At 47.7% G+C, this 54076-nt stretch overlaps 1 protein-coding gene across 1 annotated transcript; it reads left to right on the top strand.

Annotated features, from left to right (window-relative positions):
• The first annotated feature begins 6137 nt into the window (after nucleotides 1-6137).
• Nucleotides 6138-44911, top strand: COMMD5 (COMM domain containing 5). Its single transcript, XM_077285201.1, has 7 exons — nucleotides 6138-6339; nucleotides 25899-26059; nucleotides 26739-26767; nucleotides 27254-27304; nucleotides 27571-27666; nucleotides 40913-40988; nucleotides 44248-44911. Exons 1-7 carry the CDS (start codon nucleotides 6192-6194, stop codon nucleotides 44347-44349), a joined length of 663 nt encoding a protein of 220 aa, XP_077141316.1. The 5' UTR covers nucleotides 6138-6191; the 3' UTR covers nucleotides 44350-44911.
• Nucleotides 44912-54076: the final 9165 nt, after the last annotated feature.

Genomic DNA, 54076 nt, shown 5'->3' with positions numbered 1-54076 from the left:
AAATATAGGGCCACGATGGAGACACATGGGGCCACGATGGGAAGACATATGGGGGGCAGGATGGAGACACATGGGGCCATGATGGGAGGACATTTGAGGGGCAGGACAGGAGGACATATATTGGGCCAGGATGGCAGGAAATATGAGGCCACGATGGAGACACATGGGGCCATGATGGAAAGACATGCAGCCAGAATGGGAGGACACATGGGGCCAGAATGGGAGAACATATGTGGGCAGTATGGAGACACATGAGGCCAGGATGAAAGGACATATATGGGACCAGAATGGGAGAACATACGGGGTCAGGATGGTGACCCATGAGGCCAGGATGGGGGCAGGATGGAGACATATGGGGCCGGGAATCCTTAATCCTGAACTTGTTCCTGTGTCCGTCCTAGTCTGTACTAAGTCCGTTTCCTATACCTGTTTGTATCCTTGTCTGTTGCTTTCCCTACTCTGCTGTGTGTATTCTTGCGTCTGCTCCCGTCCCGCATCCTGCGGCTCTGCTCTGCCCTCCACATCCTGCAGCTCTGTTCTGCTCCGCTCTGCGCAATTTGCAGCCCTGCTCTACTCCCCACATCTTGCGGCTCTGCTCTCGCTCCGCATTCTTTGTGTCTTTGTCCTTCCAGTCTGAACTGGTTCCTATCTGTTCCCTTTTCCTACTCGTACCTACCTGTGTTCCTGCCCTACCCGTTACAGTCCCGATTCCTCCAGTCTGTTCCGTGCCCGCCTGCCTGCCAGAGTGCCAGCTGTGCCCACCTGCCTGGCAGAGTGCCAGCTATGCCTGCCTGCCTACCAGAGTGCCCACCTGCCTGTCAGAGTGCCAGCCATCCCCGCCTGCCTACCAGAGTGCCAGCCATCCCTGCCTGCCAGAGTGCCAGCTATGACTGCCTGCCTGCTAGAGTGCCAGCCGTGCTCACCAGAGTATGAGTCGTGCCTTTCTGTACTTGCCCGTTCCTGTCCCTAGAGTTCCGTCCCCAGTGGGATCAGCAGCCACAGCCAGACACACTGCCCCGGAGTGGTACCTGGCAGCTACCTGCCAGACAAGCCTGACCTCACCACTAGAGGCTCCAGTGAACACCAGGGTAGCTGGTAACTTTATACAGAGCTCTTGTGTATAATGTCACTGGTGATCATTATTAGCTGTACACTGACACTATATACAGAGCTCTTGTGTGTAATGTTACCGGTGATCACTGTATTCCTGTATTACCTGTACACTACGCACTATATACAGAGCTCCTGTGTATAATGTCACCAGTGAAGTCAGTGTGTTACCTGTACACTCACACTATACATTCACATTGAAAAAATGGTAATCCAGCTCACCCATAAACTGAAGACCCGCAGGGACTTGAAGGCCTGTGTAGGCAGCAGGAAATGAGGACAGCTTGGTAGGGAAGATGTCCAACAGCAGATCCGTAGGGGTAAGTGTTATAAACAACTATTTATTTAAAAAAAGATTAATCTGGTCCAATCCCAGGGATATGCAATTTTTACTAATATGTGATCTGGTCATGGTGTGGTGGTATTTCTTCCTTGTATGTGGTGGTAATACATGGTCTGGTCATGGTGTGGAGGTATTTATCCCATGTATGTGGTATTATTCAGTCATCATGTGGTGGTAATATGAAGTCTGGTAACAGTGTGCTGGTATTTGTTCCTTGTATGTGGTATTATTCGGTTACTATGTGGTGGTAATGTGGTCTGGTCACGATGTGGCGTTATTTGTCCTTTGTATGTGGCATTATTCGGTCACTATGTGGTGGTAATATGTGGTCTGGTCATGGTGTGGTGGTATTTGTTCCTTGTATGTCATATTATTTGGTCATTATGTGGTAGTAATATATGGTCTGGACATGGTGTAACTGAATTTGTCCCCTGTATGTGGTATTATTCGGTCACTATGTGGTGGTAACATGTGGTCCGGCCATGTTGTGATGGTATTTGTTCCATGTATGTGGTATTATTTGGTAACGATTGTCATGCTCGCGCCCAGACTGGTTGGCGCGGGCGTGCGGGGGAGTGGCCCCACTGGACCACAGACCAAACCTCCCTGGAAGGGGCGTAACTAAGTAGCTTCCTAGGTGTTCGCTGGAGCCTCTGATGGTGAGGTCAGACTTGTGCAATAGGAAGCTACCAGGTACCACTCCAGGGTGGAGTCTGGTTGTGGCTGCTGATCCCACTGGGGAACGGAACATAGACAAGCAAGCGGGCACGGCTGGCACATAGGCAGGCAGACGGGTACAACAGGAACACTGTCAGGCAGGCGGGCACGGCTGGCTCTCTGGTAGGCAGGCGGGCACGGCTGGCTCTCTGGCAGGACTGGTGGACAAGACTGGTACACTGGAAGAACCGTTAGGGACCGGTCTGCAGGCAGGTATGTAGAACGGGTAAGAACCTGTTCAGACACGAGGACCTAGGAATAAGTAGATAAAGACCGCAAGAGCGGATGCAGAGCGAAAGCACAGGAGCTAGAGCCAAGAACAGAAATGCAGGAGGCGGAGCCAAGAGCTGGAGGCAGAGCCAAGTGCAGACAGGCAGGAGGCAGAGCCAAGTGCAGGAGAAGTAGAACCGCAAGGAGCGGAGCCAGGTAGAACCGCAAGGAGCGGAGCCAGGTAGAACCGCAAGGAGCGGAGCCAGGTAGAACCGCAAGGAGCGGAGCCAGGTAGAACCGCAAGGAGCGGAGCCAGGTAGAACCGCAAGGAGCGGAGCCAGGTAGAACCGCAAGGAGCGGAGCCAGGTAGAACCGCAAGGAGCGGAGCCAGGTAGAACCGCAAGGAGCGGAGCCAGGTAGAACCGCAAGGAGCGGAGCCAGGTAGAACCGCAAGGAGCGGAGCCAGGTAGAACCGCAAGGAGCGGAGCCAGGTAGAACCGCAAGGAGCGGAGCCAGGTAGAACCGCAAGGAGCGGAGCCAGGTAGAACCGCAAGGAGCGGAGCCAGGTAGAACCGCAAGGAGCGGAGCCAGGTAGAACCGCAAGGAGCGGAGCCAGGTAGAACCGCAAGGAGCGGAGCCAGGTAGAACCGCAAGGAGCGGAGCCAGGTAGAACCGCAAGGAGCGGAGCCAGGTAGAACCGCAAGGAGCGGAGCCAGGTAGAACCGCAAGGAGCGGAGCCAGGTAGAACCGCAAGGAGCGGAGCCAGGTAGAACCGCAAGGAGCGGAGCCAGGTAGAACCGCAAGGAGCGGAGCCAGGTAGAACCGCAAGGAGCGGAGCCAGGTAGAACCGCAAGGAGCGGAGCCAGGTAGAACCGCAAGGAGCGGAGAGGTGCTGCGGGAGGGGTCTCTGCAGCAAAGCTGAGCAGAGCCACAAAGAATGTGGAGAGAAGCTGCAGCAAGGGATAACTGCAACAGCAGAAGATAAGCTGAGTAGAAAGGAGCAGAAACGCAGAAGTGAGGAGCAGAGGTAAAGTAACAAAGGTTCAGAGCAGGCAGAGCTGCAAGAGTGCGGAGTGTAAGCAGACTGAGAATACAAGGAAAGACAACAGGGAAGGAAGCCAAAGACTAGGAGACAGAGATAAGACTAAGCACAGACAAGGCAATGGAACAAGACACAAGGACAAAGACACTGGGACCAGGATATACTGCCTCCTGGTGGGCGGACAACAAGACCAAGGAAATAACACAGAGAATCCTCCAGAGAGGCAGTAACTCAGAGAAAGGCCAGGCAAACTCAGAAGCAAGACACTAACTGAGCTAACACATTGCACAGGCCCAGAACACTGGGTGGAGCTGAACTAAATACTGGAGGTCTCCTGGCAATTGGTCAGGAACAGATTGGACAGATGCACCTGATTCCTATAAGAACCAGAGAGTTCAGGCGCCGCCCCTCTATACACAGAACTATGAAGCATGCAGAGAGCAGAGACACAGAACATGGAGCTGGCAAGAAACAGAAACCACATCATGACCTGGAGCAGTGGGTAAGATAGTGTGAGAAATGCGAGGCCATGCCGTGATGCCAGCAGAGTTGTTACAACGATGTTGTGGTAATATATGATTAGGCAATGGTGTAACAGAATTTGTTCTGTGTATGTGATATTATTTGGTCACTATCTGGTGGTAATGTGTGATCTGTGATCTGGTCATGGTGTGATGGTATTTGTCCCTTGTATTGGGTATTATTTGGTCACTATGTGGTGGTAATATGTGGTCTGGTCATGGTGTGTTGGCATTTGTCACTTGTATGTGGTATTATTGGTCATTTTAAAAAATGTTTGTGACACATTGAATTAAAGAGAAAGAAATAAAAATATACCTAAAAAGAGTATTGGATATTTTAAGAATTGTTTAATGGGTTAGAGTAGAGTAGGGACCGGCCAAGAGAGTCTATCTTGTCGTAGTGGCGACTTAAAAAAAATCTTTTGGCCAAAACAAAAGCTGATGGCTTTGTATGTGATCTCGTGATGGGAACTGATAATGTGTGATTGGTGAGGACGTGGTGGAGATGTGGAGTTTTTCCTTGAGTGGGCGGTGGAACTGTGGAAGGTTCGAGGGGTGGAGGTGGAGAAGGGGTGGAGTCTCAAGGAGGCCCTGAAAATGTTGCCAATATGGGGCCCCGAAGTTCCTGGTGCCAGCTCTGAGTGGGACACCAAACAATCAGAGTTTTTCCACCAATCTAGATAAGTGATACCAGGTGAATGTGGGTCATTCCCTTTAAATGACAGATGACTAACATCAGAGTGCCTGTCACAACGTTATGCTGCCCTTAGAGAGAGAACCCTTTAACCTCTAGGCTTAGGATAATGGATCGTTTACTGATTGCTGTAGGTCCGACTGCTAGGACCCCATGAAGTCATCTATAACTACATTTGCAGTGTATGAATACTACTGTGTATGAAGTGGAATATTTTTGAGACTAATCTTTGCTAAAAGTATTGTGACTTATAAAGCTAGGTTCACATTGCGTTAGGGCAATCCGTTAAGCGCATAGCGCTAGCGGATTGCGCTAACGCAATGTTTCTCTAGGGTCCGCGTTCGGCGTCCCTGCTAGCGAAGAACAGACCTCGGGCGCACCTCGGTCCCTGCAAGCAGCGTCCGAGGTCCGTCACAAAAGAACGGCACATCGCTAGCGCGTGCCGAAAATGGCATGAGCTAGCGATGCGCTACAGGGAAAAATCACATTGCTGTCAATGGGTGCGCTAACGGACCCATTGCACGGCGTTAATTGCAACATTTTCGCCGTGCAACGCAGTCCGTTAGCGTTAACCCATTAACGCAATGTGAACCTAGCCTAAGGCTACTTTCACACTGGTGTCGGCACGGGGCCGTCGCCATGCGTCAGCCCGACGTGCCGACGCACAGTATGTTAATGTAGCACAACGGGGGCAGCGGATGCAGTTTTACAACGAATCCGCTGCCCCACTGTAATGTCCGGGGAGGCGGGGGCGGAGTTCCAGCCGCGCATGCGCGGTCGAAAATGTCGGACTTGACGCACAAAAAAAGTTATGTAACTTTTTTTGTGCCGACAGTCCGCCATAACACAACGCATCCGTCGCACGACGGGTGCGACGTGTGGCCATACGTCGCAATGCGTCGCTAAGGCTACGTTCACATTAGCGGCGCCCGCCGCAGCGGCGGGCGCCGCAGCGGCGCCGCATGCATCATGCGCCCCTATATTTAACATGGGGGCGCATGGACATGCGGTGCACTTGCTTTTTGCGCCGCATGCGTCCCTGCGGCGCCCGCGTCGGGTCGCGGAGGACGCAGCAAGTTGCATTTTTGCTGCGTCCAAAATCAATGAAAAAAAGGACGCATGCGGCGCAAAAAGCTGCGTTGTGCATGTGTTCACATTTGCGATGTGCGTTGCGGCGGCGACGCTGCGGCGCACACCGCAAATGTGAACGTAGCCTAATGTAAATCTATGGAGAAAAAACGCATCCTGCGGGCACATTTGCAGGATGCGTTTTTTCTCCAAAACGACGCATTGCGACGTACAGCAAACAACGCCAGTGTGAAAGTAGCCAAACTGTGACTTTATCTGTCTGCATAGAAAAATAGTGTTCTTTGGTGAAATGACCCCAACAGACTGGTAGAGACTCCTGCCCGCAGCGGCTTCAGAGGAATCCCACGTGCAGTAATCTGATTGGCCGCCAGATGGCGATGGCGGTGATAATGCTGAGGAGCGCCACATGTAACCGTTTCGCTTGTCACGTGACATACGGCAAATCTGTCACGTGACGAGGAGGAGATGGCGTCGGCCAGGACCGCTCACCCGTACTCGGCGTCCAGTAATGACCGGACCAGCTATCTGGGGGTCCGGATCCCTCCGGAGGTGGAGGGCATGGCCAGACACGTGAAGGACCTGGACAAGGATGTGTTCCGGCAGATATTGAAGGGTGAGCGCCGCCGCCTCCTCGGTCACTGGGTCATATTGGGGCCTATGTGTGATGATGAGTGTTCTCAGACACTGATTCTAGGGCGCTCCGACAGGTGGTTCTCCGTGATACTAGACGGTCCATAGCGGGGGCTGATCTCTCCATGTCCTGCTCGGATGTCACCGTCCTGCAATGTGACCTTTGCGGCAGAGCCCCTGCACATAGGCCGGTGTGGTGCGGCTGTGCCCGGTCTCCTGTATTGCGGCAGAGCCCCTGCACATAGGCCGGTGTGGTGCGGCTGTGCCCGGTGTCCTCTATTGCGGCAGAGCGCCCTGCACATAGGCCGGTGTGGTGCGGCTGTGCCCGGTCTCCTGTATTGCGGCAGAGCCCCTGCACATAGGCCGGTGTGGTGCAGCTGTGCCCGGTCTCCTGTATTGCGGCAGGGCCCCTGCACATAGGCCGGTGTGGTGCGGCTGTGCCCGGTGTCCTGTATTGCGGCAGGGCCCCTGCACATAGGCCGGTGTGGTGCGGCTGTGCCCGGTCTCCTGTATTGCGGCAGGGCCCCTGCACATAGGCCGGTGTGGTGCGGCTGTGCCCGGTCTCCTGTATTGCGGCAGAGCCCCTGCACATAGGCCGGTGTGGTGCGGCTGTGCCCGGTCTCCTGTATTGCGGCAGAGCCCCTGCACATAGGCCGGTGTGGTGCGGCTGTGCCCGGTGTCCTCTATTGCGGCAGAGCCCCTGCACATAGGCCGGTGTGGTGCGGCTGTGCCCGGTCTCCTGTATTGCGGCAGAGCCCCTGCACATAGGTCGGTGTGGTGCGGCTGTGCCCGGTCTCCTGTATTGCGGCAGAGCCCCTGCACATAGGCCGGTGTGGTGCAGCTGTGCCCGGTCTCCTGTATTGCGGCAGGGCCCCTGCACATAGGCCGGTGTGGTGCGGCTGTGCCCGGTGTCCTGTATTGCGGCAGGGCCCCTGCACATAGGCCGGTGTGGTGCGGCTGTGCCCGGTCTCCTGTATTGCGGCAGAGCCCCTGCACATAGGCCGGTGTGGTGCGGCTGTGCCCGGTCTCCTGTATTGCGGCAGAGCCCCTGCACATAGGCCGGTGTGGTGCGGCTGTGCCCGGTGTCCTCTATTGCGGCAGAGCCCCTGCACATAGGCCGGTGTGGTGCGGCTGTGCCCGGTCTCCTGTATTGCGGCAGAGCCCCTGCACATAGGTCGGTGTGGTGCGGCTGTGCCCGGTCTCCTGTATTGCGGCAGGGCCCCTGCACATAGGCCGGTGTGGTGCGGCTGTGCCCGGTCTCCTGTATTGCGGCAGAGCCCCTGCACATAGGCCGGTGTGGTGCGGCTGTGCCCGGTCTCCTCTATTGCGGCAGAGCCCCTGCACATAGGCTACGTTCACATTTGCGTTGTGCGCCGCAGCGTCGGCGCCGCAACGCACAACGCAAACAAAAACGCGGCAAAACGCATGCACAACGCTGCGTTTTGCGCCGCATGCGTCCTTTTTTCTATTGATTTTGGACGCAGCAAAAATGCAACTTGCTGCGTCCTCTGCGCCCGGACGCGGGCGCCGCAGTGACGCATGCGGCGCAAAACGCAAGTGCACCGCATGTCCATGCGCCCCCATGTTAAATATAGGGGCGCATGACGCATGCGGCGACGCTGCGGCGCCCGACGCTGCGGCGCACACCGCAAATGTGAACGTAGCCATAGGCCGGTGTGGTGCGGCTGTGCCCGGTCTCCTGTATTGCGGCAGAGCCCCTGCACATAGGTCGGTGTGGTGCGGCTGTGCCCGGTCTCCTGTATTGCGGCAGGGCCCCTGCACATAGGTCGGTGTGGTGCGGCTGTGCCCGGTCTCTATTGCGGCAGGGCCCCTGCACATAGGTCGGTGTGGTGCGGCTGTGCCCGGTCTCCTCTATTGCGGCAGAGCCCCTGCACATAGGCCGGTGTGGTGCGGCTGTTCCCGGTGTCCTCTATTGCGGCAGAGCCCCCTGCACATAGGCCGGAGTGGTGCGGCTGTGCCCGGTCTCCTGTATTGCGGCAGAGCCCCCTGCACATAGGTCGGTGTGGTGCGGCTGTGCCCGGTCTCCTGTATTGCTGCAGAGCGCCCTGCACATAGGCCGGTGTGGTGCAGCTGTGCCCGATCTCCTGTATTGCGGCAGAGCTCCTGCACATAGGCCGGTGTGGTGCGGCTGTGCCCGGTCTCCTCTATTGCGGCAGGGCCCCTGCACATAGGCCGGTGTGGTGCGGCTGTGCCCGGTCTCCTCTATTGCGGCAGAGCTCCTGCACATAGGCCGGTGTGGTGCGGCTGTGCCCGGTTTCCTGTATTGCGGCAGAGCCCCTGCACATAGGCCGGTGTGGTGCGGCTGTGCCCGGTCTCCTCTATTGCGGCAGAGCCCCTGCACATAGGCCGGTGTGGTGCGGCTGTGCCCGGTGTCCTCTATTGCGGCAGGGCCCCTGCACATAGGCCGGTGTGGTGCGGCTGTGCCCGGTCTCCTCTATTGCGGCAGAGCCCCTGCACATAGGCCGGTGTGGTGCGGCTGTGCCCGGTCTCCTCTATTGCGGCAGAGCTCCTGCACATAGGCCGGTGTGGTGCGGCTGTGCCCGGTCTCCTGTATTGCGGCAGAGCCCCTGCACATAGGCCGGTGTGGTGCGGCTGTGCCCGGTCTCCTCTATTGCGGCAGGGCCCCTGCACATAGGTCGGTGTGGTGCGGCTGTGCCCGGTCTCCTCTATTGCGGCAGAGTCCCCTGCACATAGGTCGGTGTGGTGCGGCTGTGCCCGGTCTCCTCTATTGCGGCAGAGCCCCTGCACATAGGCCGGTGTGGTGCGGCTGTGCCCGGTCTCCTCTATTGCGGCAGAGCCCCTGCACATAGGCCGGTGTGGTGCGGCTGTGCCCGGTCTCCTCTATTGCGGCAGAGCCCCTGCACATAGGCCGGTGTGGTGCGGCTGTGCCCGGTGTCCTCTATTGCGGCAGAGCCCCTGCACATAGGCCGGTGTGGTGCGGCTGTGCCCGGTCTCCTCTATTGCGGCAGAGCCCCCTGCACATAGGCCGGTGTGGTGCGGCTGTGCCCGGTCTCCTCTATTGCGGCAGAGCCCCTGCACATAGGCCGGTGTGGTGCGGCTGTGCCCGGTCTCCTCTATTGCGGCAGAGCCCCCTGCACATAGGCCGGTGTGGTGCGGCTGTGCCCGGTGTCCTCTATTGCGGCAGAGCCCCCTGCACATAGGCCGGTGTGGTGCGGCTGTGCCCGGTCTCCTCTATTGCGGCAGAGCCCCTGCACATAGGCCGGTGTGGTGCGGCTGTGCCCGGTCTCCTCTATTGCGGCAGAGCCCCTGCACATAGGCCGGTGTGGTGCGGCTGTGCCCGGTGTCCTCTATTGCGGCAGAGCCCCTGCACATAGGCCGGTGTGGTGCGGCTGTGCCCGGTCTCCTCTATTGCGGCAGAGCCCCCTGCACATAGGCCGGTGTGGTGCGGCTGTGCCCGGTCTCCTCTATTGCGGCAGAGCCCCTGCACATAGGCCGGTGTGGTGCGGCTGTGCCCGGTCTCCTCTATTGCGGCAGAGCCCCTGCACATAGGCCGGTGTGGTGCGGCTGTGCCCGGTGTCCTCTATTGCGGCAGAGCCCCTGCACATAGGCCGGTGTGGTGCGGCTGTGCCCGGTCTCCTCTATTGCGGCAGAGCCCCCTGCACATAGGCCGGTGTGGTGCGGCTGTGCCCGGTCTCCTCTATTGCGGCAGAGCCCCCTGCACATAGGCCGGTGTGGTGCGGCTGTGCCCGGTGTACTCTATTGCGGCAGAGCCCCTGCACATAGGCCGGTGTGGTGCAGCTGTGTCCGGTCTCCTGTATTGCGGCAGAGCCCCTGCACATAGGCCGGTGTGGTGCAGCTGTGTCCGGTCTCCTGTATTGCGGCAGAGCCCCTGCACATAGGCCGGTGTGGTGCGGCTGTGCCCGGTCTCCTCTATTGCGGCAGAGCCCCCTGCACATAGGCCGGTGTGGTGCGGCTGTGCCCGGTCTCCTCTATTGCGGCAGAGCCCCCTGCACATAGGCCGGTGTGGTGCGGCTGTGCCCGGTGTACTCTATTGCGGCAGAGCCCCTGCACATAGGCCGGTGTGGTGCAGCTGTGTCCGGTCTCCTGTATTGCGGCAGAGCCCCCTGCGCATAGGCCAGTGTGGTGCAGCTGTGCCCGGTCTCATCTTATTTACTTTATGCTGGAAATTTGCACCAAAATGACCAAAAGTAAACCTCCTCAGAGGTCAGCGCACTGAGCCCTGGGAATTTCTCAGCTCTGAGAACTAGCTTGGTGCTAATTGATGCTTTTTATCTATGGAAAGTGGCGCATGAACAGTAGTAAACCCGATCTGACAGGTTTCCAGCTGATCTGTTTGAAGATTACTAAATAATCTTCTAATGTTTCCATGAAGAACCGCAGAGTAAGGCCGTGTTCACACTATCAGTATTTGTAAGACAAAACCCCGAGTGGGACAGTCGGCGAAAAAGTATAATAGAAACACGTCACCACTTCTGTATTTATCACCCACTCCTGGCTTTGTTTTGGCTTACACATACTGATATCAAATACTGAATGTGTGAATGTGGCGTAAGACATTTTTCCACAGCAGCACTGACCCCCTGTCAAAAGTAGTGACTGAGTGGGAATCATCACCCTCTCCTCAGCCAAGCAAGGTTCTCTGCATACAGGAGAGCAGGATCACACGGTGGCATTACTGATAGATCCTGTTGTGTATAGGGAACCTGCTAATACATGTGGGGTAGTGGTATTGGCCCAAAAAAAAAAAAAGATATATAGTTCATACCAATAACGGTATTTCTCTGAGCCCATGATGGACCCATGGAGAGAGGGGATCCACCCATCAAGGGCAGGAAACCTACAGATAAAAAGGCGGTACCTCTCTCCCGCATCAGTTTGGTTTCCTGTCCTTGATGGGAGACCTACAGCAGACATACCTCGTCGTGGGAATTCCGGGCCCAATCAGTCCGACTCAGACTGCGGGGTCCCCCTGTCTCGGCTTGTGTGGTGTCCCGAGGCGCCACCCCTGGGGCTAGTGGGCCTCTAGGGTGTGCGGGGGAGGTGGCATGGAGTTCGCGGCCACCTCCCTAGGTGAGATCCACTGCAGCAGCGACAGCATCCAGGGGGGTCCCTCTGGATGGGGGGGAGTGGCGCGGCTCTCCCCCCGGAGCGTCAGCCCTGCTCGCTGGAAAATACGGGGGTTCCGGTGTGCAGCGTCCTGCCATTTTGGAGGGCGGGACCTGGTCATGTTTCTCGCGCGAACACGGGCCATTGCGCATGCGCAGGTTCGGCGGGGCCTCAGAGCGCAGCAGCGTTACTGCGCAGGTTTAAATAGACGGCGGGAATCACCGCCGCATAAAAGGGAGAAGTAGCCCAGGCAAGCGCTTCTGTGAGCTCAACCAGGTAACATGAGCGACCTAGAGGCATCACCCCTATCAAAATCATCACCACCACCTGCGTCGCCGCAGCAGCAACAAAGGCGACGCCCGCAAAAAGGACACTAAGATGTCACTGGTATAGGACGCCAAAGGTCCCTGCATAGCAAGGAGTCAAGTACGGCGTCCGGCACAAGGATGACAGATGCAGAGCATCCCCAACCGGTATTTATGGGTCCGCAAGGTGGTAAGTGACCTCCGTGAAAGTCTGTGACAGTAAGGACATATTTGTCTTTTCTTACTTTAGGGGAAGAAAAGCTTAGGCAAATCTAAGCATAGGATTTGTGCCCTTTGTAGAGAGGACCTTCCGACTACCTGGGGAAAAAAAGGCTTTTTAGCGTGTGTATACAGCAGACTGTATCCGAAGGGCTTCCCGGGTTCGCAGCCGACCTCAAAACCCTGATAAAAAATCAGGTGAGACACCTTTAGATCCCTAAAGGGTGGTAAAAAGCGGAGGAAGACCAGGCACAGGTCCCCATCTTCTGGGTCTAATATTACGGATAGTGAAGATGTGGACTCAGATACATCTAACTCCTCTTCTTCCTCTGGGGGTCACAGCTGTTTTCCTTTGGAAGACACAGACTGCCTCATTAAAGCAGTTAGAAGCACTATGGGGCTAGCGGACCCTCACCCAAAGAGATCAGTTCAGGACATCATGTTTGGGGGTCTTGAGCAAAAAAAGAGGAGAGCATTTCCCCTTAACGAGACAATATCTGCATTAATCAAGAGTGGAAAAAACCCATAAGGAAGGCGTTACTAACACCAAAAAGAAAATACTCTTTTGAGGATGAATCTTGCTCCTTCTGGGAAAAAGCCCCTAAACTAGATGTCGCCATAGCTAAGGCATCAAAGAAATTTGCCCTACCATTTGAGGACATGGGGGTCTTGAAAGATCCCATGGACAAAAAGGCAGACGCCTTTCTCAAAAGTTCCTGGGAAGCAGCTGGGGGAGGTCTAAAACTGGCGGTTGCCGCTGCATGTACGTCCCGTTCATTAATGGTACGGTTAGACCAATTGGAAAGCCAGCTAAAAGGGAAATCATCCCGGGACTCCATATTAAACACCTTGCCGGTGATGCGGGGGGCGACCGCTTTTTTGGCTGATGCCTCCGCCGATTCAATCAGGCTGGCTGCTAGGTCGGCAGTTTTCTCTAACGCAGCTAGATGCGCCCTATGGCTTAAGTGTTGGCCAGGGGACCTACAGACAAAATCCAAATTGTGTACCATCTCTTGTGAGGGCGAATTCTTATTTGGCCCCACCTTAGACGACAACTTAGAAAAGGCAGGGGATAAAAAGATACCTTTCCCCTCTCTGGGTTTCCCTTCCTACAGAAGGCCCTTTCGGAGCAAGAGGTTTTTCCTAAGGAAGCCAGGGAAAAACCAAGACAAGTGGGAGGATAAGAGAAACAAGAACAAAGGGTTTTTGTTCAATAAGAGCCCCAGTGACAACAAACAACCTTCCCAATGAATGTTTGCCCCAGGTGGGGGGAAGACTGTCCCTCTTTCTCTCGGCCTGGGAGAAGATTACCAGCAGTACATGGATTTTGAACATAATAAAATCGGGACTAAAACTAACATTTCTCAAACTCCTTTGTCCCTCCTTTATGGTGACATCACCAAGATCTTCAGGGGAGGAGCAGCTAGCATTAGTAAAGGAGGTCATTGAACTGGTGAACAAGGGGGTTCTCCTAGAAGTTCCCCCTCAAGAAAAAAGGGCAAGGATATTATTCCCCTCTGTTCCTAAGGAAAAAGCCGGATGGGTCATACAGGACTATCGTAAACCTGAAAAATCTAAACAAATACCTAGAGCTCCAAGCGTTCAAGATGGAAACAATAAAGACATCTATAAAAATGCTGTTTCCTCTGTGTTTCATGGTAGTCCTGGACCTGAAGGATGCCTACTATCACATCCCTATCCACAGAGATCACCAAAGATTTCTCGGGATAGCAGCTCTCCCCTTCGGGCTAGCCATAGCTCCAAGAGTATTCACCAAACTAGTTGCGGAGGTAATGGCTCACCTCAGGGAACAGGACACCCTGATAGTGCCATAGCTCGACGACTTCCTGGTAATTGGCACCTCTCCCCAACACTGCGGCAAACAGCTAGAAACAATAATACTCACTAGAAAACCTGGGCTGGTTGGAAACTTAAAAAAAATCCAAGTTATTACCATCCCAAATCCAAGAATATCTGGGTCTTAAGGCCCCGTCTCACTAAGCGATTTACCAACGATCACGACCAGCGATACGACCTGGCCGTGATCGTTGGTAAGTCGCTGTGTGGTCGCTGGGGAGCTGTCACACAGACCGCTCTCTCCAGCGACCAACGATCAGGGGAACGACTTCGGCATCTTGAAACTGTCTTCAACGATGCCGAAGTCCCCCTGCAGCACCCGGGTAACCAGGGTAAACATCGGGTTACTAAGCGCAGGGCCGCGCTTAGTAACCCGATGTTTACCCTGGTTACCAAAAAAAACAAACACTACATACTCGCCTTTCGGTGTCCAGGTCCCTTGCCGTCTGCTTCCTGCTCTGACTGAGATCCGGCCGTACAGTGAGAGCAGATCACAGCGGTGACGTCACTGCTGCGCTCTCACTTCTCACTGTACGGCCGGCAGTCAGTGAGAGCAGGAAGCAGACGGCAAGGGACCTGGACACCGAAAGGCGAGTATGTACTGTTTGTTTTTTTTTGGTAACCAGGGTAAACATCGGGTTACTAAGCGCGGCCCTGCGCTTAGTAACCCGATGTTTACCCTGGTTACCAGTGAAGACATCGCTGGATCGGTGTCACACACACCGATTCAGCGATGTCAGCGGGGCCTCAACGACCAAAAAAAGGTCCAGGCCATTCCGACACGACCAGCGATCTCGCAGCAGGGGCCTGATCGCTGGTACGTGTCACACATAGCGAGATCGCTATGGAGGTCGCTGTTGCGTCACAAAACTTGTGACTCAGCAGCGATCTCGCTAGCGATCTCGCTATGTGAGACGGGGCCTTTACTCTAGACTCCGTAAAACAAGAATGCCGCCTTCCAGCAGAAAAAATACAAAAAATATCGGGGCTAGTGTCCAGAATGCAAGATCTCCCCTCCATAACCCTCCGCCAAGCCATGTCCCTCTTGGGATCCATGACATCATGCATCCCTGCAGTCCAATGGGCTCAAATCCATGCAAGGCACCTTCAATGGCAAATCTTGTCAGAAGAAGTCTCTCTCTAAAAGGGAATTTAGAAGGTACGTTCAGTTTATCTCCGCACACAACTCGGTCACTAAACTGGTGGACATCGCAAAACCATCTTTCTCGAGGGGTCCCGTGGGTAACTCCAACTTCAAAAATAGTAACCACGGACGCAAGCCCCAGCGGGTGGGTGGCTCATCTGAACGACCTATTAGCCCAAGGTACTTGGCCACCGACTCTGGCAGAAGCATCTTCCAACATGAAAGAACTGCTGGCAGTCAAGTTTGCACTACTGGAGTTCTTAGGTCCCCTTCACTCCCACCATGTCAGGATTATGTCAGGCAACAGGGTAGTGAGAGCGTACCTGAATCATCAAGGGGGTTCTCGCTCTCAAAAACTGATTGAAGTAGCCAAATCAATATTCCACATAGCCGAAAGCAACCTTCTATCCCTGTCAGGCCTTCATATAAAAGGGGTGGACAATTACAGAGCGGACTTTGAGTCGTTCCCGCCTAAAGCAAGGGGAATGGGAGCTAAATCAATCAGTGTTCACACAGATTACAGAAAAATGGGGTGTTCCGAGCATAGACCTCTTCGCAAACAACCTGAACAAAAAAGTAAACACTTTCTGTTCCATAACCCCATTGGGGAACCCAGTATCATTAGATGCGTTCCTGATTCCTTGGCTCCATCAACTAGCATATGCATATCCCCAAATCGCTCAGATTCCGGCGGTGCTGAGGAAGATTCTGGAGGACCGGGCGCATGTGATCTTAATAGCCTCGTTCTGGCCGAAGAGGCCTTGGTTCTCTTGGATGATGAGAATGTCAATCTCCGACCCATGGGTACTTCCAGATCTTCCAAACCTCCTCTCCCAGGGTCCAGTTCATCATCCGCAAGTTGCAAGCTTACACTTGACAGCCTGGCATTTGAGAGGGAGCTACTAGAAAGTAGAGGATTTTCTCCGGGACTGTTTTCTACTCTACTACAAAGTAGGAAACCGATTTCAACCAAACAGTATGGGAAAATATGGAAAAAATTCCTCTCATACTCAGGCGCTAAAATAGATGAGGGAGTCCCTCTTAAATCCATACCAGAATTCCTACAAAATGGGTTGGAAATCGGTCTGGCCACAAGTACCCTGAAAGTCCTTGTGGCAGCATTGGGAGCTCTATTTAACTATGATTTGGCAGGGAATCGGTGGGTTTCCAGGTTCATCAGGGCAGCAGGTAGATCGAGACCTCTTCCTGTAAGGGTTACCCCTCAATGGGATTTAAATTTGGTCCTTAAGGCCCTGACTAAACCTCCCTTCGAACCCTTAGCAGATATCCCATTGAAAATCCAATCCCTCATAACATCTCTGCTAGTCGCCATCACCTCTGCACGTAGAGTTAGCGACATACAGGCTCTATCTGCTAACCTTCCTTACACCCAGTTTTTGGAGGATAGGGTTGTTCTCAAAACAGACCCAGCATACCTCCCGAAAGTAGCATCCCGATTCCATAGAACTCAAGAGATCTCTCCCCTCCTTTTGTCCCAACCCTAAAAACAAGGAGGAAAAATCCTTACATACACTAGATGTCAGAAGATGCCTCATGCATTACATAGAAGCCACCAGAGCGAGTAGGGAGGACGCCGCTCTTTTTGTGTGTTTTCAGGGTCTCCGGAGGGGGAAAAAAGCCTCCAAAGCCACTTTGGCGAGATGGATCACGGAAGCCATCAGCCTATCATACTCATAAGTGGGATTCCCGTCCCGGGAGATGTCAAGTCTCACTCAACGAGAGCAGTAGCAACCTCTTGGGAGGAGAAGGCCGGAGCTTCAATTGACCAGATATGTAGAGCTGCTACCTGGTCCTCACATCGACATTCTGTAGGCACTATAGATTGGACCTTATCTCCTTTTCAGACCTTACCTTTGGTAAAAGGGTTCTGGAAGCGGTGGTCCCTCCCTGAATGTACAATCTCTGCAAATCTCTCCGTGGTGTTGTCATGGGCGTCAGAGAAAAATATAGTTCTTACCGATAACGGTATTTCTCTGAGCCCATGACGGCACCCGTACATTCCCTCCCTTCACTGATGGTTGTGCACATTAATATAGTGCCATATGCTAATAATCTGAACAGCCACGCGGTATCTCAATTAAGTTTAAGTAATGTTAAAAGTAAGACTCAGTTTCTTAGTTTCCCATCATTCTCTAGTAAACAACTGATGCGGGAGAGAGGTACTGCCTTTTTATCTGTAGGTTTCCTGTCCTTGGTGGGCGGATCCCCTCTCTCCGTGGTGCTGTCATGGGCTCAGAGAAATACCCGTTATCGGTAAAAATATATATATATATATATATATATATATATATACTAGACTGTGGCCCGATTCTAACGCATCGGGTATTCTAGAATATGCATGTCCCCGTAGTATATGGACAATGATGATTCCAGAATTCGCGGCAGACTGTACCCGTCTCTGATTGGTCGAGGCAACCTTTATGACATCATCGTCGCCATGGCAACCATTAAGACATCTACGTCATAGAACTTAACACAATTGAATGAAATTATGAAACAGATCATCCAAATATATAAACCACATTACATGAACTGTAACTGTATTTAAATAAATCATCGGACAAAAGAAGGACATTGACACTATAATATATTTATTAACAATATCAAGCCAAAATATTTTTGTACACCACATTTCTTGTGAATACCTTTGTACTACCTATAAGCAACTTTCCTTGTAAAGGGGTAGGAAGAACTTGCACCTTGACGTTGGATCTCATTTTAACTCTTGAAAATGCAACGTAGAGTTGTCCATGACCAAAAACGGGCTGCGGTAGATATATGCCAACACGGTGTAGAGTTTGACCTTGGGACTTGTTTATTGTCATGGCAAAAGCTGGTTTTAGTGGAAACTGTCGACGCCGAAGCCTAAATGGAAGACCGGTGTCTGAAGGACATAAATCAATGCGTGGAATGAACACTTCATCTCCTTTTGCTGATCCAGTGATCACTCTTGCTTGAATGACGTGAGAATGGAGTCCAGTAACAATAAGGCGAGTTCCATTACATAGACCATTTTTCGTATTTAGATTCCGCAGCAACATTATGATTGTTCCAACTTTGAGTTGAAGTCTGTGGGATGGCATTCCTGATGGCGTAAGACTATTTAAAAATTCAACTGGATAATGCTCTCGTTCATCTTCATTGTCTACATCCACTGAATCATCACTTTTATACAACTTATAGTCACCAGGCATTCTATCCATCACCTGGGAATTTAGCAGAGCCACGTCATCATTCTTCGGACAGAGAATTGCATGAGAAGAGGCCCTCTCAACACTGCTTTGGTCATTCACATCAATTTCAATGCATTGTCCAAAAACATCAGTTACGATGCAGTCAGTGCACAACATGTCTTCTGGTATTTCAATAATATCTTCTCCAAGGTTGTATTCGTTGCTAAGTTCACCGTTGCCAAGTTTAAGAAGCCAGTTGCTATACTCTGGGTCCGAAGATCGCATATTGTTAATTAGTTGGAGTTTATTGAACTGTTTCCAAAGGTCAGACATTTTTAAGCTGGACTCGATAACATCTGTTCTTGTTCCATTTGGTATGACTGGAAGGCATTGCCTAAAATCTCCGCCGATGACAAAAACTTTACCTCCAAACGGAATTTTATTTTTTTCAGCAACATTTGTAGTCATTACTTCACGCAGAAGTCTGTCAATTAAGCTCAAAGCATATTTGGGTGCCATGGTGCACTCGTCAAGTATGAAAACATGTGCATTTTTTAACAGTCTTCCTGCAAATGTGTCTTGTTTTATTCTGGAAATAGAGATTTCATTGACTGGAACTGGTATCCCAAAGAGTGAATGGATAGTGCGACCTCCTCGTAAAAGGTTTCCTGCAATCCCTGTTGTAGCCGACGGCAATACGACTTTTCCCAACCCTCTAACGTGATGCATTATAACTTCATAGAGGTATGTTTTACCGCTCCCTCCTGGACCGTCAATAAAGAAACATTTTGGCCTTGCATCTGCTTGGTTTTCTATAGCGCTCACAATAGTGTCATATGCAATCCGTTGTTGTTCATTTAAGGAGTTTCTCTTCTCTGTTGCCAACAATAATTCATAAGCTTCGTCATACTCTGGAACTTGTGGAACTTGAATGGCAGGCTGGGGCAAATTAAAGTCTGAAAACGTTTTTCCATGTAGTAGTAAGATATTTTGGACATCTTGCATGGCATAAGATTCGCAATTTTGACAACTTCCACTTCTGTTGTGAAGACGTAAGCAGTAGTCCTCGATTAGATGTTCTTTAAAATTTGTCCAAAGTTGAGCTGGATTTGTAGGCGATCCAAATACACAGATGTAGGCAAACAATTCACGAAGTTGCTTAGGCATATGTAGGGTAACTGCATCTTCTAAAGTAAGTTTCCACACAGTATCATCCAATAGAAGTCCTAAAGCCAAAGCTGCAGCTTTAAATGTATCGTGCAATACTCCGTTAACTGTTTTCAAATCGTCATAAGTTTTAGCTCCTTTGATATGTAGTAGTAACAGCCGAAGGCAATATCTTTCTTGATCCTTGACACTAACAGTATACATGCGTCCAATTATTCTGCTAACTCCTCGTTGTCTTGGATTCCAAGTTTTATTCCAAACGTAATGCTCTGGAATCTCTCGGTACAAATACTGCCTTGCGTTTTCGTCACGTTGGTTCAGCAAAAACCATTCCATTAATGTTGATGTCGTGCTTAAAGTTTTTGAGACATCTTTGACTTCAGCATCTTCAAAGAAATAAAGCTGCTGTTGATTTGGTAAATGAATAGCTAAACGTATAATGGCATGGGACTGTGAATGCATTGGAAACGCAAATATCCTCCAAGCAGCTTCTGGAGCACTGACATATCTTGAGTCAACAAAAGTTGATGATTCATCGTGATTGACTGTTTTCTGTTGTATTTCGATGTTAGCTTTGTCATGCCCCTTGTAGATGTACTTGAAGAGATATTTTACACTTTTTATTGAAGCACAGATTTCTACGTTGATGTGACAGTTGTAGCATTTTGATAAGTACGGGTTGTATGGGACTATCCATGAGTTATTTATAATTTTATTGTTGCAAGCTATGTTATCAATGTGTTGTCGCCGATAGGATGGGTAGCCATCCAAGTCTTTAACAGTGTGCTGTTTCAACTCCTTTGGAAACCCTTTTGTACACTTTCCGTTTTCCATGCATGGACTTTTTGGATTTGCTACACCGCATGGGCCATGAATCATATGAGAGACAACAATATTATACAGTTCAGGATACTTTTCTTGGTTAGGAATTTCAGCCCACACTATATTGTCGATTTCTTCCTCCGTACGAATCTTGGAATCCGTGTCTAAGATAATTAGTATATGCGCATGTGGGAGACCTCGTTTCTGAAACTCTATGACGTGTACCATTGCTACGACTGTTCCAAAAAGCCCATTTTTGATGTCTTTCAAAAGGCTGATGAGTCTCAGTCGAAATACGCGTGCGACTAAGTCCGGCCTGTGTTCAACTTTTTGCCAGGGTTCTAGATTTTCGGTAATTTCTGGCCATTTAGGATTACAGGTCATTGTCACAAAAATGTCAGGTCTTCCAAACTTTGTTACTATTGCCATTGCATCTTGATAACGCTGTTGCATGTTGCGGGGGCTACCTTCAAACGACGGGAGGATTACTGTTTTTCCAATTGGAATTCCCTTTTCAATTGATTGTTTTTGCAAATGTTCTTGAAGAACGCAGTAGTCTTCGACTTTAAGTTGTTTTTGGCTCATTCTTATGAAATTTAGACGATTAGCTTCAATTTTAACATATGCGTCAACTAAGTACTGTTGTGTCAGTTTCCCACCGTTTAAAATAGGATTGAAGTAATTTCGGACAGACAGACGAAAACTGTAGTATTGCAGTTGTGTAATTCTTCTTGAAGTTCCTTGTTGGTTTTAAGTTTTCATGCCACCCTTGTTCACCTCTTGGAAAGAATAGCGGATACAGAAGAGCATCAAGGTTGCTGTGCAAAATGCTAATTCGTTGTGTCTTAGGAACCAAAGGGTTGTTTTGGTCTGGCTTAAGATGGACTAATATATCCCTTTGAAAAGGAGGTTCTCCATCATCGTTTTGAAAAACAACTGCGACCTCACTTACACGTGGTTTGTTGTAAAGTCGAGGATTCTGTTTACGTTCTTGTTTAATGGCCATGACAATAGAAGGCATTTCAGTACCATTTTGTATAGCCCTCTGTTCCTCCTCAGCTTGAACGTCTTTTAGCATGCGATATGCGGCAGCAAATGGGCTTATTTTTTGTAAATGTACAGCAATTTGGTTCATCAGTTCAGCATCACACTTTTCGTTTTCTTTTAGGTTCATTCTTTGTTCTGTAGCCTCATTTGTATCAATGATGTATAATTGTGCAAATTTTGGTGGTTGTCCTATTTCTGGGTGAAGTGTTCCAGTGCGATGGTAGATCTGGCCGTGAATTTTAAAACAATACGGTCCGAATCCAGGGGGCGGTGCAATGTTGGCACCGAATGAAGCAAACGCATGAGAACTGTTGATGCTTCTGATATTTTCCATAAAATTTCTACTGTGTTGATGCATTCCTTTCATTAACTGCTCAAACAGATCTGAGTAGTGAGGTCTCGGTAGCATAACTTTTCCTTTTTGGCAGCATTGAGTAAACTGATTGTCAGATGGTTTTTCATCAATGAAATTCAGAGAGTCGCATTTAGAGCAAACTGCATTCATATTCCCACAGTAGTGTTCATGAATTGTACTTTCATTGTCTGTTACGTAATGTGCAAGTTGTTGAATATTGTCCTGTTCGTGCCTTAGTTGGTAGAGCATTCGTTTTTTATGAATTTGGCGATCATGTTGTTCCTGTCGTACAACAGTTTGTTGTGGTGTCTCCTGTTGGCGACATTGTCTGTGAGATTCCGCATCCTGGGCTTGTCTGGCGGCGGTTTGTTGTGGTGTCTCCTGTTGGCGACATTGTCTGTGAGATTCCACATCCTTGGCTTGTCTGGCGGTGGTTTGTTGTGGTGTCTCCTGTTGGCGACATTGTCTGTGAGATTCCACATCCTGGGCTTGTCTGGCGGCGGTTTGTTGTGGTGTCTCCTGTTGGCGACATTGTCTGTGAGATTCCACATCCTGGGCTTGTCTGGCGGCGGTTTGTTGTGGTGTCTCCTGTTGGCGACATTGTCTGTGAGATTCCACATCCTGGGCTTGTCTGGCGGCGGTTTGTTGTGGTGTCTCCTGTTGGCGACATTGTCTGTGAGATTCCACATCCTGGGCTTGTCTGGCGGCGGTTTGTTGTGGTGTCTCCTGTTGGTGACATTGTCTGTGAGATTCCACATCCTGGGCTTGTCTGGCGGCGGTTTGTTGTGGTGTCTCCTGTTGGCGACATTGTCTGTGAGATTCCACATCCTGGGCTTGTCTGGCGGCGGTTTGTTGTGGTGTCTCCTGTTGGCGAAATTGTCTGTGAGATTCCACATCCTGGGCTTGTCTGGCGGCGGTTTGTTGTGGTGTCTCCTGTTGGCGAAATTGTCTGTGAGATTCCACATCCTGGGCTTGTCTGGCGGCGGTTTGTTGTGGTGTCTCCTGTTGGCGACATTGTGAGATTCCACATCCTGGGCTTGTCTGGCGGCGGTTTGTTGTGGTGTCTCCTGTTGGCGACATTGTCTGTGAGATTCCACATCCTGGGCTTGTCTGGCGGCGGTTTGTTGTGGTGTCTCCTGTTGGCGAAATTGTCTGTGAGATTCCACATCCTGGGCTTGTCTGGCGGCGGTTTGTTGTGGTGTCTCCTGTTGGCGACATTGTCTGTGAGATTCCACATCCTGGGCTTGTCTGGCGGCGGTTTGTTGTGGTGTCTCCTGTTGGCGACATTGTCTGTGAGATTCCACATCCTGGGCTTGTCTGGCGGCGGTTTGTTGTGGTGTCTCCTGTTGGCGACATTGTCTGTGAGATTCCACATCCTGGGCTTGTCTGGGGGCAGTTTGTTGTGGTGTCTCCTGTTCCCGATGTTGTCGTTTTCTTGCTGCTGCTGCTCCTTTTCTGTCATCCTCATTGGCGTATTTTCGTTTACGACCCATTCTAAGATAGAAACACAGGGAGATGCCGCCTATCCAGGCACTTGACAGCAGTGGAGGACAATGATGACTGTGCCCGTCGCTGATTGGTCGAGGCAACCTTTATGACATCATCGTCGCCATGGCAACCATTATGACATATAGGTCGATACTGTGCCTGTCGCTGATTGGTCGATTCTAAAGCATCGGGTATTCTAGAATATGCATGTCCCCGTAGTATGTGATTCGTGGCAGACTGTGCCCGTCGCTGATTGGTCGAGGCAACCTTTATGACATCATCGTCGCCATGGCACCTATAAGGTATGGACCTTATATGGCTATAGGTCCATACCTTATATGGCTATAGGTCCATACCTTATATGGCTACAGGTCCATACCTTAGGGCTATGCGTCCATACATTATATGGCTATAGGTCCATGCCTTATATGGCTATGCGTCCATACCTTATATGGCTATAGGTCCATACCTTATATGGCTACAGGTCCATACCTTAGGGCTATGCGTCCATACCTTATATGGCTATAGGTCCATGCCTTATATGGCTATGCGTCCATACCTTATATGGCTATAGGTCCATACCTTATATGGCTATGCGTCCATACCTTATATGGCTATGCGTCCATACCTTATATGGCTACAGGTCCATACCTTATATGGCTACAGGTCCATACCTTATATGGCTATAGGTCCATGCCTTATATGGCTATGCGTCCATACCTTATATGGCTATAGGTCCATACCTTATATGGCTATGCGTCCATACCTTATATGGCTACAGGTCCATACCTTATATGGCTACAGGTCCATACCATGCCTTATATGGCTATGCGTCCATACCTTATATGGCTATAGGTCCATACCTTATATGGCTATGCGTCCATACCTTATATGGCTACAGGTCCATACCTTATATGGCTATAGGTCCATGCCTTATATGGCTATGCGTCCATACCTTATATGGCTACAGGTCCATACCTTACATGGCTACAGGTCCATACCTTATACGGGATTTCCAGGACAGACAGACAGACAGACAGACAGACAGACAGACAGACAGACAGACAGACAGACAGACAGACAGACAGACAGACAGACAGACAGACAGACAGACAGACAGACAGACAGACAGACAGACAGAAAAACCCTTAGACAATTATATATATATAGATACTAGACTGTGGCCCGATTCTAACGCATCGGGTATTCTAGAATATGCATGTCCCCGTAGTATATGGACAATGATGATTCCAGAATTCGCGGCAGACTGTGCCCGTCGCTGATTGGTCGAGGCAACCTTTATGACATCGTCGCCATGGCAACCATTATGACATCTACGTCGATACTGTGCCCATCGCTGATTGGTCGAGGCCTGGCGGCCTCCACCAATCAGAGACGCGGGATTTCCATTATGACATCATCGTCGCCATGCTGTGCCCGTTGCTGATTGGTCGAGGCCTGGCGGCCTCGACCAATCAGAGACGCGGGATTTCCAGGACAGACAGACAGACAGACAGACAGACAGACAGACAGACAGACAGACAGACAGACAGACAGACAGACAGACAGACAGACAGACAGACAGACAGACAGACAGACCCTTAGACAATTATATATATAGATATATAGATGTATAAAAAAAAAATTATATATATAATGTGTTGCCAATCATGAGAAACCTAGTATATAAGCCACATGCAAATCAGCCTGGAAGTTCACTGGGAGTGTATGAAAGCACCTGGGAGAAGCCGCACATATATATGGCTACACCCCCAGTGCATTACTAGCCTGATTTACATGTGGCTTCCACACTACCGTTTTCATGATAGGCGGCACATCGGATCTCTGCTGGAAAAAAATAAAATAATAATAAATTGTTTGTTTCTCCTTCGCCTCATTGGGGGACACAGACCATGGGTGTATGCTGCTGCCACCAGGAGGCTGACACTAAGTATTACAAAGAAAGTTAGCTCCTCCCCTGCAGTATACACCCCTCTGCTGGCTCCCAGCTAACCAGTTCTTGCTTAGTGTCCGTAGGAGGCACACGCTCTGCTGGAAAAAAATAAAATAATAATAAATTGTTTGTATTGGACAGTAGCCTACACAGCCATGCCGCTACTCCCATGGGTAAAAACGTTCTGACCACTTCCCTTTATTGTGACTATCCAGTTCCCTGACTGCAGTCATTTTGGCCTTCTACAAGCTTAAAGGGATATTCCAGTTAAGACACGATGTCTACTCCCAAGATAGGAAGTTACTGCTGGTTCAACCACTGGGACCCTTCACACACACACACACACACACACACACACACACACACACACACACACACACACACACACACACACACACACACACACACACACACACACACACACACACACACACACACACACACACCACATCACATCACAATCACATCCTCAATATTATTTTTTGAACACCATTGATTCACCGTGACTGATATCAGAGCGATAATCCTCTCGGCAGTGGATGTCTGCTTCTCCTATAGCTTGTAGTTTCCCCTCCGCTCCGTCTCCATGTGCCGTATACAGTCGTCTGGATGCCTCGTTGATTCGGACGGAAGTGTTTTTGCTTCATTTGTTTTCCTTTCTGCTGCTTGTCCTGATCATATGGATTAGAATACAAATAATCTGCAAAAAGGACCCAAAAATAGCATCCTTGTGACTTTGAGTTTGGTGATCTGTAGACACTATCACCGGCAATGCTCGTCTCCCGGCCCTTTAGTGCCAGGTTCTTGTATACATTCACCAGCCTATTAATAGTGGTACCCAGGCCTGGGCATCTAATTGATGGTGCTTTTTTCTATTCTAGCTGTGGTGGGCGCTCTTGAGGGTAAAGACTGCTCGGAATCTGTGAAGGCGATCCAGGAAACGATGTCTGTATCCGAAGAACAGCTTTCCTTCATCATCTCTGGCTCGTACACGCTCCTACGTGTGGCATTCAGAGCCTCCGCATCAGCCCTTAAACTGGAGGTGAGGAGGGCCGGGCTCTGTGCACCCCATGTCTGAGCCTTACATCACATGTACACAGCAAGAGTAATGCCCAACATATCGCTCCAATAGGAAGCTCCGGTGTATTCAGGGTAGGACCCCAAAGAGGCTGCCATTGTAAAAGGAAAAAGAAATACACTGTCCTGGGTGCCTCTCAGTAGAAAGGCACGAGTGACAATGTGTTTCTTTTATCAATGGACTAATCGATTTGCAGGTGCAGCGGTTAGGTCAGTAGCCTGTGGCCACTGGATGGAAGCTTTACAAGCCACCTCCCAACTTACTGGCACCTACCTGACCCAATCAAAAGAAGATTGCAGATGCCGGCAGGTAAGAGGTGGTTTGCAGGGATCCTGCCCAGCGGCCACAGAATACTGACCTGCCTGCTGCTCCAAGGCTTTTCTCATTTATTTGCTTCTCTCCCTTTCCTATGTATTACAAAAGGTGTGTGGTAACATGTACCAGGCCATTTGGGAATTTTCTTGGCCTCTGTTGGATGATTGGATCCTAACAGATACATGTCATGTGTGTGCTAACAGCATTTCCAGTCGGGCTCAATGTGAACAGAGCCTTATGTAGGTACCAGCCATGATGTATGCACCTAATGAACCGTGGGCCGCATGTAAGAAATGGTTCTAATCTCTGCATTCTGTCTCATTTATAGGTATTTAAAGAAGACTTGAAAGAGCTCAGGTGAGAATCTCTGCACAGTGGATATTATAAGTCAGGGCGGATCAGTGATAATGGATCGAATTGTAAGAAGTAAGTGGGTGCTACTGCATGTGCTGGACGGCCACACGGTCACGTTCATGGATGCTGCATAGTCGGGGAGAACGACATGCATGCACCTATAGTGGGTGCCGCTTTGTGCCCCTATTATGTATTAATAAATGCCATCAGCACTGCTAGGTGGGTGACCTGCTGATTGCTGTAGTCAGTAGGATGGCTGTTTGGCCTGATTATAAGTGATCACTTATAGGAGTGAAATTCTTTCCCTAAATGCACCATCAGTGTCCGAGCGCTGCGACAGCAGAAAACGGAGTCCTGCTTTCAGAATTCCTGCTCCTCTATTGCTTCCAAGAACAGATTTAAAACAAAGTGCCATAACTTTACTGACATGACTATCACGGTTACCGGGTCTTTTAATATTAGATAATAGACTGTTCTTTCTCCCTTTAGGATCCCAGATGATTTTATTGAGGACTTTGCTAATATTGTGTATGGTAACAGGTGAGCATCTCCGTATAGTGATCAGAGCCAGGTTGTCTTTTTTTTTATTATTATTATAAGCCTGACTACCTAGTAATTACTAATAATTAAACAGCTGCTTTTTATAAAAGGGGTTGGATCTCTGCGTTTATAAATGTAAGATCCTTATTGGAGCTGCTTCTCAGGAATGAGCAGTCTGCTGATCACCGAGGACTCTGCTACAGCTCGGGTCCATCAGCAAGATACAGGCTGCCTTTATTTGTAACGCTCGTCCCATCTTCCTGCAGGCGGTCAGTTCTTGAAGACGCTGCTTTGAAACAAAACATTAGGTTGCCGACCGTGGAGGATATGAGATGGAGAGTCGACGTTGCGATTTCCACCAGGTATTCATGCACTGTGGTAATATGTGACGCCTTTATGTAGAAGAAGAAGAGCCGACATCATCGCTGGGATTTAATTTTTGGCATTTCTGGGAGGAAATTGTCATAGTTTGTTTCTAATCCTGTACAATCACTTAAATGTATCTTATTGGTAAAATACAAGTTGAATGTAGAAGGATTGAGACCCCTTTGGGAGTTAATTTTATTAGAATTACCGTATATAAGCTGAGATTTTCAGCACAATTTTTTTTTTTTTTGTGCTGAAAACTACCCCCCTCGGCTTATGCACGAGTCAATTGTCCAGAATGCTGGTGGGGGAGGGGGAGCGGCATAGCAGAGGCAGGAGCCGGCGGCTGTGGCACAGTGACAGCTGCAGCCGCCGGCTAAGAGAAGACATTATACTCGCCCTCCGTCCCTGCATCTCCGTTGTCCAGCGCCGGCAGCTCTCCTCTGCGGTCACGTGGTACCGCTCATTATGGTGATGAATATGGACCCGTCTCCACTCCCATAGGCGTGGAGCACATATTCATTACCTTAATGAGTGGTTCCACGTGACCACTGAACAGAGGAGAGGCGTCGGGATGAAGGAGATGCAGGCGTGAGTAGGGGGCAATGTGAGCCATGCATACAACCATGGCATGGGGGAGCCCGAGCCATGGGGGACAGGGGGAGCCACATAGCAGGACAGGGGGGCGTGGCCTGACTGTGGAAGAGAGCGGTCGCACACTTTGTGAGCTCCTGCTTGGCTCTGGATCCCCATCAAGTTTATAGGACCCACAGAGATAATAATAGCTCCGGGGTCGGTCAAGAACACCGTGCCTAGCCCTGGGGGCATTTGTGGACAGGCAGTGCACCTCATCTCGGCCAGGACCTGCAGGCTTCGGAGGAGAGGGAGAGAGGTGATAGTGACGTCGCCATCTTGGACAATCTTCAGCCTGTGAGCGCTATAGAACGCAGCAGCTCCAGGAAGGTACGGGCGGCCCCCTCCCTGGCCTTCCTCCCCCGCCTCAGCCCACCGCTCACACAGCCCACCGCTTACCTGCATTGGCGTCGCCGGTGCTCTGATGCCTCCTGCGGTGCTCCGGACTGCCGCTGCTGGGCCCCGAGTGCTGCTTCCCGCTTGCGGTGTCTTGTGTGGGAGTAGGGAGGAGCGCCTGCCGTCAGGACCGCTGGATGAGATCATCATCCTCAGCGGCGCTCCGTGCTCTCCCCAGCCCGGCGGTTACCTTGGAGGGGCGACGCGCCTCTGAGAGAGGGGTGAGGGACCCGGGGATTTCCCGCCAAGCCCGGTGCCATCTTGGCTCATCCGCATAGTGCAGGGGGGAATCCCTGAAGGCTGCACTCAAAATAGGATCGCTCCTTCTTTATTGCTCATCTCTGTTCCTCCTCTCCTGCTGCCCCATACCCACCTATTCAACACATCCCACAGGGACAGGATTCTGACTGTGGGTTACATTGGAGGGTCGGCTTGATATAGTGCCCTGGACTAGGTTGTGATACCATCTGTGCTGGGCTTTTGCGACATAATCTAGAGGCTTTATTGACTCTCCTTAGTACTACATGAACCACTATATATTATACTTGGATTCTCCAGTGGCTGTTAGCTTGCCTAATTTTATATAAAGACGCTGAAATAAAAACTGAGGGGGGGTTTTGCTGACATCTTGTGGCGAAACCTGTAATAACGCTGGATTTCATTATATCCACTGTACCAGGACCCGGAGGTCCAGTTTGTGGGGACTTGTGCCAGTTCCCATTGAAAATTGAGTGCCCGACCCGGGGTGGGCTTGCTGATGGGGGGCTAGGCTCTGTGGAGTGATTGCCCCACCTCCCCCATACCCCATAGAAATTTTAGACACATAGTATTAACTGCAGATACCCATGGGAAAAACCAGAAGGATCCCTGATCAGAAAGCAAATTTGATTGGAGAAAGTACATCCGAGGATATTTAAATCCGACTCCCCAGACTAGACACACAAGGTCCGCTATGACTCCTGCTGCTAATCGTGACAATTCTCCGTCTGGGGAGTCAATGGGTGCACGTAGCTCTTCAGCTGATGACTTTGAAGAGGACAACACAGAAACAGAGGAAATGAACATCGCTGAATTAAGCAAGTATATTAAAGCTCTACCTACAAAAAAAGATCTCGAGGGATTTGCTTGTAGACTTGAAAAATCATATAAACAAGAAATTCACAACTTGTAGAAGGAATTCACTACACGAGTAGAGGATGTGGAAAAAACTCAGGAAAACATCTTTCGAGAACTACAAGCTCATAGAGAGATTTTAATAGATCATACTCTCAAGCTGGAAGATATATCATCTGGCATGGAAGACCTTGAAAATCGCAATAGACGAAATAATATTCGCATACGAGGTCTACCAGAATCTATTGGTGCCCCCGACCTAGACCGCACATAGCAGGACAGGACGGGGGAGCCACGCATAGCAGGATTCGGATTTGTGGGACAATGCATACCCAGTTTTCCGTGGCAAAAGTAGGTGCCTTGGCTTATACTCGGGTATATATGGTATTTATTTGATTAGGTTTCATTACAATTTTTGAACCGTTTGACTTCTGTGTTTCAGACTGCAGAATGATTTAACTGTGAATCTGTCAGTGAGTTTGTTCTTATAACCGGGTTCATAACATTTTTATCTTTGGATTTATGACCACATCCTAGTTCAGCTCTACTGTTGTGGTCTTAACACAAGATAATGACTTCAGTCTAAGGTTCAGTCCACACTGTTTCTGTTCACACCGTCAGGTGCCCACTCAGGAGGCATGCGCCCAGCTATGGTCACAGTCAGGATTGATGACGAGGCATCCGTCTGCCACAGAGACCCTCTGTAATGCAAATGACAACATATGGGATGTATTTGTGTGCAGTGGTCCTCTGTACAGGTAAACCGAATTACCTCTACAGTTAAACAATGTTTTGGCCGGCCAGAGGCCGAAAGAGCACACTGGTCTCCGCTATAGTATGTCAGCGCTCAACTCTTACGCCAAGTGCACCGAGCCTTAGGAAGAACTCATTCTGCGGTATGTTGTGTACAGTGAAACATGGAGACTGTAGAGGCCGAGTAGTTTAACCCCTTACCGACATCCGCTGTACATGTACGGCGCAAGTCAGTAGCAGGTGTGTTATTGGGCTTCAAAGGAGACCGTGAATTTTACTATATATACTGTGGTATTACAGTATATATGGTGAACATATATTCCCTTTAAAACAGCATTTTATTATAAATTATTGGTAAAATACACCAAAAGCAAAATACCCCATGTGCAGAAAGGACAAAATAATACTATTGTGGATTACACATGCCAAAGGGGAGGGAACTGTCTTTGCCCTATATTTTTTTTTTTTTTTTATCCTACTGCTGCCAGTAGAGGTTAGCACCCTAAGATTCGAGATGGCGCCCCTCCTCAACGGCAGCTCACGCTGATATCCCTGATAAGGTTCTGTTCTTGATACAGCAGAAGGTATGAAGGTGGGAAAAGAGTACAGGCACTAGATAAATCTGTATCTATATTAATAGGTGTATAGTAACATCAATGCTGTGTATAACTGGTGGCAATATAGGGCTCTTTATGTACATTGCACTATACATGGGGCAAAGACCGTTCCCTCCCCTTGGCTATGTGTATTCCACATGTTATGTGAACATTGGATTTTTTGTTTTTGGTGTATCTTACAATATTTCGAATGTTGTTTTATGGGAATATATGTTTACCATTTGTTAAATCCTCTTTGATCAATCTCTACTTCACTTTTATTACAGTATATAGCATCAGTCATAGGTTCCAGTCCCCAAAGTAGAATAAGAAATACGGAAAAAGTTTTAAAAATGAAAAATAAAAAAACATACATTCGAAGCACCTTTCTTTTCTCCCATTAAAAATAGAGAACAACAAAAATATGTGGTATCACTGAGTCAAGAAAAGTCAGACTTATCAAAATATAAAGAATTAATCCATACATGTACAATACTCACAAAAAGTTAGAGATATTTGGATTTGAGGTGAAATTTCAGGATGATCCTCTAATCCACTCTAACCTATTTCAGGTGAACATAATGTGACCTTCTCTAAACTTCTGAATGCACTTGTCCAACTGTTCAATGTTTCAGTAGGTTTTGCACAACTTGCTGTTCTCTAAGAAGGAGCTTAAAGGGGTTGTCCACTACTAGGACAACCCCTTCTTAAACTAAATGTTTGGCCCCTATTACAATAATAAAGCCAATACTCCCCTCCCTTGACAACTCCTTTCCAGCTATGCCGGCACTCGCTGTCCCGAGGCTGATGCGGTGTTTGGGCCCCGGGCGTCACATCAGTACTAGCGTCACGGACTCCACATTTGGACAAATTGAAGATGAAGTCCGGGATGAGCTGCCCGGACTTCCTCTTCATGCTCAGTTCGTATGAAGGCTGAGGCACTGACACCAGCGCTGATTGGGTGCCGGGGTTACGTGTCACAACACCGCATCACAGCCTTGGGGAGAGCAAGAGCTGACACCACGGTAACAACACCGGCATGGGAGGTGATGGGGCTGACATTTAGTTTAAGAAGGGGTTGTCCTAATAGTGGACAACACCTTTAATGGCAAAATTCACAACCGGTGTTAGATCCATGAATCGCCCAATACATTTCAGGGTTCAGTTAGAGTTGCTATTAAACCGTCCTCCACATCATGCTGTTCATATTTTAACATCATGACCCATGACGACACCTAACAATTGATCAGCAGGACCTCGCCATTGTGAGGCTTCAGGGAGGATGTTCTCAGACGGAAGTGGCCACTGAGCTTAGAGTTTGTGTCCTCAGCAGGTTGCTACAGAGAGACAGTCACAGAAAGGCAGAGAAATGGACGTCCTTTGGCCACATCCCACACTGATGACCACTTCATTGTGAACAAAGCCCCTGATGAATGCCACACAACTCCAGGCACATTTAAGGGAGGTGAAAGGCACCCAAGTGTCATGTTGGACCATTTTCCATTACATTAGCGTGGTCTGCGTGCTAGACGACCTGCAGGGGTACCTGACCACACCACCAGGCACACAATGTTATCGTCGCTGGATGAGGGACAAGTTGGTCTCAGTGCTGTTCACTGATAATGTAATAATAGTTTTTATTTTTAAAAGCGCCATCATATTCCTGCCGCACTTTACAAATTTGTTGAGTCAAGTCACGCTGCGCATAAATGATGGCCACAACTATGTTGGAGACAACAGAGAGCGCTATGCATCAGCCACTGTTGTCACCAGAAGAGCCTTTGGTGGTGGTACAGGGTGGCTAGTTAATACAGAACTGACCTACACTTTGTGGATGGTACAGTGACAAGCCCCTACTGCTTGAGTAACCTCATTAATACAGTCATTATGCCTCTGCATGAATAACACAGGCTTAATCTCACCTTCATGGACGACAATGCTCCAGCTCTTTTCATCATTAGGAAGTGGCTGCTGGAGACTGGGGTACTTCAAATGGAGCGGCCTGAACTTTCCCCAGACCTGAATCCCATAGAAAACCAATGGGATCAGCTGAGTAACCATGTAGAGACTCGTAACTCTGCACAACCAGAACCTCATTGGCCTGAGGGATGCCCTTCAAGAACAGTGGGATGCCAAGCCTCAGACAATAACTCCACTTGTGAACAGCAGGAGATGTCATCGTGGTCAAGCTGTAATTGATTCCCAAGACATTGACATTTTTGGGGGGTATACTCATCACTGTTGTTGGCTTTTGTTTCAATAAATTGTTTGCGATGATGACATCACCATTGCGTGCTTCTACTTAAATGCCCAACTTTCATGATAAAATATCACAGTAGCGGGAACTTTTTACGTTTTCCTTAAATATCCCCCGAAAACCATATTCCTAACTATTTGTGAGTGCTGTATATGTTATCATTAAACAGGGTAAACGGAAGCAGGGGCGTGGCCTGAGCATGATGTGAGCAGTCGTCTGAGGCAGGAGCTCCCACTCAGTATAAGCTATATGCAGGATTGCAGCCTGTAAAATTGGTGGCCAGGTACCTGAAATTATTGGGGAATCAGTGACCGGTGTGGTGACTGTGGATCTGAGTGCCTGCGGGGCAATGACCGGCAGAAGGAGCTCCAGGAAGGCGACTGGGGAGCAGGAGACAAAGACCCAAGATGGCGCCGGCCAGGAGGAAAGGCTGTCAGAGGAGCCTGTGATTGTGGGGGAGGATCCTAGGAGAGCAGATGCAGCAGCCAGGCTGCAGCGCTTCGCCCGACAGACAGAGGAGATCCGGAGCCCAGCTGTGACAGGCAAGGTGAAAGATAAGCCTGTGCTGCACAGAGATATGGAGGAGCTGGGGGAGGAGGAGGGAGAGGACAGCGATGGTGGGAGCCGTTCTGTGCAGGAGGAGGAGAGCGGGGGAAACATGAAAGGCTCTGTGCTATACATCGGAATGCAGATTCCTGAGGAGCCCACTCTGAAGGATGTGTTTAAGGTGGTTTTATACAGTCACAATACTATCACCAATATGGCTGCGCAGATGGGGGTCATGCAGGCAGACATGTCCAAAATGCAACATTCCTTGCACGTAACTAAGGAAAGGATGGGAGAGGCGGAAAAACGCATTAGCGGTGCCGAGGACTGTATTGCTAAGGCGGATAAGGCTACAAAACGCATGAGTGCTGCGATTTCTGCCATACAAGCGAAAACGGACGACCTTGAAAATAGGTCCAGGCGCAATAATGTGCGGCTGATTGGGGTGCCTGAAAAGACGGAAGGCGCGGCGCCAACAGAGTTTTTTGAAAAATTGCTATTAACTTGTTGGCTCCAATATGGTTTATCTCGGATGTATGCTATTGAAAGAGCACACCGCGTGCCTATGTATCCCCTCCCCACTGGGGCGTCGTCCTAGACAAGTGCTAGTCAAGGTCTTGCACCACCGTGACAGAGACGCCATTCTCAGACATGCCAGAGAGAACCCGGATTTGCAGATAAATGGCTCCCAGGATTTCCATATTTCCGGACTTCTCCATAGAGGTGCAGAAGCAGAGAGCCAAATTTGTCCATATCAAGAAGAGGCTGAGGGAGATCGGTGTCACTTACTCGATGCTGTACCCGGCCAAACTAAGAGTGGTCGCTGAAGGGAAAGTGCACTTCTTCACGGAGGATAAAGAGGCACTCGGATGGCTGGACAGCAACGAGCAACATTTGCATCAAGCGAAATTAAAGGACTCATTGGGATGATAGAACGGTTCTTTCTTATTCTTGTTTCTCTTTTACTGCCTCCTTTTTTGAGGGATCCATTGGCTCCTTTTTTCCCCCCTGGGGTTTTTTGTGTTCTTATGAGGCGGGGATGGGCCCTTGTTGGATCTTGAGTTGAAATTTAAATAGGCTGCAATCCACAAGTCATGTGAGAGTCCCAATAGTTTGGGACAAGCGGCGGGACTGTTGGACGGGGTTAACAGACTGTTCCGGATAAAGTGCGCTCTCCCCTCCGTGTTAGGAGGGGATGGAAGGATGGGATGGGGATTTGTTGGGGATGTTTCTCTGTTGTGTGGGGGGGAGGGGGGTGGGGTTGGGGAAATATTTGTATAATGTACATCACCATGGTTACTGTGGTTGTGGCTTTGGCCACAAATGGATGAAAGAATGTGGGATAATATGTACTGAGGAGGGAAAATGGCGGGAAGAATGAGAATTGTGAGTTGGAATGTCAGGGGTTTGGCGTCTGGTGTGAAGCGGCAAGCTGTGTTTAAATTTTTGAATGATGCCAAGCCGTCAGTGATCTGTCTGCAGGAGACTCATATGGTGAAGGAGAGAACGCATTTTGTGGCTAAGAGATGGGTTCAGGTGGGGTACCATACCACATTTTCAGCATATTCCAGGGGGGTCAGCATCCTCATCTGTGCCGGGGTACCTTTTGTGTATCACAAAGTGGTTATAGGTCAGTCGGGTAGATTCGTATGTTTGCTTTATAAATTGTACGGATGTCTGATGTGGCTGGTTTCAATTTATATTCCACCACCATATTGTGGAAAGGTTATCCACAGAGTTCTGGGAATATTGGAGGAGACAGCGGGGATACCGTTTTTGATAATAGGGGACTTTAACAACATTCCGGACGCACACTGGGATAGGGGGAGACGAGAGCCGTTGAAGTCGGGTGGTAATTGCACAACATTTGGTGCCGTCCTGAGGGAAACTGCTCTGCATGATTTATGGAGGATTTCTCATCCTGGGGAGTATAAGTATTCCTGTTTTTTGTCCTCTTTCGCGTCTTTGTCAAGTATAGATCTGGCCTTGGGCAATTCACAGATGTTGGGCCTTGTAGGGGAGGTAACGTATATGGCTAGAACAATATCTGATCATTCCCCCATGAGTGTGATACTTGAGGGTGTGGGATCCTTGCCTGCTAGGGGGTGCATGTGGAGGCTGAATCCATTCTGGCTACATCTTATTGATTTAGATGGACACATAGGGGGGGAAATTAAGGAATATTTTAAAATTAATGCTGGGTCGGCTTCGGTATTGACGGTATGAGAGGCCATGAAGGCCTATTTCAGAGGGCTCTGTATTAAGGGGATATCCCGAATCAAGGCAGAAACAGGCAGGAAGGATCGGATGTTGATAAAAGAGTTGGAGGAGGCTGAGGAGGCATTAACGATCAATCCCCAGAGGCACAGGGAAGGTTAAAGGGGGCGCAGAATAGAGTATGTCAGATGGCAATGAAAACAGCGGAACGTAGAAGAATGTTTCAAACTGCCAAATACTTTGAAGAGGGGGACAGGGCGGGCCATCTCCTTTCCAGAATAGTGACGGCACAGGGAGATTCCACACATATAGTCGCTTTGAAGGGAAGGGATGGGAGGGAGCACACTGGTTGCAAAGCAATTTTGGAGGTGATGACGGAGTATTACTCGGATCTTTATAAATCACAGGTACAGCCAACGATGGAGGAGGTGGATGGTTTCTTGACAGGGGTACAGCTTCCCAGACTCTGTGGCCGATTGGGGACTTCTCGAGGAGCCGTTTAATTTGGAGGAGCTTGACGCCGCATTGGTCTCTATGCCCAATGATAAAGCCCCGGGGGTAGATGGGATCCTGGGGGAGGTGTATTAAAAAAATATAAAGAGATACTGCTTCCTGCCTTATTGGAGGTGTATGCTGCTGGTCTGGTGGAGGGGGAGCTGCCGAGGTCCATGCTGGAGGCAATAATTGTACTGCCAAAACAGGGTAAGGATCCGAGGGATCCAGCTTCGTATCGCCCAATCTCGTTATTAACGATAGATATCAAAATCTTGGCCAAGATGTTGGCTAACCGTCTTAACAAGGTGATAACAACACTAATCCACCGGGACCAGTCCGTATTTATGCCCAATAGTTCTACAGCGTGTAATCTTCGACGACTGTTTCTCAATATGCAGGTAAAGGCGGATAATATGGGTCGGAGGGTTGTGGTGTCTTTAGACGCCTCTAAGGCGTTTGATAGTGTGGAGTGGCTGTATTTGTGGGCGGTCATGAAGACTATGGGTTTTGGTGAGAGATTCATACGTTGGGTGCAGCTGATGTATGCGTCTCCAAGAGCCAGGATACGGGTGAATGGAGTCTTGTCGGGGGATTTCCCTTTATATAGGGGAACGCGGCAGGGGTGCCCCTTGTCTCCTCTGCTGTTTGCAATTGCTGTTGAGCCCTTGGCGGCGGCAATACGGAGGGACAGGGACGTAAAGGGGTTTCGGTATGGAAACTATGAAGAAAAAATAGCCCTGTACGCTGACGACGTGTTATTGTTCTTGGAAGATGCACAGGAGTCTCTGGGGGCCGCTATGAACAGTATTTCTAAATTTGGGGCTCTTTCTGGATTATCTATTAATTGGGAGAAGTCTGTGTTGTTGCCCATGGACGTGGCGGCTTCTCTGACTCTTGACCCTGGGGTTCCCTTAAGAGTAGTACATGAGTTTAAGTATCTGGGCATTGTGGTTTCAGACAAAATAGAGGACTATGTGTGGCTCAACCTGACTCCTTTGCTTGGGAAGTTCCAGCAGAAGATTGGGGCCTGGAAGAAGCTATTTCTATTGGTCTCCGGTAGAGTCAATGATCAAAATTATACTTATGTCTCAGCTCCTCTACATATTGCATAATGCTCCAGTGTGGCTGCCTCAGAGTAAATTTTATAGGATCTATACTCTATTTAGGGATTTAATTTGGAGGGGTGGACGGGCGCGCATCAAATTGGAACATCTGCAAAGGGCAAAGGATGAGGGTGGTCTGGCGGTCCCTAATCCATGGATCTACTATATAGCATCTCAATGCCAGCACATGGTAGGTTGGGGAGAGCCAGAACAGAGCTCTTCAGCGGGAATAATCTTTGAACGCGCGGTAGGGAAGGGCCCATTGTTGGCCAGTCTTGAAGCAGGTAGATTCAGAATTAACCCCAAAAAATTCCCAACAATAGCTATGATGGGGAAAGTATGGCAGAAAATTAAGCGATGGAGGGGAGTAACGGAATTTATGAGATATACGCCAATTTGGTTTGAACCTAGGTTGGCAGAGCTCATGAGATTGCGGGGGTTCGGTCAGTGGAGGCGCATTGGCATTTGGTTCGTGTCTCAGTTGCTTGATGGAAATGTTATTAAAACATTCGAGACACTTAGGACTGAGTTTCCTTTAACCCAGAAGTCATTCTTTCAGTACCTGCAGTTGAGACATGCCCTAAACTGTCAAAATGAGGTGTCGCGCGTGAATCTGCAGTCAGATAGCATGTTGAACCTTATTGGGCCCCGGAGGAGTACGAGGGGGTTCATTACCTTGATGTACAGGGGTCTGATGGATACCTTTTTATTGAAGCATCCGTTAAGGATTAAGGAGAAATGGGTGGCGGATGTGGGCCCCTTGTCGGAGTCCCAGTGGGAGTCCATACTTCAATATATCCCCAGAGCTTCCCTGAGTGAGGCTAAGAGGGTGTCACAGTTATACCTGGTGTATAGGGTGTACAGGACCCCGGAATGGATGAGGAAGGCAGGACTGAGAGGTGACTCAGAATGTCCCAGGTGTGGTGAGGAAGGCGCTGATCTGCTACATATGATGTGGTCGTGTGCTCGCCTACAACCCTTTTGGGTGAAGGTGCTTAACTTGATCCAGGAGGTGACAGGAGTAGATGTGGTGCGTAACCCGCTGACTTGCCTTTTGGGCTGTATGGATGATATTGCTACGGATGAGTGTGGAAGGCTGACTATCGCAAGATTGTTGTATGCTGCGAGAAAGCTTATCGCAATGCACTGGTTGGATGAAAAACCGCCAGGGAAGGTTGGATGAAAAACCGCCAGGGAAAAAGGAATTTATCAACAAGATAAATTTTATTGTCCTTATGGAAAGAAATATATACAGTAAGAGAGGTCAGAATACAAAATTTGAAAATGTGTGGGGCGGATGGATGGATTACCCAGGTGTGGCGTCTGCTGAGTTACTGCAAAGTAGAATGGGTGTTGTGTAGTTGATTCTGGGGGGACTCCTACATGTACAGGCGTGTTTTTGTAAAGCTTGTTATCTTTTTGTCAGATGGTTGTTTTGGATAACGGGCAAGAGATTGGGGAGAGGGAGAGGGGGGTTGGTTAGGGGGTAAGGGTTTAGTAAAATGAAAATGTATTATCAGGTCATGTATCTAATGTACGGTATTTGTCTGGAAATTGTATCGGACTGTGTTAATGGCGTGTCATATGCTTTAAAAAAAAATATACATGATTTAAAAAAAAAAACAGGGTAAACGGAAAAATTAAAAACACAAAACGTGGGGTTTTTTTGGTTGCTGCAATACTGCAAAAAAATGCTGTAAGAAGCCACCAAAATATCACATCTAATTAAAAATGTTGTCCCGCTCCCTTCCCAAAAGGTGAGCCCTCGCACACGGCTCTATCAACCAAAAAATAAAAACCTTACAGGTCTCGGAAAATGGCGACAGAATAAGAAAAAAAACTATTTTTTTCTTTCTACAAATTTCTGATGTATTTGTTTTAACCATTTAAAACAAGAAAAAATGGATAAGTTTGGTATCTCCATACTCGTACTGATGACATTTCTATTGCTAGTTCCCTCGTCCTGCATGGCTCTTGTAAAAAGGGGAGGAAAAAACAATAACAGAAATTGACCATGTGAGTAAATGGTTAAAGGGAACATGACATATCCTGTAATACTTGCAAACTTTTCAAATTGTGAAAACCAGGTCAGACAGCTGAAATCCTGCCATATTGTCCGATAATAAGATTAGGTGGAGCATTCACAAACCAGAATCTGTCTGTTGCTGGAGCAGTTTTCTGTCTGACCCAAAAGTCATATAATGTAAAGTTGTAAAAGAACACATTCCAATGACGTGATAACATATGAGACCAAACCAACAATCAGCGGTCCGCCATTGCCAATTGCATTTTCTATTTTGCACCAGAGGGATTATCATTAATCCTGGCATCATCTGATCTACGCTTTAAAGGGAACCTGTCACCCCCAAAAATCGAAGGTGAGCTAAACCCACCGGCATTAGGGGCTTATCTACAGCATTCTGTAATGCTGTAGATAAGCCCCCGATGTATCCTGAAAGATGAGAAAAAGAGGTTAGATTATACTCACCCAGGGGCGGTCCTGCTGCGGTCCGGTCCGATGGGTGTCGCAGTCTGGGGCCTCCCATCTTCATAGGATGACGTCCTCTTCTTGTCTTCACGCTGCGGCTCCGATGCAGGCGTACTTTGTCTGCCCTGTTGAGGGCAGAGCAAAGTACTGCAGTGCACAGGCGCTGGGTCTCTCTCGCCTTTCCCTGCGCACTCTAGTACTTTGCTCTGCCCTCAACAGGGCAGGCAAAGTACGCTGGAGCCGCAGGGTGAAGACAAGAAGAGGACGTCATCGTAAGAAGATGGGAGGCCCCGGACCGCAACGCCCATCGGACCGGACCACCCCTGGGTGAGTATAATCTAACCTCTTTTTCTCATCTTTCAGGATACATCGGGGGCTTATCTACAGCATTACAGAATGCTGTAGATAAGCCCCTAATGCCGGTGGGCTTAGCTCACCTTCGATTTTGGGGGTGACAGGTTCCCTTTAATACAACTGACAGTCCATGTTTTTCCTGTGTATCACTGTGAAATGACTATAAAGGAACCTTTTCCAAATTCTGTAAATGCGTTCTTGGTAGAATAGGGCGGTTTTGTGTTTTTGTTCTTTGCTCATTCGCTATTTGAACTGGTTTTACAATAATGTTAAAAATCTTCCTTTTCTCAGCTCACTTTCCCGGGCGCTGCAGCCGTCCATTCTAATGCAGATGAAGCTCTCCAATGGAGAGTCCCATCGTTTTGAAGTAAGTTCCCTATGGAAAAACAAGAAAAAAAGTTTTTATATTTGTTTTATATTCTGACCTGTGTCACTTTATGAGGTAATAACTCTGTAACTCTTCAACGGATCCCACTGATTCTGAGACTGGTTTTTTTTCGTAAGACATATTGTACCTCATGATAGTGGTAACATTTATTTGATATGACTTGCGTTTTTATTTATGAAAAACAGAATTTTTTTTTTTTTTTAATGTTGCAGTTTTTAAAGTGTTTTTTGTTCCCTTTAAATCAGAGAGATATGTCACACAAAATAGTTAATAAATATAATTTCCCGCATATGTACTTCACATCAGCACAATTTTGGAAACAATTTATTTTTGTTAGGAAGTTAGAAGGTTTAAAAGTTGACCAGCAATTTCTCATTTTTAAAACAAAATTTACAAAACCTTCTTTTTTAAATAAATAAAATACCCAAAAAATACCCAAAAGTGGCACCATTCAAAAAATCGAACCCCTCAAGGTGCTCAAAACCACATTCAAGAAGTTTATTAACCCTTCAGGTGCTTCACGAGAACTGAAGCAATGTGTTAGGGGATAAAAATGAACATTTAACTTTTTTTTCACAAAACATTTACTTTAAACCCAAACTTTTTTTTCATAAAGGTAACAGGAGAAAATGGACCCCAAAATTTGGTGTGAAATTTCTCCTGAGTATACCAGTACCCCATATGTGGGGGAAATCCACTGTTTGGGCGCATGGCAGGGCTCAGAAGGGAAGGAGCACTGTTTGACTTTTTGAACTCAAAATTGTCTGGAATCGATGGCGGGCGCCGTGTCCCGTTTGGTGAGCCCCATTTTGGAAACTACACCCCTCAAGGATTTTATCCAGGGGTATCAAGAGCATTTTAAACCCACAAGTACGACACAGAATTTGATAATATTTTGTCGTCATTAGTGTTGACCGCAAGTGCTCGTTGCTCCAGTTTGCATCGGGTACACACCGAATATCGCGGGTGCTCTAGTGACCTGCTCGAATCCCTGCCCTGCATGTTTCGCTGATATTTGACACCTAAAAAAATACCATGTTGGGATCTGTGATACTCTGTGCATACCTGATGCAAACTCGAGTAGCAAGCCCTTGCGCTCAACACTAGCCGTCATATCGTCATAGATAGTTTTTTTCAAAAGTAAAAAAAAAAAACTACAGCCCTAACTGCAAAGAATGTAGAAAAAAAATTACCATTTGTTATTTTCGAATTTTGTTTTATATAACTAGGGAGTGACAGGGGAATTTGATTTACTATATATTTTAATTTTATTTATTTATTTTGATCACTTTGATAGGAACTACAACAGTGATCGAAAACAACTAACTGGCAGATCTCGGCGAGCTCACTGAGCATGCACCCGCCATTTTTTTTCCAAGAAGATGATGCGGAGGGCTGGCGGACAGATCAGGGGGGCCCAGGGTTGGCACAGGAGATACGTTAGATAATATCAGAGAGAGGGATGAATTGTAAATATCGTACCCTTTCTTCTTTTTTTTTTTTTTTATTGATCGTCGTTATTGGTAAATAACAGCAAACACGTGACAGGGGAGTGTAAAAAAAGACAAACAGCCCAGATCATTTTCTCTGGGGTCTCTGACACCCCCTACAGTAGCAGGGACCCTTGGAGATTTACCGACTCTAGGGGGCGCTATACCCTTATTTGTCAGCGGCGGCGCTGAGAAATAAGTACTCTTAACCATCACTGATAAAAGGCGTATCTGCGGTCATTAAGGGAATAAAGCACCCCTCCAGTGGTTTTGTTTGAGTATGTTTTCAAATATTTCCCCACCTCTGTCTTGTGCTGCTCCCAGCACTGCTCTAGCCCCTCCTGCATCTTCTGACCTCTTTTGTGACTTCCAGCTCACAAAGCTTCTTCCTTGTGGACCAGTACTTTCTCATAATGAGGTTCTCATGGGCTTTAATTATGAAAGAAGCCAACGGTTCGCAGTATGAGCTGGAAGGTCGGCGCGATGGTCACGTGATGCATGAGAAGACCGAAGCAGAGCTGGAAGCGGAAGGCGGACACTATGAGTAAGTATATTAACCCTTTCATGACCAGAGCTTTTTTCAGTTTTGCGTTGTCATTTTCGCTCCCCTCCTTCCCACAGCCATAACATTTTTTACTTTTCTGTCAATATGGCCATGTGAGGGCTTATTTTTTGCGGGATGAGTTGTAGTTTTGAACGACACCATTGATTTTACTATGTTGTGTACTATAAAACGGGAAAAAAATTCCAAGTGGTGTAAAATAGCAAAAACTTGTCTTTTGTTTGGCAATTTTGCTAGGTTCACTAAATGCTAAAACTGACCTTCCATTATGATTTTCCAGGTTATTACGAGTTCATAGACACCAAACATGTCTAGGTTCTGTTTTTTTTAATCTAAGTGGTGAAAAAAAATTTCCAAACTTTGCTAAAAAAAAATTGTGCAATTTTCCAATACCCGTAGCGTCTCCATTTTTCATGATCTCTGGTTGGGTGAAGGCTTATTTTTTGTGTACCTAGCTGACGTTTTTAATGATACCATTTTGGTGCAGATACTATCTTTTGGTTGCCCGTTATTGCATTTGTCGGGGGGGAACAAAAAAACATAATTCTGCTGTTTTGACTTTTTTTCTCGCTACGCCGTTTAGCGATCAGCTTAATCCTTTTTTTTTTTTATTGATCCGGCAATTCTGAACGCAGTGATACCAAATGTGTATGTTTGATTTTTTTATTTTTTCTTATTTTTTCTATTTATTTTGGATGGGGCAAAAAAAAAAAAATATATATATATATAATATTACTTTTTTTTTTAAACCACGCTTCAACAGTCTCTAGAAGCTGGCACAGCTCGATTGGCACTGCTACATAGAGGCGATGGTCAGATGATCGCCTCTATATAGTAGAATTGCTGACTTGCTATGACCACTGGGTGGCGCGCACAGCAATTTGACAGTGACAACCATAGAGGTCTCCAGGAGCCCTGGGTTGTCATGCCGACACATCGGTGACCTGCGATCACATGACGCAGGTCACCGGTGTGCGTCTTTCCGGTGCGATTGCCAGAAGAGAAGTACCATTTTAAATGCTGCTGTCAGCGGCATTTAACTAGTTAATAGCCACGGGTGGATCGCAAAGTTCAGTGGGTTAGAAGAACCTCAACATTGGATGATTTTTCTAAACACAGTTGAGTCTGAGTCCTACAGGGAATGTACAATTTACAAGAAATTCATTTCACATTTGTCATTTTCCAGGTTCCGGTTGCTAAATTCCAGGAGCTGCGGTACAATGTTGCTCTGCTCTTGAAAGAAATGAATGACCTTGAGAGGAAGAACATTCTGAAAATCCAGGACTGACCCTATGTGAACTGTGAATGACTGTGTCTGCACCATTTCAGCTTCTGGGTGCCACCCAGGTCTCTGGCTGATTATAGGCCTATGTTTGATAAACTTGTTTCTGAGGAATCAATCTTCTCGGTCAGTGTATGTACTGGTTCAGTTGAGCTAAGCAATGCTGATTATGAAGCAGTTGAGGGAAGGTGGCTGCCGACTGCACAATCGCTTACCCCACAGGTAACTTACGTGGGACCACATAATATCATGGCAGCAGCTGGAGACAGGACAGTGCTGGTTCCAATGGGACGGAGCTCCATCACCTGTCCATGATGTGGATAAATGTAGCGTGCTGCTCGCTGACCAAGTCACATCCGGCAATTTGTAGACGTGACCTGTCCCAGATTTGCAGCTTTCATCTGTACGCAGCCTAAATGGCCACAGGATGTCCACAATGTAGGATATAATGTGTCTGATACCACTGACAGGTTTATTCTAAGTGCAGAACCCCTTTAACCTCCTGAATTGAAGTGTAACATATGAGTGCATGTAAATATTCTTAGTATTACATTTTTTAGATGCACTATTAATTTTTGCATCAGTAATAAAAAAATATTGAATATAATGAAATGTTTGAAGATCTTTGTATTTAAAGTGTGGCATGCAGCTCTAACATGCAGAGATAATTGAGTAGTAAGAATGGAAAACATAATGGTCACAGAGTGGTTTCACTTTCTAATATAAACGATGACTTTTAATATGAAGACGTTAAAACGCCGTTCTTACAAAAAATCAGTCTGTGAAACTCACACAGGACGCTGGTGACAAATACTGAGCTTATCTGGCACATTCACAGTATAATGTCCATCACAGAAGAACTCTAATGTATGACAAATTGTGAAGGCAGGAAATTGTTCACAGAAGTAATAGTAATATGTTGTCATATGCCTTATGGGATAGAAGAGCCTTGTGAAGGGGATTGTCCCAACTGATGTTGGCAGTCATTAGATTAGATACAGTGCTGATCTCCATAGAGAAGAATTCATCAGTCTTGAAAGAATAAAATGGAAATAAAAGCACACCCTCTTAATGTCCTTTAGGCAGCTCACAAAATGCATGATGATCTACATTTATCGATCACCCATGACAGCACCACGAGAGCAGATCCGCCCTTCAAGGACAGGAAGCCTAAAGACTAAACTTGGCGGCACCTCTCCCACGCATCAGTTGGTTTCCTGTCCTTGGTGGGTGAACCCTTTTACAGGCGTACCTGAAGAGCAGAGGATTGAAGATCATCTTCCCATGCCCCTCCCCCCGGTCGGTTCAGGCAGCTATATCTTCCCTGCTTCAGCCAGTACGGGGTCTCTGGAAGTGCCACAGTAGGTCCAGGGGGATTTTCACTTTTGTGTGCAGGTGAGCAGCATCCCGGGCAGGAATGGCCTGCTCTGGTGTGGCTCAGCAGGCACTGACATGCACCAGAAGGCGAGATGCAGGCACGCCGACTGCTGTATTTCGGTCCAGAGACGTGCCTCTCTGACGTATAGAAGGGAGGTCGGGGGAGGGGTTCGACTGGGTGATGCCAGTTGTCATATGACAACTGACTTTTGTGTAGTCGTAATTAAAGCTACAGCAAGCGAGGCATTCACTAGGAGTGCCATGTCCTACTACACATTTACAGTTGTGCTCAAAAGTTTACATACCCCAGCAGAAGTTTTGCTTTCATGGCCTTTTCCCAGAGCATATGAATAACACCAAAACTTTATCTCCACTCCTGGTTAGTGGTTGGGTGAAGCCATTTATTGTCAAACTACTGTGTTTTCTCTTTTTAAATCATAATGACGACCCAAAACATCCAAATGACCCTGATCAAAAGTTCACATACCCCATTTCTTAATACCATGTATTGCCCCCTCTAACATCAATGACCGCTTGAAGTCTTTTTTTGTGGTACTTGTGGATGAGGTTCTTTATCTTCTCAGATGGTAAAGCTGCCCACTCTTCTTGGGAAAAAGCTTCCAGTTCCTGTAAATTCCTGGGCTATCTAGCATGAACTGCGCGCTTGAGATCTCCCCAGAGTGGCTCAATGATACTGAGGTCAGGAGACTGAGATGGCTACTCCATGACCCATAGTATTATTCCTCCACCACCAAGCCTACAGTTGGCACAATACGCCAGGGAGGTACTGACTGGATCATCCATCATATGTCAAATGATTAAGTGCGATTCGTCACTCCTCAGAACATGTTTCTACTTCTCCAGAGTCCAGTATTGTTTTACATCATTCCATCTGACACTTGGCATTGTGCTTGGTGAAGTAAGGCTTACAGCTGCTCAGCTGTGGAAGCTTATATAATAATTCTGCCGTCTCACAGTATTTGTGCTGAAGTTGATGCCATATGAGGTTTGGACTCTGCAGTTATGGAGTCAGCACACATTTCTGCACTTTGAGCCTCAGCAGGTGCTCTGTAAGTTTGCATGGTCTTTGTGGCTGAGATGCTGCAGTTCCTCAATTTCATTTTTAATATATTTAGGAAGAAGGAAGTTTCACATACAGACTCATTACACCGTTGGCATCTTATTACAGGACCATGCTCGATTTCTGTCTGCTCCTTTTATATTAGCCATTCTGTCACAAATATTAGTAAGGGGGCAGACCGCATATCACAGGGGCTTTGATTTTATACTACTGTGGCAATGGGTCTGAATCATAAACCCGAAGAAGTCAATGATTAAGTGCTCTGCCTAGTTCTGTAATAAGGTGTTGGTAGAACTGTGGCAATCATCGCGCATGTAGAGAGCCATATTACTGCTCTGTGCTTCAGCATATATTTAGTGCTGCCCCTCAGTAAAACAAAGGCTTTCCTGACATCCCAGGAGTATTTCGCACCAATGTATGCTTCATGCACAAAGCTGGGAAATACCCACGTGATCGAGCCATTACACAGAGCTCAGATGGGAACAAGACTCTTCATAGTAATGCAAATTATATGCCCCCGAAGGACTAACAAATAACGTTAGGCTACGTTCACATTTGCGTTGTTGTGCGCAGCGTCGGCGACACAACGCATGCATAACGCAGCGTTTTGTGACGCATGCGTTAATTTTTTTGACGCCAAAAAACTGCATCATGCAGCGTTGTCTGCGCCCTGACAGTTGCGCCAAAAATGACGCATGCGTCACAAAACGCTAGACAACGCATGTCCATGCGCCCCCCATGTTAAATATAGGGGCGCATGACGCATGCGTCGCCGCGGCTGCGCCCGACGCAACGCAAATGTGAACGTAGCCTAACCTTCCTTGGTGAAATCCTTTAGGATTAATTATATTTAGAACCTTTGTAAAAATTTCAGAGATTATCCTAATTAAGTGAAACTACGCCCATGCTACAGAAACCACCTTTTTTACATGAAAATTGATTTTTTATTTTTATTTAAATTTCTAGTATGTGTGAGAAAAAGGCAGTATTTAATGACCGGGATCACCAGATAAAAATACATTTTTTATTAACAAAACATTAAATTTTTTTAAAAAGCATAGGTAGCTATACAAATCAACCAGAGCACAACATTGTAATGTTACTGGTCCAATCCTAAATCTGCAAGATATCAAAATGTTCACCAAACGAATTCATCTACTGAAATGGCATATTATTCATAAAGCAAATATACTGACACAGAGAAACCTATAGGTAAATAATTAGAATGGAAATGTAATCTGGATGGAGTATTAATGCAATATCAAGGGCATATAATATCTGCAAGGTTGGGAGAATATGCTATCAAGAAATCTCCAACCATGTTACATTAATATGTCAAATGCAGCCGCATTAAGACAATAAAATACGTGTGCAATGAGCTAGATACATGTGGTACGAGGGATATCAAGTGGCAACGTGCAAGAAAAATTAACACCGGAATAATGCTTCCAAAATTCAGAGTTCACATAGACATGATAAATGATGCTGGCAGCCCTGGATTGGGGGACGCATTATCCTCCTCTGCCTATTGATACAGGTTACAACCAGACTTAAATATTTTTTCCATTCTCTCCTTTTACCTGTGCCAGCAGATGGATAAATCCTGCGCTCACATATTCAATTTCTACCAAGTTCGCCCCGACCTCATATGTGATTCCCACACTACTGATTGGGCGCAAAGCAGGGATTGTAAGGGGAATGAATGCTATTTGATTTTTGGAGCACAAATTTGTAATGGGGTACAGATGCCATGTTACATTATGGGAGTCTCTGAGGAGGCAATGTAGCAAAAACCGCCCGTCTGAAAGTATCCCCATTTTAGAAGCTACACCCTTCAAGGAATTCAACTGGGGGTGTAGAGAACACTTTAATCCCACCAGTGCTTCAAAGGGTATTGTGACTTGCCGGAAAACCAAAAAAATATCCTTTTTTTTTCCCATTAAAATTTCACTTTTTCCCACATGTTCAATTTTTTCAATGGTAATACGAGAATACATTTTTTTTATTATAATTCCTCCTGAATGCAGAAACACCCCATATGTGATCAGAAACTATTGTTAGATCACATGGCAGAGCTCAGAAGGCAAGGAGTGCTATTTGATTTTTGGAACTCAAATTTGGATGGAATAGATTGCCAACCTCATGTTGCATTTACAGAATGTTTTTGGTTTTTTAAGCATAAGTGCCAATTTGGCATTACTAAGGCTGTGTCTCCTTTAAAGAGCTAGAAAGTGGTTGGATACGGTCCCAGTAGAGCGGAGTATCATACATGACCTTTCAGGGCAATTGGAGGCTTCGGAGTACTTTCAATATGCCACAAATCAAATTTGACAAGGAAATTTAGCAAAGTTGGCAAATTTGAATTTCATAAGATTTACTCAACTCTAGTAGTTGATGAATTGCGATTGTCATTTGTTTATGTAATTTGATTGGGCAAAAAAAAATTTAATATGTTAAATATATTCTTAAATTGTTTAGCATTTAGATTTTAACAAAAGTCTTTTTCTCCTTTAGTAAAATGATTGTATAATTTCCCAAATACATAAGCTGTCAGTACACCTCACTACATAATAGAGGTGGGTCATATGTAACCATTCACGTAATACTCTACGACATGGAACCTGGCAACAAACTACATACAGCTCGTTAGTTATGAAAGTATATGACGAGCTGCTCTTCTTGCCTCGGGCTCAAATGTAACCAGAAACTCCTGTTCTGAAGTTGAAATGTCTTTTAAAGAATGAAAAGATTAGTTGAAGACCGGTTTTGCACTTTTGTTTTTACTTCCACTCCTTCCAAGAAACATAACTTTTTCTTATTTTTCCATCAGGATAGCTGTATTGGAGCTTGTTTTTTTTTGCGTAATGAGTTTTAGTTTTGAATGACACCATTAATTTTGCTATGTAGTATACTTTAAAAACTATGGGGTGCGAAGGTCAAAGAAAAAAATACAATTCCACTATGGCTTTTTTAGTTTTGGTCTTATAGTGTTAAGTGTGCGGTAACAATTAACAATATGTTTCTCCAAGTCAGTATGATTAGAGAGACCACAAATATACAGTTTTTGATAGAAATTTGAGTTATATAGGATATTTTGATGTCTTATCACATTTTTTGAGAGGAGTGTGGCAACAGAAAAATGGCAATTCTGTAGTTTCAATTCCTTTAACTGTTTACATGTCCAGAATACCAAATGTTTACTTTTAAATGTATACCGTATATACTCGAGTATAAGCTGAGATTTTCAGCCCATTTTTTTAGGCTAAAAGTGCCCCTCTTGGCTTATACTCGAGTCATTGTCCCAGGGGGTCGGAGGGGGAGTGGCGGCTGTCACATCATACTCACCTGCAGGCAGCTTGTTCAGCGGTCATGTGGTACCGCTCATTAAAGTAATGAATATGGACGCGACCACTCCCATAGGTGGAGCGCATATTCATTACTTTAATGAGCGGTACCATGTGACCGCTGAACACAGGAACAAACTGCCGGCACTAGAGACCATCTGAGAAGCAGAGACCGCACCGGGAGGGGGTAAGTATGACTTGGGGGGGGGGGTGAGACGTGCGATATTCACCTGTCCCTGTTCCACCGTCGGGCTGTGTATTCTGCTTCCTCTGGCTGTAACATTCAGGTCAGAGGGTGCGATGACAAGTTTAGTGCGCGCCCTCTGCCTGAACAGTCCCTGCAAAGACAGCCACACGCGGCAGTGGAACGGGGACAGGTGAATATCGCAAGTGCCGGTGTCCTGAACCAGCAGTGAGTCCCGCACCTGGCCCCCATAGTGCGCCGGTGTCCCCGCCTGCTCAGGACACCGGCACCAGACCCCCAGCGACGAGAGGGGAGCATGTCATTATTTTTTATTTTAATCGCAGTAGCATATTGGGCATATTCTATGGAGCATTTTATGGGGCCGTCATTAACCTTTTATGCAGCATTATATGGAGCATATTTTAATAAGGAGCATCTTATGGGGCCCATCATGAACTGTATGGAGCATTATATGGGGCTCCTGATTCAATATGCATATTCAAAAACACTTAACCTACTGATGTCTCAATTAATTTTACTTTTATTGGTATCCTATTTTTATTTTTTTAATTTACCAGTAGCTGCTGCATTTCCCACCCTAGGCTTTTACTCGAGTCAATAAGTTTTTCTATTCGCCACGACAGCACCCACTAGAGAGAGGGGATCCGCCCCTAGGAACAGGAAACCTACTGAGAGATAAAAGGGGCGGCCCCCCCTCGCTCCTCAGTTGGTTTCCTGTTCCTAGAAGGGAACCCACAGAGAAGCTCTATGGTGTAGCTAAGAAGAGGAAGGCCTGCCTGGACTGCCGCCTGTACGACTGCTGAGCGGCAGTGGCTCCAGAGCAGGTAGACAGTGTCGGGGGTTCCTGCTGGCTCCCCCCTCATCTGCTGTGGCTATTGTAAAGCCTGAAGATTATCAACGGTCTCCCTGCTGGGACACCGTTGTATGAGCCGACTGACAGAGCGGTGTACCTTGACCGGCCCGGACCTGGAGCAGGTAATGGTGCCCTCCTAGGTTATGTGGAGCTGAAGGCTGTATGGGTCTCCCCCCCCCTGATTCCTCCGAGGTAGAGGCGACAGGGTTGCGGGTGCGGCATTCACTGCAGTGTCTCCCTGTGTGCAGAGACGCATGCGCAGTAGCGTCGGCGTCCCAGAAGCAGATGTTTGTACTTCCGGGGTCCCGGGGTTGGAGTATCATTTCCGGGGGAACCGCCATATTGGATTTCTCCATGCGGTTCCCTTCTCCCTGGCATTATACTGGAGCAGGTAAAAAAAAAATAAAAAAAAAGGAAGGGGTGTGTATTAAGGGATGCACTATAAATTGCACTTCAGCAATGTAAAAGGTGCGCTATCATGTCGGCCCAAGAGGAAGTCTGTGAGCGCTCTATGGAAAAGCCACTAGTACCCAGTGGTGATGCTAGGAAAAAGGGAAGTGGACGCTCTAAAATGAGTGACTCCACTGACAAATCGGGAAGGAGATCGTCCCGTTCCACACCCCAAGCCAAACGAACACCCCAGCAGCCGGTATACAAAATATACTTTGGGGTAAGTGTATAGATGGCTTCGCTGAGGCTTATATTAGTTTCCTCTGCTTATGTTCTTCTGTAGGCAAAGAGGACGGAGAAGACCAAGCACAAACAATGTGCTATATGTACCGAGCCCCTGCCTGACTCGTATTCTAAAAAACTGTCAGGCTTGTATAGATAACACCTTGCGGCAGGAAGGGTCCGTTAAGATGAATGAGATACGGCTAATGATTCGGGAAGAACTTCAGTCATTGGGAGGTGGTCCCTCAGTAAATATTGAAAAGTAGGAGAGTATCCTCACCTAAAGCTGACACATCAGCAGAGTGTGGGGAAGTTGACTCAGAAATCTCTCAGCTGTCTGAGTCGTCAGATGAAGAGGACTATGTCTGTTTTCCAACTGATGGCGTAAACAACTTGGTTAAATCAGTGAGGAGTACGATGGGGTTGTCTGAGTCAAAAGAACCCCAAACGCCACAGGAGATTATGTTCGCGGGTCTTTCTCAGCGAAAAGGCCACGTATTTCCGGTAAACCAGGCCATAAAAGACCTCGTTAAGAAAGAATGGAGTAAGGGACAAAAGGGGTTTGTGCCGATATCCTGTAAGAGACGCTACCCCTTCGATGACGAGGATTTGAATTCATGGGCTAAAATACCAAAAGTTGATGCGGCTGTGGCGTCTACATAACGCCGTTCTTCTTTACCTGTAGAGGATGCAGGTTCTTTACCCGATCCCATGGATAGAAAATCAGACGCACTTCTTAAAAAATCACGGGAAGCCTGTGTCACTGCATTCAAGCTGGCAATCTCAGCCACGTGTACTAGCAGGTCTATGCTAGTTTGGCTGGAGCAGCTGGATCAAAACATCAGGAGTGGTGTGTCCAGGGAGAAATTACGTGCGTCTATTCCCTTGGTTAAGGGTGCTGCGGCTTTTATATCTGATGCCTCAGTGGATTCTCTCCGCCTGGCGGCCAGGACAGCTAACCTCTCCAATGCTGCTCGGTGAGCATTATGGCTAAAAAACTGGAAGGGGGATGCCCAGTCTAGATCCAAATTGTGTGCCATACCCTGTCAGGGTGAGTACCTCTTTGGTGCCGTTCTGGATGATATACTCACTAAGGCGGGTGAAAGGAAGAAGGGGTTTCCTAATCCCTTTGTTCCTTCTTACAGAAGGGCATTCAGGAAGCCATCATTTGGCAGGAAGGGAGGCTTTAAGGACCAATGGAGAAACAAGGAATTCAGGCAAAAGGGCAATTTATTCAACAAGCGTCCCTTCAGGCCAGCAGAAAAATTCCGGGAACCCTATTCCACCAGTGGGCGGTAGACTTCTGGGATTCATTAATCAGTGGAAGAAGATAACTGTTAATCCATGGGCCATAAATTTGATATCTTCAGGCCTCACCCTAGACTTTATCCGAAAACCTCCGGATTCCTTCCTGCTCACCTCCCTAAAATCCAGACTGCAGCAAGAGGCACTGGAAATTGAAATTAAGTCCCTTTTGGCCAAACGGGTCTTAATAGAGGTTCCGTCATCTCAAATCGGGAAGGGGTTCTACTCCCCCCTTGTTTCTGATTACTAAACCTGACGGATCCTTTAGAACTATATTTAATTTAAGAAAGCTGAACACCTTCATAAAACCCAGAGCATTTAAAATGGAATCCATTCGGTCAGCCATTAAAAATTTGTTCCCTAACTGTTACATGGTAGTACTGGATCTTAAGGATGCTTATTACCATCTTCCTATACACCAGTCACACCAGCAGTTTCTTCGGGTAGCAGTTTTTATAAACGGTCAGGTTCGTCATCTACAATATAGGGCAATGCCCTTTGGCCTATCTATGGGTACCGTCACACAGTGCCATTTTCATCGCTACGACGGCACGATTCGTGACGTTGCAGAGTCGTATAATTATCGCTCCAGCGTCGTATACTGCGGTCACACGTTGCAATACATGGCGCTGGAGCGATAATTTCATGACGTATTTGCGATGTAGAAGCCGTTGGTTACTGTGCGCACATCGTATACAACCTGTGTCACACGATGCAATCATGCCGCCACAGCGGGACACTAGACGATGAAAGAAAGTTTCAAACGATCTGCTACGACGTACGATTCTCAGCGGGTATCCGGATCGCAGTAGCGTGTCAGACACAACGATATCATAAATGCATCGCTGGAACGTCACAAATCGTGCCGTCGTAGCGATCAAAATTGCACTGTGTGA

This window comes from Ranitomeya variabilis, chromosome 2, assembly GCF_051348905.1.
Source record: "Ranitomeya variabilis isolate aRanVar5 chromosome 2, aRanVar5.hap1, whole genome shotgun sequence".
Taxonomy (NCBI): Eukaryota; Metazoa; Chordata; class Amphibia; order Anura; family Dendrobatidae; genus Ranitomeya; species Ranitomeya variabilis.
This window is presented reverse-complemented; position numbering and strand designations above follow the sequence as displayed.

Coding starts and splice junctions, on each gene's coding strand:
- COMMD5 (XM_077285201.1), top strand. CDS start 6,192: ATGGCGTCGGCCAGGACCGCTCACCCGTACTCGGCGTCCAGTAATGAC. Junction 27,305..27,570: donor AATATTGTGTATGGTAACAG/GTGAGCATCTCC, acceptor ATCTTCCTGCAG/GCGGTCAGTTCTTGAAGACG. Junction 40,989..44,247: donor GAGAGTCCCATCGTTTTGAA/GTAAGTTCCCTA, acceptor GTCATTTTCCAG/GTTCCGGTTGCTAAATTCCA.